The sequence below is a fragment of the Gasterosteus aculeatus genome, chromosome 6, assembly GCF_964276395.1.
Source record: "Gasterosteus aculeatus chromosome 6, fGasAcu3.hap1.1, whole genome shotgun sequence".
NCBI lineage: Eukaryota > Metazoa > Chordata > Actinopteri > Perciformes > Gasterosteidae > Gasterosteus > Gasterosteus aculeatus.
The window spans coordinates 15,951,621-16,002,905 of record NC_135693.1 but is presented as its reverse complement, the minus strand read 5'-3'; the positions used below and the strand labels follow the sequence as shown (position 1 = coordinate 16,002,905).

Sequence of the window (51,285 nt, the reverse complement as noted above, 5' to 3'; positions counted from 1 at the left end):
CTAGTAAATGCTCAAGCATAAACCACAGGGCTTTTATTTAATATATGTCTCTATTACAGGCTGTCAACAAATACACTAAAAAGACAATTTACATGTGTGAAAATGTTTCACAAACCCCCGTGAACATGACGATTTACATTACATTTCACCACCCATCTACCGGACCACTGAACTAGATTCTGATATGATATTAATGTCACTCATCCATTACAAGTGCTGTGTTTATCAGTGAAATGAACTTAATCCCATCCAGGATCAATAAATTATTCTCATATTTAAGACCAAATGATTGTGTTATTGGTGATGCATCAATGTATTAGTATTTTACTGTTTTGGCTGGTTGAGGTTGGGTTACATTACTATGGGAATGTGTGCAAAACTATATAGATGTTTTTAAAACTTGCCTCCAATCTCTGGATTTAGATAAACGTGTCACAGAGTGGCTACAACTAATACATCTAATTCACAATGCATTGTCCACCTGGCCAAAGGCATTTTTGAAAATGTGCAGCGGTGCTGTATCTTAGTGATGGGGGGGGGGTTTCAAAATAAAATATACAAAGCTATTAATACGTAGCATGTTTATAGATCCACACATGGTGAACTTCACGTTGAGCTCCCCAATTTCACATCAGTCAACATTTTTGGAGAAAGCGGGCGTGCTAAAGTATTTTCCTATCATTCAATTAATTGGTGCATAGTCGCTTTAATACAAAAATATTATGTTCTGTCATGGCGTCTTATTGTGAAGGGGGAAAGAGATCCTGGTAGCATATGCTCTGACGTCGGACGTTGTAAGAGTTTACTTTCTATTTGTGTGTGTTTCTGTATGTGTGCCACTGGAGGTCAGGCTTGATCAGTAAATCAGCTTCCGTTGCATCTTCCACCTGTCCAACCTACATCGTTTTCTCTCTCTGAGTTAACTTGAGCTTTCAACAGGTATCTCTCGAGTAGGACTCCCCCCCAAAAACACATATAAGACAGTGAGACAATGCAGTCAATGTCAGCCTTTACTCTGACACTAAGTGATTTTCACTGGGGGTTGGTTTCCATCCGCCCCCGAGGTGCTTTCCGCTGAGAAGAACAGCCAGAAGAACATCCAGATGTTCTCCTCAGGGTTCTCCCCGCTGTTCCGCCACCTCATAACAGAACGAAGCCTGGAGGCTTTTGAGGCTCCGAGGGATCAACCTGGGTTCAGAAGTCACGCTTAGGGACTCGCCACACTGTCAGAACACGAGAGACTTTTGACTCCGGAGGACACATATAGGTATGTAGGTATGTATTATGAAGCCTATAGATTAATGTAAAGTACCTGGATTACTAGTACACGGCAAACATGGCCAACGTGTTTGTGACTGTCAGAAACCCACAATCCCAGTTGTCCGCTCTGCCTTTTGAAGAAGACGAGGGGGATTGTGCTGTGCCGGTAAATGGCAACATAAGATGCCGCGTAATCAATTAAATATATGGGGCTTATAAAGACATATTTATGTTCACCTTGTGTCTTGACAAGGGAAATACTGGGAATCATAGATAAAGGCTCTCTGCTCTCTAAACATGAGATGCTTTAGCCAAGGCCTTCAAAGCACATTGAGAATGTTTGATTTATACTACTAGCCAAACAATTACGGATTTCAGTGTGAAATCTTAATTTGTAAAGTAACAAACGATATCTGAGAAATGTGGAGCGTAAAGTACAATCTCTGCTTTCAAAATCATGCACTGTTCCCTTTCACTTCTTGGAGCCGCTCCTCACAAAGTATGTGCTGCTGCAATCAGTTGGGCCAAAGCACTTCATCGATGAGCTTTGACCCTCTTGCACACATATCCGTCCGGTGGAGAACGTTCGGTCAGAAAAAACATGCCTAATTGCATAAAAGTAGGACTTCCTGGTATTTTTGGTGTACTGCGTTTGAATAACTATTTGTACAGGAATATTTTGAAGTATTTATATGACGTGTGTCCCAATACATGACACAATAAATATTTTTATTTAAATCGTACATCTGCCTAAACAGACAAAAATCTTTTCAGTACTAGTAAGGGAATATAAGGTCCCTGGCTTTCTTGTGTCGTCTGTAGGTCTGCTAAAGGGCATTTACTGTTTGTATTGATACTTGCAGTGAAACTCTTAGTTCTTAAGAGATGCTGTACCCGACCATCCCATGTAAATCGATGATTTGGAAGAACAAAGTGGGCCAATTATCTGTTCCGGAGGTTTCTGTAAACTGGCGTTTGATTTCATCGCTTCCGTGCAGACTATCAGGTTCCAGGTTCTGTGACTCTGGAACCTGTAAAACGTTTGGAGGGATGATTCATGCCTGTTGTATTTTTAACTGACTCAAAGTGAGCTCATTTGTCAAGTGTCAAATATAATTATTGAGTCATGGGAATTTGGGGAATTTGCACATGTGACATTGCACTTGTCGATGTGCTAAATGTGAACTCATGGAGCAAGAGCAGTTACAAGTTTAAAGGCTCCAGGGTCAAACATCTGGAATACAGGTATTTGGTCAATCTGCTTTCAATGGGGTCGTCGTGGTGCAGGGGTTAGAGAATGTGTGCTGGGAAGCACAAGGTTGGTGGTTCGAGTCCAGGCTGCCCCATGTTCCATGTCGAAGTGTCCCTAAGCAAGACACCTACCCCTAATTGCTCCCCAGGCAAAAATGTGAAAAAGCCATGGGTTTAAAGTGTAATGTAGGTTGCTTTGGATAAAAGCGTCTGCTAACTGACATATAATGTAATAACTTGGGTATGATGCTACATTTTGTGATGGAAATAAACGCACAAACCAATTTGAGGTTTGGCCATGCCATCTGAATGCATCATGCCTTTTTAATATGACTTTGTACAGATACTTGCTGATAACCCTGTAGTGCACAAAGCTAGTTGTTTGATGATGAATTGATTGATGTGATGGATTGTTTCTTAGCAACTGCAGTTGTATTTGTGTGGTGTCTTATAAGACCGTGAGGGTGGGGCACTTGAATGTGCAGGACAAAATAAATAGGATAATTAACCTATTAACTAACTTGAGCAGGACATCAAATTCCTTTCCATACGGTGAGACCAGTACCACGCCATCATTGCAGAAAGTGCACCCATCGATACATAGATGTGCAAATAAATGCACGCACCCACACGTTCATTTCGCCAGTCAAAGTTTACTTAAGGTCCAGCGATGAGACTTTTTTCTTTTACTCATTTGCAGAGGCGGGTCTCGTCGCAGGCTTATGGTTTATTTCTGAGGCTGTCTCATGAAATAGAAAATGACGCGACCTGTCTGTCTCCCTCAGTGACGCTCCTTTGTGCACAGTAGGTGGGATGTGCTATTCGGCATTGAGTCAGACAGACAGACAGAGAGCCCCCTGGCGGCGAAGCGCTGCAACCAGGTTGAGAGAGAGAGAGAGAGAGAGGGAGAGAGAGAGAGAGAGAGAGGAAAATGGGTGGACGGAAAGTCCCCGTGTGGAAATCCCCTTGACTTGTGCCTTTTCAAAAAAAAAAAAAAAAAAACCCACAACTATCATTAGCAGACTGTGTACTCCTTTGAAAGGCTTCACGAGCTGCCACGGCTCCAAAATAGATCTGATACTGAAGGAAAGAGAAGGTTGAATGGCGCCGAGGACCGCAGCGGTGAGGCTGAGTAAAGGGGCTCGGAGAGGACCAGCCTGAGCATCCGGGAGGGCTTTGTTATTACCCCCGACACATTACACAGGTAAGACACCCGTCCTCCCCTCCCCGCGTGGACAACATTTCCTCCCCTAAAACGCCGAGGGGGGAGAGGGGGGCGACTCGGAAGGGAAGGCTACATCACGCTCGGGCCTCGAGTGCAACGTTGTGGCCGTGTTTCTGGGAAACATGGAGGAAGCGTGAAGCCCGCTCGCGACGGTGGCTTTTTGACAGCCATTGTTTACAAAGACGTCACCCTCGAGTGGATAACGCGGCGTCCGCACGGGGCCACGGTGTGGCGTCGGCGCCGCGACACTGTAGCGAAAGAGCCGCCGCCGCCGCCGCGTTCGAGGGCTACATTGTGTTCAAAAGGTAGCTGTCATTGGAATTACGTAAGCCCTTTAACGTCAGCGAAGTCTTCCGTTGTTGTGTAGCGTAGTGTAGCCATGGCTCCGAACCCGCAGCGTCCACTGCCTCCCCCCCCCCCCCCCCCCAAAAAAAAGTCCTCCAGCGGCCAATGACCGGTGTCAACACGCACGCTGACACCCAGGTTATGCGTGCTTCCCGGCCCCTATCGTGGGACCCACCGTGGCCCCTTTAGCACGGCCTAGTGTGTCGTTGCACCTGCTGCTGCTCGAGTAGTGAAGGTGTTCACGTGTTGTGCTTGTTAACTTTAACAGTGTCTCTCGACCATTGGCTTCTTCTCAAACGCTTTGTTTTAAAATGAAGGAAGTTAAAACACCCCAGGCCTGCTTGCTGACCGTCACTTTTCTACTTCCCGAACTGAAACATGTGCTGACATACTATCCCTTTATGGGTGAAATGTGCCTTTAAAAATCTCCAGACAGCGAAGGTTAAAAAAAGAAAAACACCTGCTCTGCTCTTCTACTTCTACTGTCAATGTGTGTGTTGGGCCGTGATGCGTTCGAGACCTACAATATTGCATCAAGCACTGAAATCTTGCATCAAGAGTTCAACCTCAGTCTATTTATTTATCCTTACAAAACCGACCTAAACCAGTACGCTTTGCTCACTTTAGGCCACACACTCGTGCAGCTGCTTCTCTTAGGACGACATTAAACAGGGATGTATCGATCGTCATTGAATACAGTATCAGTACTGAAACCTGGGCATCATAATGACACTTTTATCAAAGATGTTCAAACAAGTCCTGCTCCTATACTGTTTTAAATAGACCTAATGAAAAAGGTGATTACGTGGGAGGAGGTCATGGGGCAGACGGTGTGACCTGGGGGGTTCAAGTCCAAGTCTGGAAAACACCTGTTTATTTTTGGAGGGCGTTGAACCCAGTGGGTCACTGGGGTGCCCCTGTTTGGGGAAACTGAACAACCTTTTTTAAGGGGGGAAAAAATGAGAATTAAAAGAACAAATAGGAACACAAAGGGGTTCTCTGTGCGCGTTTATTCCATTTGGCCCACCAGAATCTCCCGTGAAAAAGCCCCAAACAGCTTTCACAGTGAGGTGTTTGGGTGGTTTCCCCGAATCAACAGCAAATCAAGTAGTGCCTTAAATCATAATTAATAAGGAAGGGGAATCTCCTCTGAAAATGTCCCACCAGTATGTTCTTTTCTTTACTGCGTAATAACCCACTCCCCTTCTCTCCATCCAGTTTCCACGTTGCTGGGTCAGCGGTGGCTGGTGCCTCCTCCTCCTCTCCTCCTCCTCCTCCTCGTTCCTCTTCCTCCCCTCCTTCCACCCACCTGGCCACTCATCCGCCATGTCGCAGGGTCAGAACTTCCTCCCAAAATTCCTGTTTGTTTCCAACCTGCTGAAGGCAGTGAAGATCCGCCAGCGAGTGCCCAACGACGTGGTCAAGCCGGCTGCCAGCAGCGGCCTGATGCACCACCTGCGGGGAATGCACCGGTACACGCTGGAGATGATCGCCATGAACCACTTCCCGCAGGCCTTCAGGGAGGTGGTGCAGGCCGCCATCCTGGACCGAGCCATGCAGGCCTCCCTGGAGCAGGAGAAGAAGCTCAACTGGTGTCGGGAAGTGAAGAAGATGGTGCCCTTACGTACAAATGGTAAGACGCGTTTGCCGATGTCGCCGCTTTTTTTGTGATTTTCTCACCGAAGCGCCATGAAGGCCGGAGCCCTTTGGCGAAGTTTCACACATGTTGGGAGATGCTAGAGATGGCGCAGGAAGCTGTGGTGATTTTTAACGCAGAGTTCAACAACAGAAACGTTCTCAGAGCTCATGAGCAGTGGCAATGCTCACCGCTCAGTGCGGACGATGTAGGTTTTTTTGCCTTTGTTTCATTTTCAATGATAGAGGCGGCGCGTGTTGTTGAGTCAGGCCTTTTTGATATGTAAATTCTGAGATGTCATTACTCACAAGCAGGGTTACTGTAAATGAGAACAATAGAGGGACCCGATTCCGCTCCCACATACAGCAGCCCCTCTTTGCGTGTGAGTTCGCTCAGCCATTGCTAAGTCAGGTTTTCTGTTACGTGAATGTTGTAACGCAGGAACGTCCCATGGCAGGCGAACATTCAGACCCTGCTTGTGTCTGATCGTAGCACTTTGCTGGGAAATTCTCTGGCGTCACTCGCTGTGTTTTCATTTACTGACGTTGATGTTTCAGACCCCACTATTTCCACAGATTTTCATTTACAATCTTGTGTCCGTCCCCTCTTTTTCTGTGTAGGTGTGTGTTTGTGTGTGTGAGGAGAGTCAATGTCAGTGAATCTTAAAACATCTCAAATAGTTTTACCTTTTAGATCTCCAACTGCCTGGCTGTCGCTTTTGTTGCTGTCTTTGACTTTGGTCCGTGTGTCACAACTCACTGGGCCTCATCAAACCAAAGCTGACCAATTCCGATTACCTCTCGCTGTCTCTTTGTCTATATTTCGGTAACTTAAACACATCTGGTGTGTACATCAGACTCGGCTTTTTAGGTGAAGCCATAGCATTCACGAAAGAAGAGGGAAGCAGAAATCAAGCTGATTTACATGTTTGCCTTGTGGGTTTCCATAGGAAATATGTTCTTTCTTTCTCATAGGAAGCAATTAACACTTTGCAGTGAGGATTTCCTGTTGTGATTGCATCTCAGAATTAACTTTAAACAGTCACTGGATGAATGGGGACCTTGCTGGGTGTTGTGTGCGTTTATAGTGACAGTAAGTTATTGATGACTAAAGGAGTTACTGTAAGTGTCGTCAATACATGGTTCCTCTTCAGAAAGACCCCTGACTCTTCTGACTCCTACTGCCAGTAACCTGGATGGAAAGTCCTGGCATGTGAGGATGATGTCATAGAGATGAGACGGAATTGAAAAGCTGTCTTAACAGAAGGACCCAGGCGTGACTTTGAGCTGAGGACGCACACACACACACACACACACACACACACACAGAAGCCTGACGGACTGCTGCTGAGTCACTGGAGCTCAGCAGAGAGACCCACATACGAAGAGAAGATTGATTAATGAGGCCTTCCCTGGCTGCATGTCCATTGACAGGACATGCAGCCAGGGAAGGCCTCATTAATCAATCTTCTCAGAGATAACACTGTAATAAGATCAGTCTCCACATCGCCTGCCACCTAAATGGACCCGTTTTTCCATCATCACAAGACCTACATTTACTCCCAGTCTGAAACAAATACAACTGACCATTATAAGACCCACACAGCCGGTTTAAAACGTTAATTCCCCGGCACCCTTCATTGAAATTCAGTGCGTCTCCTGTTTGAATGTTTTCACCATACAGCATCTCAGGTCTGTCATGTGTCCTCAACAGCCACAGCGGGGGCTACAAGCAGAGAGGACACACAGTGCTCTGCCTTATAAGTACAGACTACTTTAGTGAATGTGTTATTCACAGTTTTTGATAAGAAACACGAGAGGTCACACCTCCAGTTCTTATCATATCAGAAGGAAAACTTTGGCCGGGACTTGATAGCTTGGTTTAGTTTCACCTGGCCGAGCGGGATGGTGGGTGACGTGTGCCACGAACCTAATTCCGCATTGGAAAGCACCACATTGGAGACCTTGTGGTTGGTGTCACCTGCACAACAATGAGATGAGGATTAGGTCATACATTGGTGTGTTTTTCGGGAAGTGTGCAAACAGGAAGTGTCTATATTTAGACCGACGTGGTCAGCCGTCTTCAATCTTTAGTCATCACACTTCATTTTTTTGGGCTAATTAAAAGAGTAAAGCTGATTACACAAGCCCATCGGCCATGTTTGGGCCTTTAGCCTATTCTTGTACGATTGCTCATCTCTTTAGTGGATGATAAAGTGTTGAGACTGAAGCATGAAGGAAAATTGCAACCACATCTCGCGCGTCTGAAATAGAGGTGACGGTTTTTATTTTTTTCTTGCTCAAAGTACAGCGGGATCTTCTCTCGGGTGAATAAAAACGCAACTGCATCTCACATTCCAGTCATCTCGCGATACAGATAAGGTTATGAGGAATGTGATCCAGTTTTCTAGGACGTGACCCTTACGCCGGCTTAACTCATTTTGACTTTTCGCGTTCTAGGCTGTGATTTGAAAGAAACTTTTCTCATACAGATACTCGCTATTTGATGCAACAATGTCGTGCGGAAGAAAGGTGTGCCGCTACTGCCGGGTAAACATTACAGAACAGAATGTGAAGGTCACATGAACGCTCACATCACGTTACCTCTGTATGCCTTTTATGCACGTGAGTGCACGTGTTAACTCATTATCACAGCCTTTATTGGGCGGTGATGGCACTAGTTCGAAAGATAACATTCCACCCTGTCCGTGTCACTCCCCTGTGGAAAGTCCAGGACCAGCTGAGAGGCATTGATGAGTTGGGATCATAGGAAGTAAGCACACACACACAAAAGGCAATAGTTAAACATGGGGAATTCCTGTGTATGGTGTGGCAACAGGGTTCCTCAGAGCCGCGCACATTGACAAACATGAGCGCTCCTGTTTCACAATGAAAAAAATCCCAGAATTTGACATTGTTGACATATTCCATTTGAGAAACTATTCCCCCGCCGGTCTGTAGAATACAGAGGAAGAAGTTTAGGTCCGCTTAAAGTACTGAAGGAGATTTTTTTTTATGTATACAGATGTCTCTCAGGCCAGCGGGGTAAAAGCCCAGCTTTGTCGGTCACGCTTGTATAGCCTCAGACATGTGATCTTCATATAATAGTCTAGTTACCAGATAGTGTGACAACTGACCCGACGGCCTGGAATTCCCCAGACTTTTGTTGCGTTTGTATGTGTGTGTGTGTGCGTGCGAGCGTGTGCATGTGCGTACACTATAACAGTGTAATCGGTGTACGCTCTGCATTTGCAGACGTGTGCGCGAAAGTCTGCACAATGGCGTTAGAATGCCTTTTCGTGCACTAAATCAACCATCCTCGGTTCTAACGTTGTATGTCCTTGCCTGCCTGTTCTGCGTGTGTCACTAGGAGATGGGAACTGCTTGCTGCACGCGACCTCTCAGTACATGCTGGGCGTTCAGGACACGGACCTCGTGCTTCGGAAAGCCCTCCATGGCGTTTTGAAAGAGACCGACACTGGTGTCTTCAGGGCTCGCTTCCAGGCGGAGCTGCTCCGGTCCCAGGAGTTCACTCAGACCGGACTCCGATACACCACAATGGTATGATAAGATTAAATCAGGTCTACGTCAAAAGTCTTCTCCACTACTTTGCCTTTAGTATCTATGTAAGGACACCAGACACCTGAGCTAAAGCTTACAGCCTATCAGAGTGAAACATTCTACTGCCTCATATGCAATGTAGAATAGTATATTTTATGTTTTCATGCAATAGTTCAAGCCAGATTATGTGCACACACCCCTCATATTTTCCTACACATATAATATTTTATGGAATGACTGTGTGAGCACATGTGTATCTATCTTAACTCTTTATATGTGCCCTGTCCCAGAACTGGGAGGAGGAGTGGGAGAAGATTGTGAAGATGGCGTCTCCGGCCTCCAGTAGCAACGGCCTCCAGTTTGACTCCCTGGAGGACATTCACATCTTTGTCCTTTCCAACATTCTCCGTCGACCCATCATCGTCATCGCAGGTACCGACCTTTTTTTCTTCTTCTATCGTCTCAAAGTACGTTTACTGCTTCCTTGCCAGCCATCAAAGCCCCGCTGGTCATGTCTTTCAGTCATAAAGAAAGTGAGGGAATCTCTTTCCACATGCCTCAACGTTTTGCTCGCAGTGTTTGATTTCAGTCCCAGAGTGGATGTAGTAAATACTGTTTTGTATGCAGGTTAAATAAGCAGAAACATGTTTGTTCTTGACTTGTATGTTGTTCTAATACACACGTCGTTTTCCTTTCAACGTCTACTAACCCTTCAATCGCTGTTCTTTCAACAGACCAGGTGGTCAGGAGTATGAAATCTGGCTCCTCCATCTCTCCTCTGAATGTGGGTGGGATTTATCTGCCGCTACACTGGCCGCCCACAGAGTGCTACAAATACCCAATAGTGCTCGGCTACGACTCCCAGCACTTTGCACCGCTCATCACCATCAAAGACAGCGGCCCCGGTAGGAAACGAGAAGGTCTTCTGGAGCTGACCTGGCAAAGAGGCCTGATCAGAAGTTGCCCTTGTTTTTATTTTTTCATCTGACACCTTGGTCTGAATCTCCCAGAGATCCGAGCAGTATCGCTGATCAACCCAGGACGAGGGGGCTTCGAGGAGCTGAAGGTTCACTTCCTGATGGAGAAAGAACAGCAGCAGAAGGAGCGGCTTCTTAAGGAGTACCTGCTGCTGATAGAGATCCCCGTCATCGGCTTAGGCTACGACACCACACGGATCATCAACGCCGCACGGTACTTAAATATTATGAATTGATTGATGATTGATATGAATATGATTTATGGCATTGTAACACAACTGGTTTAACCTCATCAGCACTGATGGCATGGACAACCATATCAGAATCCAACTGTAAAAGTCTACAATCACCAAAAGGGGCAGTTCATTTGAGATCTGCATTGCCTGTGTCTGTCCCCAGGCTGGATGAGGGCAACCTCCCTGAGGACATGAACCTGATGGAGGACTACCTGCAGCTTGTCAACCACGAGTACCAGCGCTGGCAGGAGGACAAGGAGCAGGCGTGGGCCGCCCAGCCGCAGCGCCCACCGCCCTTCTCCGTCTCCCAGCTCTCCCTCATCGAGATCCGCTGTGCCACACCGCGATGCACCTTCTACGTGTCGGTGGATACGCAGCCTCACTGCCATGAATGCTTCGAGAAGCGACAGGCCACGACCGGCGGTGGAATGAGGATAGAAGGGGTCGTGCAGACCAAGGGAGGAGGGGTGCAAGGTGGGGTCGGAGTGATCGGGGGATCGGAGATCGAGGTGAGCTCCAGAGGAGCTCGGGGCAGCAGCCCCCCATCCTCCACGTCCGGGAGAGGGGTGGTGATATCCAGCCCCCGCTCAGCCCCGCCCACCGCTCCCAGCCTCAGCCTGTACAGTGAGACTCACGCCATGAAGTGCAAGACACCCGGCTGCCTCTTCACCCTCAGCGTGGAGCATGATGGACTTTGCGAGCGCTGCTTCAACGCCAGGCAGAACCACGGACCCCCTGCAGCCGGTACAGCTGCCCCAGGACTCCCAGGCCCCAATGGGGGGCCTACAGTCCCACACCCGGCCCAGGGCACCGGCTGGACCCAGTGGGGGAGCCGTGAGACGGAGACAGAGCGCTGCAGCATGTGCAGACAGGAGGCGTTCAGGATATTCAATGGCCTTTGTCCACCGTGCATGCAGAGGCAGCAGCCTCCGGAGAGGGGAGAGCCGCAGCAGAACAACCCCAGGACCGAGGCCTCGTCTTCAGCTTGGACCCAGGCCAGGGACGCTGAGAGGCCGTGCCTCACCCTAACCCCGGGGCACACCTCGGCCTGGCAAGCCCCCCTGGCCCGGCCTTGTAAACGATCCGGCTGCCAGTTCTTTGGGACGCCGGAGAAGTTGGGTTTCTGCACTATTTGCTACGTAGACTATCAGACCAACCACCGTAAGTCCTGAGACTTCGATCATCTTACAGGGCTGTTCGAGGTGTTTCGCATCATAGGAATTTAAAATACTCAAAAGTCAAAGCATGTGCCATTGCTTATGTTGGTTACCGTCTGTTCCAGACCTGACCCCTCCCCCACCCCCTCCCCCTGCCGCGGTCCAGAGCCGGCATGGCGTGGAGGCAGGCTTCCAGAACGCCTCCCGGTGTCGAGGGGCCGGCTGCGGTGCAGTTGGCAAGGCGATGCTGGAGGGCTACTGCGACAAGTGCTACGTCAAAGAGCAAAGCACGCGGCTCAACCAAGCGGCCCACCGCACGCCGCACTCCCCTCCTCCGGTCATGGTAGGCGTCTGCCGCACCTTCAGTCCTTCTTGCTCACCTCAAGTCTAAATGCTGTTCCACTGATGCCCTCTCAGTCGCCAAATTGACCTTTCTCCTCCTTCTTTTTTTTTTTTTGTCCCCTTCTTCTTTTCATAAAGCGTGACCGAGCAGCCAAACCCAGATCTTCACAGCAATCCCAGACGCAGACCCAGACGCAGACCCAGACGCAGACGCAGACCCAGACTCAGACTCAGTGCCGGCGGAGCGGCTGCAGTAACGTCTCCCCGGGTTGCACAGACCTCTGCCCCGAGTGCCACACTCGCGGCCAGGGCAGAGAGGCGGGCAGACGGGCGCAGGCGCCCAAGGAAAAGTCCAAGCAGCGGTGCCGGACGCAGGGCTGCGACCACTACGCCAACCAAGAGAAACAGGGCTACTGCAACGAGTGCGACCACTTCAAACAGATTTACCGCGGCTGAGCGCGATGCGACGCGCCGCTAACCGCGCTAGAGCCGCTGCCCTGCTGGTGGCGCTTCATGCCAGTCAATGCACCTCTGATACTAACTAACCAACAAACTAACTAACTGGTGACTAACTAGTAACCTTATGGCCTGAAAGTCAAACCCCCCCTCCCCCCACTCCCCAACCCCGTGTAGAATGTGAAGAGAGCGCGTGTGTGGATGTGGTAGTGGAGGTGGGCGGTGGTGGTGAGTGTGCGTGTGTTTTCGCAGTAGACATGGCCTCCAAAATACCTCTTTGTGCAATTATTATCATCTGACGTGCCGCGGGCACTTCCACGGTGAGAGGTTCGGCTACATGTCAGAGCAACTGACTTAACTCTCGTGTACAATATGTATTTAGAGGTACGTCGCAAATCGTGCCGGACAAAATGATTGTATGTTGACATAACGAGAAGCATCTTGACATTGCTTTCCAGACCACAGCCAAGGATTTATACCCGCCGTCTGTCTGTCTTAACGCCATCCGTGTATCCGTCCGTCTGTCTGTCGAGCTTTCGCCTTGTAGGATGAGGGATGCGGTGGTGGAGAACAAGCCCGCGGAGGTAGTAGGCAGGAGTGAGCCAACCGGCGACAAAGTGAAGCCACAGTGGACGAGCTTAATTCTCATGTACGTCCTCCAGACAAAGACAAATGCTTGCAGAGAAGAGGCTCCTTGCTATCAACGTTGTAAAAGGGTCGAGGCTTAATTTTCTTCCACGTGTCAGTTCGAAAGCAGTTTATATTTTTAGGCAACCTAAACTGGAAGTTGTTAACCTATTTGTTATATGACGTGGATGAGATTGTTGATAAGGAAAGCAAGAACAGACCTTTTGTCTGTACGGTGCGAGACGGACAGGGCGGGCCCCTGCCAGTTTTGGTGCTACGTGTACAGAAATAAAAGCTTCTCCATTGTAGCCGACGCGTCGGCGGCGTCAGCGGGACGCAGGAGAGACGGGACTCATTCGTTCTCTCACCATTCCTCCTTATTTGCCCTCTCCTTCCTCTGAAACAGATCTGTTGCCTTGGACGTTGTTTTGCTGTTTACTGACCGCGTGAGCACCTAGAAATGCGTTAGACACACACACACCTGCACATGCGCACACAGACGCGGTAGCTCCAGTCCGGTCAGACAGGGGATTGCCAACAGGAGGGCGGAGAGCACGTCGCCGAGTGATTAACCGACGTACCGCCGCGTATACAAACATTTGCACACACATGCAAACGAAGCTCTGTGAGACTGTACATGCGCCCCACCCTGGCCTGAGGTGGTATGTAGGTGAACGAAGCGATAGAGAAATGCATTCCTCTCGCCCCCCCCCCCCCCTCCACTGGAGGTGCCATGGCGACAGTTTCAAAACAAAGAGCAATCCCATCGCCTGCTTCGGCTAAACTTGTTCATCTGAATGTGTTTCGTGCTGCTGCTACAACAGCACAGTATTGGGGCTGATCCTCGATATTTTTTGCCTTTAAGTAGTGATTGAGATTTTATGGACCAGAGGAGCCTGTTCGCTGATCCTGGATCAGTGCTCCCACCTATAAAATGCTTTTGTGAATATGGATCTGGGTCCATATTGTAGGACCTTCCAACCCGATGCCTCATCTCCAACAAGAACAGACACACACACACACACACACCCCCAGAACGCACGCATGTCTGCGTCTGGAATACGCAAAACTGACATTCCTGTTTCTTTTCCCCTTTTTAAAAATTTGTTGAGAGTTTTTTTTTTTTTTTTATGTATTTTGATATATTTGGTTTTATTTCTGCCAAACAAACAAAAAATACACGTGCCATCAACCGCCAAAACAGTTGTTGTTACCTCCTTAAAAATGACTTGCCTGTACCACTCTAAACTAACCAGAGGGCCACAAATAGACATCTCCAACCCAGTGTTGCCACAAAATAAACCTTACCGAGCTCTACGTGGAAAATCCCCAGATAGGCGCCATCCTTTCTTATGAGTATCGATTTAGTGGAAATATGAAGAACTGTTTATCGGCGGAGATCGCCTCGAGCGTAAAACATTCATCCAACAACCTCAAATGTGATATCAACTGGACGCGTTGTTCCCCTTGTGTTCCGCTGCTGTAGGCAGATGTCCATCTGTGGCTCCGGTTATGACAGCAGAGACAGAAACGGGCTCTCGGTTTGCCTTTTCATTCAACTGTACCTGAAGCTGGCGACGGCCCGTACGTAGGTCTCTGTGTGCTTTAATCACCTCTAGACAAACCTTAATCAACGAAAGGCCAGTATGTGGTTGGCTCATCCTGACACCCCCCCCCGCCCCCCCCCTCCTCCAACCCTGACTGTAGGTTTTGGGGCGCTGACACGAGTTCCACTGGGGAGGGAGGTCACCTAAGTGAGGCATTTAGGGATGGTACTCCGACTCGCTGAGGGACATTCCAACAGTAGGAAGAACACCCGCTTAGAAACAGAAGGTGTGACAAAACATGCAAGTTTTCTCTGTGTGACCTTTCGACAATAGCGTATTGTATGAAAAAGCCTGGTTTTATTTGTTATGTATTTATTCATATCAAGATATCTGTATTGTGTAATTCAATAATTATTTATATGTCGTCCTGAAATGAATTATTTTTAATAAGAAATCTGAAATCCGTCTGGTGTGGTTATTTTGTGTGTGTGTGTGTGTGTGTGTTACTTTTGCACATGTGTCCTTTTGAGATTTTAACATTTCTCTAGTGCGTTTCAGGTCAGGATCAGTTCAAATGAGGAGGCTTTTCCTGGGTGTTATTCAGTTATTTCATGGCCTATTATGCTTTAGTAAAGAAGGGTGCCACCCCATAATTATACACGGCAGAGCAGAGGTGTGGGACAGCAAAGGTACGCGTGGGTTTTCTCGCTGTCCTACGGCCTCAAACGCAATCAGGTGGGAGGGGAGCTGCTGTGGTTTCCTGGAAACACCCCGACATGCAAACACTTACTTTGTTTCACTTGGCGTGCGAGTTCTTCACCCGATGCCGGGGTTGAACGTTCCCACGCAGACTTTATACAACAACAAAAAAAAAATGTGTGAAGCAGACACGTCGGTTACAAGATAAGAAGAGATGCAGTATGCGCTCGAATGACGAGGATGGAGTTATCGAGTAGCGTCTATTTAAAGGACAAGTGCAGAGGGAGGAAATCTGTGAGAAAATCTGTGATTTGAACTTAGGAGGTCAGAACTCTGACAACGTTTGTGGCGTAATGGACGACTTCATTGTAACAGTCACTGTTTGTAATAAAGTGGCTCTCTAAGCTCTTAAGGTTTGCCGGAGTTTGCACCTCATGCTATTATTATTTTCTCATATTAAGTGTTGAAATCAAAAGGTGCCCGTCCCTTCAGCTCATTGAGGTTATAGTTATTACTCACAGCTGTCTAGCCGTTGGCCCGGCGACAAGCGATGAGTGCACAGGCGGTGTCAGATCATCTGATTAATTTCTCCTAGGAGGTGATTTGAATTTCAACAAGAAAAACAACCCTGACTTTAAAGATTAAGGGTGGGTGTTAATACCCTTCACAGTAGTGATGCCAAGTGAGAAATGAGAGTGCGCTTTAATAACAGATGTGTTTGGACCATCCAATATGAGTAATAAAGGCCATGAATCTAGATGGTGACAAAAGGACTGGAGCACATTAAACTAACATTGGAAATCATTTACTTTAATGAAAGTAATCGTTCAACTACGATCGGGCAGAGAACGTGTAGCTTTTTGAGCCCGTGTAGGACTCGGGATAAAAAGAGACTGGACTGGACACAATATTAATTATTTTTCTTAAAATAAATTAACCCACAAAAATCTGACTCACTGCCTCTTCTGTTGAAAAATGAATTGTCGCAACAATCGAAAGTACATTCGAGTCTGATTCGACAGGAAGATATCTGTTATTGTGCAATAGGAAGCGGTTGTATCCATGGTTACCTTTGTTTGACCCTTTTGTAAGCAGCAAAAAAGATGATGAGATACACTTTTCCACTGAACAATATTACACACAAACACACACACGCTATAACTATGCCATTTGAAACTCCCCCATATGTCAGATTTGCCTGTGACCTTTTAGATTGAGGCTTTGCCAAATCCAGTGAGGAATACACTGAGCTCTGTGTACTACACAAGTACTTTAAGATATTTGTATGCCACCAGGTCCCTTTTTTAATGTTTTTAGACATTAAACATGATTTATCCCGCTTACTTTTAGCATGTTTAAACACTTACTAAGTGGTTTGTTTTATAATGAGTAACACACCGTATTCACCATAGGGTGGCGCTGGTGCGACGATGTTAACTGTGACTACAGACAGCGACTACAACTCCCGGCATCCAACGCCGAGTTTACGGAAGTGGTTGCCGTTAGCAGAGGGCTGTTTCATTTACGCGCTCACCGCGTCAGGCGGTGTCAGAAGGAGCATCTGAGCACATAAGAACACCTACCGCGGTGCACGCGGGTCATCAACACAAACGCCCCCTTCGTTAACCGTTGGTACGGGCGAGACACACAACATGTTTATTGAATGTGTAGCACACAACGTAGCATGTGTAGTTAACGCTGGGGATAAAGCGTGATTTAACATCGGTCTTACATCAATGAAACCGTTTGACTCAGACGAGGAGGGCGCGGAGCAGCTGGGGGCTTACCAAAAGGAGCTGAGACGTAAGTTGAATGCTGAATGGGAAGCTAAATGTGCTAACGGCTAACTGTGGAGCCGTTAAAGCTGCCTCTTAAACTGTAACGTAACATAACTGTAACATAACATAACGTGGGTGTTATATGAAAACGTCTCGTCAACAAAATACCCGACTCAATGCCGCGGAGTTATCTTTACGTCTTGTGACGTCATTACGTCACAGCACTGAGGCGCGTGTGTATGAAGTCGTGTCACTGCCACCTGTTGTCGAGAATCGAGCAACTTGATCGAACTGAATTGGCTTGTCTAATAGACAACTTCTCATGCTCACGTTATAATTAAAAAATGATTGACAGTATGGCACGACAATTGTCAAGACACCAAGGTGTAACATTACAAAACCGACATGTGTAACATGTCGTCATTGGGAAAAGCAGATCATCAGAAATCCCAGTGACTTCCAAAATGGTTCTCTTTCTAATTTGGGTAGTGGGCAAGTGTTTTTTTTTTTAGACACCAACTAAGCCGCCATGGCCGCGGTGCAGAAACAATATACCGTGTAAGACCAGTGTCTCTGAAGGTCTGTTGTTCACAGAGCGGGCCAACCACAGCATACAGCAGCTCAGCAGTGTTTGGGCGCAGCTGGGCTCTGACGGAGAAGCGGTGGAGGAGCCCAGAGGCAGCGATGGAAGCCTCTTCACCACCACGGCCGAAGAGGACAGGGCTGCATGGAGCCAAAAGACACAGAGCGAAGCAGGTGACTTAGTGATCAGTTCAAGTCCGTCCGACAAAGACATCGTTTTACTGGAGATGTCAACCATGCAGGAAGTCAAATTGAAATGCTTTGTGTGTGTGCGTTTGTGTGCGTGTTCCTTCGTCCTTTGGCATTGCAGTCAATCAGCTGAAGAGCCTTCTGCTGAAGCAGAGCAGAGAAATTCCCTCTCCTCTGACTCCTTCAAAGAAACCGTCTCTGTCAAAGGTAAAGTAAGCAGCTTGGCTGTTCAAATATATTGACCTGAGAAACGCTTTAAAGATCAGGGATCTTTAAATGGATTATAGTGATATTTTGCTTGCCATTCTGTTGTGTTGTTGGGCTAATTTTGGCCTCTGCCTTTTCTTTCCTCTGTTAGAAAGTACAGCATGAGGGACGGTCCAACTCGCCGGCTTTTCAGGATTTCGTACCAATGATTCAAAACCAGTCAGAGTACATCCAACACCTGGAAGCTGAAGTTAAATTGTGCAAGGTCTGTCCTCTAAAATGTGTTTGTGTGTGTGTGTATATTTGCAGGTCCATTTCCCTATTGTCCCAGGTTGTATACATTTTGATTCACTTCTCTCTGTGTGTGATTTCAGGAGGAGCTGCACGAGATTAAACAGCGAATCAGAGTGGTGGTGGTGGAGAATGAGAAGTTGCATTCCAACCTGAAATCCAGAGCTGCGGATGAATCACTGAAAGATTTCCCTATCCACAACTCCCCGGTAACTTGTGTTTGTGTCTGAGAATAATATGTGACTAATAGGATGAAATAATGAGTTTATTTTCAGCTAGTCTGTCAGGTTTTTAAATACAAGCATGCACTGCAAAACACTGAAAGAAAATATCGTCATTAAAATAAATATTACCCCGTGTAGAGTTTTGTTTTATTGTCAAATGTAAAATTGTAAGATGTGTTCCTCAGGGAAATGGGAGTTTGTCAGTCAACAGACACAACATCCTGCTAAAAGAAGAGCTCGCCACGTGGAAACACGAACTAGTAAGGATTACAGATCAGCTTTTTGCTCTCCTCCTGTTGCTGGTCGGTTCTTCCTCTCCGCACCATGAAATATCTGCATTATCACAGCATTTTATGTTGTGTAATCCAGAAAAGAAATGTTTGCTCAAAGCTCTGACGACAAGCTGAAGTATGGAATCATTTTATAAATGTGTTACTTCAAAATTATCCAGATTTTTCTAAATTCCATTTGCATCTTTTATTTTGCATTCAATTTAAAATGTCCCCCCCACTGATCATTTATAACGCATAAAACAACCTTCAAACTAAGAAGGATTACACATTTCTTCGGCTCAAACATGCAGATGCCTTGGAAGATGTTGGCAAGATCCCACAGTGATCCCATCACTCATAGCGTTTCAAGGGTCTGTTCTGAACATGTTTGTGTTCATCAGGAACAATTGAAAGGGATCTACCAGGCCCAGATTGAAAGCTTGGAGGCTCAGGTCCTCTCCCTCAGGTCAGTATATTCCAGCTGTGAAGCCAGCGTAGATTGTTTGCTTAAAATCAATCAGACTCAGACTCTCCTGGTTTCATCTTTTGCTTCCGGTCTCAGGAAGGATCTGTCGGTCAGTCAGAAGGAGTGCGAGGAGGTGAAGGATCGCCTGCGACACCGGGAGAAACATGCTGCAGATGCACTGAGAGCTGACGGAGCTCCTCGTGTGGCAGGATTGTGTCTGCAGTGTGCACAGCACGAGGCCGTCTTGGCTGGGACTCACACAAATCTGCATGTGCAGGCTATTGACAGACTCCAAAAGTCAGTTTTATTACACAAATACAAAAGGGTCAGCTCTTCACACTCTGTAGTTTAAGCTTTAAGTAAAAGATGATACATTTATGCACCTGGTTATGACACCGGGCAGATTTCTGTCTGTTGTTGACGTATCTTACCTATGTCTCTTTAAGGGAGTTCATGATATTGACAGTTATCATCCGTTATTGAGGGCTATTTTCCCCATGAGCATTGGTTAACGCTGATTTCCTTGTCTAATGGATCTTTTAGGGAGCGGGACGAGTTACTGGTGGCTCTGCGTGGTGTGCGAGCCAGTCAGCAGGAGGCCCAGCAGAGGGAGTGGTCGGCCTGTCTGCAAGTCAAGCAGGCTGTGGAAATGGCAGAAGAAGCCAATCTGTACAAAGCCAGGGTCAGAGAAACATTTGGTGTATAGATACACACTTTTCCAGTTGTGTGACATTGCACTGCATTTAAGATGTGTATAGCTCCTTCACCAGTTGTCTTCTCAAGTAAAAACCCTTCGTACCCTGTGTGTCTCTTTGTATGCGTGCAGGTGGAGGTGCAGTGTGAGCAGCTGTCCAGGGAGCTGGCTCGACTCAGGGAACAACTAGAGCGGGAAGCGCAGGCATTGAAGGAGAGACTGGCCGAGGCCAGAGAAGAGGGCCGGTCTGACGGCCGCAAGCAGAGAGAAGAGCTGACACAGACCGTAAGTCTCACTTACTCACTTTCTATGTGTATGTAGATTATTACGTATGAAGTTCCAATCCACAGCTCAGGTTGCTTTGAAATACTGAATATATGTCTATTCTATATTTGATCAGACAAATAAAAATATTTATTGCACAGGCAGCTGCCATTTTAGCTCAATAAGTTGCTGTAGAGAGGAAACTCTGACATTGCCATTTTTCAATGAAATGCCATTAGAAAACTGTGTGTATCAGGTGTCCAGCTTCTCTCAGCGGGTTGCTGAATTGGAAGGACAGCTAGGCCGAGTTCACAGGGACAACAGCTCACTGACCAATCAACTGGAAGACACTCTTGGCAAACTTACCAGCCAGGAACAAGAAAATACCAAGGTACAGTGTCAGTGTTGTGCAGCAGAACCGTAGCTCAACATATATACATTTTTATTTATGATTAGAGCTTTCATTTGCACCGTATCTGCCAGACCAGTCATTAAAAAAAGCTCGCTGTATCTTTTTTAGAAAAATCAGAAGTTGGGAACACTTCTGATACTCTGGTTATTTGTAATTCTTTTGTAAATCCATTGGGTGGCAGTAGAGATTTGTCTATTTCAGTATTTGTTCTCTGCTGCTAGAAGGGTGAATTCAGCATGTATTTATAATTTACTTTAAGGTGAGGTGAAAACCCGGCCTTGTTAGAAGATGCTTAGTCCATGTCTTATTATGTTTTATAGCAAAATGATACATATGAATGGAATTGGTAGCAAAGCCGTGAAAGAATTGCGTAGTCTTCATGAAGACAGAGAATTCCACGCTAACTCCAGTCCATCTTCTATAAACAACTCTGTCCTCTAACTGTGTTTGGACAAAAAAATACATTAATATGTATTTATGTTCAATAAAAGATGATACAAATGGTAGTAGCACATAGTGTAGGAATGTAAACGTGGATAATATATGAACAGCAAGCGTAACGTAAGTAGTAGAATATGGATAGAGGTCCAGTGAAAGTATCAGTATTATGACCTAGTGTAATTATGGTCAGGATAGGAAATACCATCATGGAAGTAAAACAAAAAAAAGGCAAATTAAGAAACCATGAACAGGAAGCAATGATTGGACTGGCTGCTTTTAATCAGTTCATCTCATTCCTAGGTGTGTGTGGATCTGCGATATCAGCTCAGCCAGGCCCAGCTGAGGAAAGAGGAGGCAGAGCGAGAGCTCCGAGAGCTGCACACCAAGACCAGCCGACACGTGGAAAAGGCTGCGCAGGTACGTCTGCTTTCTACCCTTTTATTAGTTGACATTTAGTAGATCATTAGAGTTCTTTCTTATGTTTTTTAAGTCGCACAATGTCTAGATGGTTTTGGTGAGGATTTGGTAAAGTGTCTAATGTTCAGGATGGTACAAAAAGCAAAATCAAGAACCCCTCCAACACTCCATATTTCTAATGAGTAATATGCAATTGGAGAGAAGTCCAGGTTATACTTTTAAAGGGCACAGGGCTTGTTAAGTAGAATGCCTCATAGACCGTATGAATGTCACTCAGATTTCAAACACCATGTTACTGTTCAGAAATCAAACCCTTTTACATTTTAGACAATCAAATCCTTGTGAAAGGTCGAAAACCGCCTTAAATGTTTGCCTCTCTGAGGACATAAGGTTGGTTGTTTTTGAAATATTTGCTCAACCTCCTCTTCCTTCTCCCCTTCCATCTCTGCGGGACAGGAAGTGGAAAGGCTGAGCTCAGAGCTGGTTGGCTGTCGGCAGCATCTGGAGGTGGTCCAAAAGGACGGGAGCCAATGGCAGACCGAAGCCCTGAGCCTAGCAGAACAGCTGGCAAATGCCCAGCGCCAACTGCACCTCACCAGGTAGTACCTAATCTTATTATACATGCCACCACTAACACACACACACACACAGCACTCCCCTCTGCCCAGCTCCTGCCCAGCTCAGTCCAGTTCAGACCAGCACACCAACTGTACCGCACCAGGTAACAGCTAATCCTATTATACAAGCCACACACACATAAACACATGCGTGCCGCTGTGCAATGGTCCCAGTACCAACTGGACCTCACCAGGTCACCTTTAATCCTGTTAAGCATGCCACAACATAATGCAATACACACACACACATTACCACACACTGCCCACTCTGTGCCACCAGGCCAGTGCCCAGCCCGGCCACAGCTCCAGCAGAGCCAAAATGGCGCCTGCGCCTTCTTCTGTCCGTGACTCTCTCTGTCTCTCTCTCTCACACACACACACAGAAAAGTGCGGCTGATGGTCACTGGACAGCCTGGCCTCCGTGCCACCTGCCAGCGCCCTGCACCCGTTCTCACAACGGGCGCTACCGGCTCTCCTCCCTTTGAATCCGTCTTCTCTCATTCCAGCTATTTCTGCATCTTTTTCCCAATATGGTCCCTGTTTCACCTCCTCTCTGGTTCTTCTATCCCCCCAGCCTTCTATATATTCATCCGTCTATCTTATCCTACCTGCTGCTTGCCTATGTCCTTCGCTCTCATTCTTTGCTGTTCATAATTGATAAAAAAAGATCTCTTTCCCTTTTATTCCTCTCTATCTTTTTCTTTCTTTCCGGTTATTCTTTGATCCTTTCGCGTTGTCCAGCATTCCTCCCGTCTCCTTCCACTTCGCTCTGTCCCTCCTGTCATCCACTGGCTGCTGTTCCCTTCCACACCATCCACCATCCAGGGTCACGCCAGCCCGCCCGGGGGCACTCTCTCACCCCCGCTGCCCGTAGCTGAGGTGTTTGAGATGGGCACAGATGTGGCGGTGGTGCCCTGTGGTGCTGGAGGCTGCGGGAGGGCAAGTTTGTGTAATCTTTGAGTGTGTGTGTGTGAGTTTGTCAGCTCGGTGGCGTGTAATGTGTCCACAGCAGCTCCCGATCTGTGTTTAAGTGTGTTTGTCTGTCAGCTGGCCGGTGCTGCATGGCCGCCCGTCTTGTGTCTTAGAAATGAGGCAAGTTGTGTGTTTGTGTGTTTGTGTGTGTGTGTGTGTGTGTTTTGCAGCCAGCTGTGGAGAATGACATGCATATTGATGTGGCAACATGATGACTTTGACCTGTACTAGAGGAGCTATTGGACTAAACCATTTTACTGCCATCACGTGGGTGTACATGCATGAGAGAGTTTATAGTTTTATCTTTCCACAGATGCATACTAGATGTTTGACAGCTGTTGACTTGGCTGAGCATGTAGCCATTTAAATTCAATTTTGGTCATTAGCCGTTTAAGCCACTTCTGGTACTGATTTAATACGGATATTAATGTTTATTCCAGTGCATGAAAAGCACGTTAGCATTTAGTATCAATTTAATTTGAAGCAATGTTTTGAGCTTTAACAAAGTTGAGGTACTACAGTGAAGAAAACTATAAACCCCCACAGTGATAAATAAATACATGTTTTAAAGGCTTTACAGGAACACGTTTTCCAGACTCACACATATGTATGACCTGTATGAGCTTAAAAATCTCACAGGATTATAAAAATGACCTAACCTATAGATAAAGCTCATTTTGCTTGAAGCTTTTGTTAGTGAAGTTCTGAACATTCACATATTTACAGCTGCCGTTGTTAAGAGGGGTCAGAGACGTGTTAATATTACCCCAAATATGGGCCAATAGGCAGGCCTTCACATCAATCAAATACATGGAAATGACTTTTTTACCTTTTAGAGTGAAGAGAGCTACGGGTCACCACTCTGTCACGTTTGCTGTTCCGCTCCTCATTAGGCTCATTAGCAGGGACAACAAGACAGGGACTCTCGCTCTGCTGAGGACACACCGAGGGTTTTAGTTTCTATTCCCATCGCTCACAGTTAAGCTGTCCAGCCGGCTTGTTTTTCCCCAAACTTGTGTTTACTTAGAGGCCCTTAAAGTCTTTTCATCCATCCATTGATCCATCCATGTCTGTTGATAGAGATGGGGTTGTAAAATATCTTTTGAAATGAGTGCACATTTTTTAAGGAAAGAGTCCACATGTTGTGCACCTGATGGATGTGCGTCTCTGAGGTTCGGCCAAAGCCTTTCCTCCACCCTTGGGACAAGCTTTTATTTTTCATTTTAGTTTGTCTATTATCATCCCCACTTGTTATGTTGTCCGTTGCTTTCCCTCACGCTGTCCCAAACGAAGCAAATAAACCTCAAGCATTTCCCTCTCTGGGCTTATGTGGAGCTACACGTAGTTCATTGTTAGTCCTGCCACTATTGCCGTGTTTGTGTGAGAGTAGGACCGTGAGATTCACAGTAGCGAGGCTGGAAGGCGTTTGTATGACCGGCCTTGAAAGGCAGCGCTTTGATTCTCTCTCTGCAACTTGCTTGCTTCCCTCTTTTCATTCGGTCCTCCGGTCGCGGTCCAAATGATCACAGCCCGTATTCAAATAGGGGGACCCGAAGCACCGACAGCGCCTCTTTGACGACCGATAGCCCCGCCTTCCTTTCTGATGAACACAGATTTATGCAGTCGTACACACGCACGCACACACACACACACACACACACACACACACACACACACACACACACACACACACACACACACACACACACACATTTGTTTGTACAACTGCATGCCTGCAAATGTGCACACTTGATACGCACATCAGTCAAATCCACATGCCTGTACACACAGCCTCGCACACATGCAGATGCATGCACGCACTCGGGGGGTCCCATGGCGGCTGGTGCGCTCCAGGATTGGATCATCAGCCAGCTGTGAGTTGGACAGCCCAGGATCTGTCCTAATCCCCGCCACTCTGTTCACATCGCCTCACACACACACACACACACACACTCTCCCGGCCCAGCCCAGCAGAGGGCTTTACCAAGTTTGTTTTGTTTGTTTGCTCCTGTCTTTCTTCACTTTCTTTCTTCTTCCCTCCATGTCTCCTTCCAGCCTTATCTCTCCCTGCGTTGTGATCCCAGATCCCCAAGGCCTCTGTGAAAACTGCCCAGCATAACTGCTGTTTCAACACATGCCAGATAGGCACGAATGTGGATGGATGTGTGTGTTTGCATAGTGTATCCGTGGTTAGAAGAGACCTGTGTGCCCGCTTTGTGGTTTGGACGAATCCAACGTCTGCGAGGTCCCAGATCTTCCACCAGTTCTCGTTATCTCCATGAAATCGAGCATCCATGTTCATGGGGGGTGCCTGCTTTGAGCGGTCGATGGACACGAAGCGGAAAATTACAACGCTTCAGTGAATACGTGCCGTCACTTTCTCACAGAAGTCGAAAGTGATTTTACTCGTAGGCTATTGTTTTAGAGAAGAATTGTCGATGATGAAGGGCAGAGCCTTCTGTTTCTTCAGTTAATCTCAAATATAATAGTGGCTTTAAAATCCGAAGTCTTACCTGTTAGAGAATTTGTCCAGGTGGAGGAATATTTTGAGGACATCTTGAACCGATGGAGGGTTCTGGAGACTCAACATTCTGAGGTTACTTCTTACGGGTCCGCAGTGGCATGAGGTTTAAAAAGAAACCTGTATTCCTTTAAAATAAAGGACGCCAATTCAAGCGGTAGAGGCATGTGATGAAGTTGACGCCCCGTGGATGTATTCAGGGAATGTCCAGCTGGGAACTAAACAAAATGTAGAAGATTTTAGAGGGATTATTTGTCTGTATTATTGTGTGACTGTAAACGCACTTCTATAAAATGTTATGGGATGAGGGATAATGTACATTCATCAATCGTGATAAAGCAGTGGGTAAAACAGACCGGTGAGCAGGTGGAAGGAACTAGAACGAGAGCCCTCATTCTCCTCTCTGTGACGCTGAAATCAGAAGATGGATGCTGAAAAGCAGATAAATAAAAAGCTGCAGACCCACTGCTGTGACAAGTTCCCCAAACTCTATTAAACATGTCACGCTGCTGCTCCCACTCTCTCTCTCTCTCTACCTAAACTGAGTTCTTTTTGTCCTCCCCTCAGTTGTAGATCGTGACGGCAAGGCCTGGAGAGGCGGTGCACAGAACTGTGTTTGTGCGTTTGTGTGTGTAAGGGCGGAGAAGTGTAAATGAGGAAGGTGAGGCAGCAGATGCCGCGTCCCGCCAGAGGCTCGCTTTGAGCAGCGAGTGAAATCTGGGCGCGACAAAACTGCTGCAAACCAACTCGGCGGGAGGCCCTTGTCCAATCACGGCCCGGAATAAAAGGGCCGGGGCGCCACGCGGGCTGCAGTCGCAACAGGAGAGGTGGGGGCTGTAATGAACCCTCAAGCTCTGCCAGCGAGGGCACACGCACACGAGCACAGCATCTTTATTTCTACCCGGCAGTAGCAATGCCTAAGCACTGTCGCCACACACAAACGCACATGCACAACCTCCACAGCGACCGTGTGCATGAAGTCTCCATGTGTGCGCACGTTGACTCGTTTTGTGAGCGCGCGACTAGATGAGTCTGTGCGCGCGCCTTTGTGCAAACGAGTGTCGATACCTTTGGGCTACACCTGTGTCTGTGAAGTTTGATGTTCTCTGTGACAGCAGCGGGGCAGAGCCAGGTATGAGGGTGGCTGTTTGTGTATGTGTGTGTGTGTGTGTGTGCGCGCGTGCACACACTTGTCTGGTCGGCAGCCATGTTGGGTAGCAGATGGCACCACGGTTGGCAGGGGAGGGGCTGCTTAGCACAACTAATCAGACAGTTACGGATAGGGCAGCTGGGAGGGCCGTTGGCCAAACGTGTGTGCGTGTGTGTGTGTGCGCGCGCACCCCAGAGTGCCATGATGTTGACAGTGGTGGGCCCGTTGGCCTGGTGACGAGACCTCGCCGCGTTCTTCTCTCCTCGCTGTCGGAGTGCCCTCTCTGCCATCCTGCCTTTTCACCTCTCTCTCTCTCTCTCTCTCTCCTGCACTCTCACTGCTCACAACTCATCTGTTGAGACCCACTTAGTCTTTTATCTTTCTTTCACTTGCTTTGACTGTCTTAGTGCTTTACTCTGCTCCATCTCTCCTTCTCTGTTCTTTTCATCTCTGACTTCAGTACTTAGTAAACGGTAATCACTAACGCGACCTCAGAAGATGCCAGCATTGCACACATGTTGACATTGTGTGTACGCTTGCTACTAAAAACCAAACCAAATTAAGCTAAAGCCCTTTTGTGCTGCAGCCCTTGGCCTTGACAAGTCCCTCTCATTGTTTCCACCCAACTGCATGTGTGTCTTTTCTTCAACTATGACGTTCACCAAATGCAATGCTGCAACCTTTACCACCTTTTGTTATCTGCGGTTAGCATTACGCTCTCCACCAGCGTCTGACCGGTTGGTGCTTCGCAGAGTGAAACAGTAGCGCTCCAGCAGGCTCTATTTGTGTCATTTTTGAAAATGCTAACTCTTATTCACCCATGCAGGCCAACTGGTGAATGTAGATAGCTGCTCCAGACCAGTTTTCTTCCTTTCTCCGCTGATGCTTCCGTTCAAAATCCTCCTGTTTCTTGCTGAAGACAAATGATGCCCTGAGCCTCGTAAGCATGCCTCGCTAACTCTTAACTCTGCAACTTATTCGCGCTACAAATATCATAAAGGTTAAACTATAGATGCTGTTAATTCAGCAGCGCAAAATCGCACGCCATAAGTAGCAGAATTATTAAGAGGGAGGGTAATCTGTCCATCCTGCGGGGCTGGGAATGGATAGAATAGACAGATCGCTGACTGGGAGACCTCAGGCAAGATGGAGGCAAATCTGTCGGCTACAACTGTTGTCACCCCAGCCAAGTGAGCCCTGGGACACTGGCCTACATACAGACACTACTGCTGGAGGACAGGGAACAAAAGGGAGAGCACCAGCCCTCCGCCATGCTCCATCCACTCTTCTCCTCACGTATGCTCGTCTTTTTGGGTCTCTAATTGAGGACATATGTAAAGCCAACACTTCAAACTATGTAAACCTTTAAATTTACTCAAAAGAAGCGGTGTAAAGGTACACATAAGTTAGCGATTTGTATCCTGGTCACTCATGGTTAGGGGACACAGCTGAAAGGCATCTCTTTTTTTTTTTTCAAATTAAACAAAACAACCCAAAATGCATAAAAAAAGAATTGTTTCGATAAGATTACACCTGTGTATATTTGAACATTAAAAGTACCCCAAAATGCATCATCCCAGTACATCTGCACATCTGGGTGATGCCGTGAAATGTACGTTTGATGGGTTTCCGTCGATAGTCGCCTGATACACACAGTGTGGCCGACTCACGCCCTTTGTGCTTACCTCAGCGTAACTGTAATGGAAAAAAGTTTGCGAGCAGATCTTGCGCCTGTGAACGTGCAGTCAGTCAGTCATCTGGTCACCCTTGTGCCTTCACACACCTCCTGCTGTGAGGGTGGCACCATCAGTGACTCGACACGCTGCCCGCTGCCCAGTAGGCACAGCTTTCATCCGACATGACAGAACCACTCGCTGCTCTTCTTCTCCTCTCATTTCTTTTTTACCTCTTTCACCAGACTTTCTATCTTTTCATCCCCAACGGTTTTATCTTTTTTTTTTAAGCTCCTCTTTGTCTTTTTTGTTTTATTTCCCCCCACTTTTGCCTTTAATCGATCCCGTTTCTTTCTGTCGCCCTTTTTGTGCGCAGCAGTGCCAAGCAGAGCCTCGTAGGTAGGAGGGTGGTGCCCCCGTGTGCAGATTGTACCGGATTGTAGACGATCACAAATACGGGCGACAAGAGATAGTGGGGAGGAGTAAAGGATAAGTTCAAGGTAGCAGCTGCGTGGAGACATTCTGGAAAATGCAGAGGGAGGAGAAGATGGTGAGAGAGTTGAGCGGGGTGTTAAATAATAGGAGAAGACAGCTGGTATTACTTGTACTGGATGTGAGACTGGATGGCCTTTATTTACCAATATAAAGCTCCATTTGAAATCTATTAAAATTCCCCCATAATGTTCAGCTTAGGTTTTATAACATCTGAAAAAAAATACTCCCCCAATGAAGAAAATTGCGGGCAGAGATCAATGCTTGTCAAAGCTTGATGCGCGTTGATCTCTGTCAACATAAAAAAGTCACAAAGGTAATTAACATACAAGGTTGTTGCTGCATTGCTATTCAGCGATTCTGTTGAAAATGTAAAAATCAACAAAAGCTTTATTCACGCGACCCTGACACTGGCGCTGTTCAGTGCAGTCTGTTAGCAAGGAGACCTAAGCGGCAACACAGGTGAGGAAGGACGACAGCGACACAGGGGATGGAAAAGGGGGAAACAAGAGCAAATAGTTGAAGAGAATGAAAGAGAAGAGGACATATGGAAGCTGTGGGGAGAAGAATACTAACACGATAATGTAAAGAGAAGCATGTAGATAGAGGAGGAAAGCATCAAGCCTGGCGATGGTCTGCATATAAAGGCGGACACCGGATGGGCACAAGCCCCCCTACAGTTTCATCTCCAGCCTCAGTCCCCCCCACTGAGTTAAAAAAGCCTCTTTGTTATCCAGCTCAATGGCCGCCTCCTCCTTTCCAAGCATCTGATCTAATGGCCCGGCAGGCCGGGGAGGGGGGGGGTGGTAAGAAGATAATAGAGGAGTTCACTGAAGATTACTTGGGTGGGTAATGAGAGAGACACACACACACTGGTACATGTTACTTCCTGCCAGTTGCCTTAAGGCTCATATCGGGGTGGAAGGGGTGACGAGCGTTTGAACGACATCAGGTCTCGGGTGTGAAGTGAATTCCAACACAGGTGGATTGAGCTCACACCGCAGAGAACACACCATGTGGCACAAACGCTCAGTTTGCACACCTCTCTCCCACTATATATATATATATATATATATATTCTACTACAATATATTTTCCTTAAACTTTCTGGCATCGCTGTCTTAAATAATAATATGTGCATATCAATTCTAGACGTGTTAACATGGTAACTGTTCTTTTGTTTCCTCTTATAATCTAATCTATTATGGTTGAGATTTATACTGTAACATTCATATAACATGCGCTATATACTTTATCAAAAGTCTGATTGAAATAATTAATCCCAGCCGATCATTTACCTTCTTAGACGAAATTGATTCGACCCTCAGCCCTGCCACATATGTCACCCAAAACTATTCCTGTAGAGTCCTGGGTTTCCTGGATTCGGTCAGTATGGGAGCATATTGCACGTATGCTGTGTGTTTCATTTTTAAAATCACAGATGCCTGCGCTGCCGGTCCGCCCTTTCTGTACCAAGACCATCCGTCATCTGCGCCAATTAAGACTTTTAAACTTCTCTCGCTCTGTTTTTGTGAGCAGATAGATGATGACAGAGGCCAATCAGCGGCTAATTACTTGAATAGTATTTTTTTTTCTCTGAGGGAATGTGTGCTGTGATGGCTAATATTTGTTTCCGTGGGGAGTGGGCATCAGTAGATGCCTGTATTTATTCAATATTTATTCAACAATTTATTCAAGGATTTCCGACGTGCATATTTCAAGAGACTTATTGTCCGTACTTATGCTCGGGTTCCTGAAGGGGAAGGCAATTTTCATTTGTGTTAATTTAACAGTTGCAGGGGAGGTGCGGGGGGGGGGGGGGGGGGGGGGATCCGGGCTCGTTTGGGTCGCCGCTGACCTTGGAGGCGGTCGGGGGGGGATTCGGCGCTCCTTGAAGAAGAAAGGAGGCTTGGGCCGCCCGCTGTAAACAAAGTTGACTTGCAGACAGATGGATTGAATGACAGAGAGGCTAACTGAGCCAGGAACGGGCCTGGCAGAGAGGGAGAGGGAGATGGAGAGGGGGACAGAGAGACGCGGATAAAGGAGGGGGTAGAGAGGAGAGAAGAGGTGGCCAACAGGAGAGGAGGTGTGAACAGGTGCAGGGCCGCTGAAGGAAGAACCAGCAGATGGAGAGAGACACAGCCAGTTTAGTTACAGGAAAAAAAAAGGGTGGGAGGGAGAGATGGAAACAGCAGAAAGAAAAAAAAATGATCGGAGCAGAAATGAGAACGCTGTGGACAGAGAGATGGTCGATGGACGGACGGACGGATGGATGGGTGAATAGGTGGATGGACGGACGGATGGGCACAGAGTGAAGGGAGCAGCGAGGCCTCATAATGCTGCCTCCGTGTTTAGTTGGTTGGTTTCATAAGGAAGAGCGTCAAGACGGATGTGGGAGCAGAGTGATTGACTCGCATCACCCCCGAGGTTCGATAAAAATGTGCTAAAACACATTGAGGTGCGTGTGAGAGAAAATCGCGCGGCGTGCGGCCTGCCACGAGGAACAATTCAGATGTTTATTGTACGCCGGCGTTGTGACGCGCAGCGGCGGAAAAATGTTCAATATGTCGCTTTATCTTCTCCGCGGTGCACTCGGCCTTTTGTTGGCAGCGCCGGTGAGACGGGCCTACACGAGGCCGCTCTCCCGCCCGCCGCACACGTAAACAAGCCCGCTCACACATTAGAAGAAATCATCTTTTGTAGATCTGCGTATCAAACTGTTGAATATTAATGCGGTGTGATTGATGCAGTCTATCATTAATAGCTGTGGATCCCCTGGAATTGCTCCACAAAAAAATGAATCATCACAAGTGTCTCCGTTTTGAGCAGTGGAGCAAATAGTTGTAATACAGTTGTAGTTTTATAGAACAGCATCAGTGCATTTAAATAAATCAAAGTCAAGTCTCATTAGACAATTATTTGAGCTGCAGGTGCCTCAGCCTCCGTTTACATTTTTGAATGGAAATGGAATTGTTTTTAAAATCGAGGTACATGTTTAAAGGTAAATAGGAGGTTATCCATTTTTTTTTTTTTGTCGATACTGTTTAATCAACCTTTTTTAGATGACGCAGGTATGCATCGTCCGTTGAAACCACCCATATTTTATGTTTTTGCTGTTAAATCGGATCAGATAAATTGGTAGAAGTACAGATATTTGCACAGATGTCCTCTGTGACAGAAATAGTTAAACGTTTCTATTTCTATTCCTCTTGACTCCCCATCTCGCCAACATTCTTAGTTGCGAACAAAACGTTTGTGCGTTACGATGTTTGTGCTATGAGCCGAGTTGACAATCTGTTCACCTGTGTGTTCATTTCGCACCTTTATTTTACAACACAGGAATATCTCTCTAGACATACTTATGAATATGCATTTATTTGAAGAACTTTTCTCTTCTTTGCGTGTGTGTGTCCACGTGACATTGTGTCCATTGGGATGGAGTTTGCTCCATTTTAGTCGATTTTACTTTAGTCCAAACAGCGGTCGGTGGTGTCTGCCGTTTGACGAACGTCTCCAATTCCTCCAAATCCACCGTCTGACTCCAATTTGTGCTCGTTCCCTGATAAACGCGGCATTTGGCGGTTCTGGCGTGGGATGCCGGCTGCACTGTGGGGTGCGGCAAACTCTGTGCTCGGTCAGGCCCTGGCACCCCACATCTAATGGGCAACAGCTTGAATAGTGCCCACTTAGGCAGCCCGCGCAGACTGGGCCCCCTCGTCTTCCTCGCGGCTCCAGCCAGCTAGCCGGCCAGCCGCCGCCGCCTCTGCCACCCCCCACTTACCCAGCAGCCACTGTACCTGGCTGCAGCCCCAGAGCTATTCCAGCCCACCTTAGGCCGCTGGCCCGTGCGGCTCGCGCCACACTTATCAAGCTGTCCTCCAGTGCACCAGGCCAGGCATATACAAACAGGCCCAGCTATCCGCTAACTGAACATTCAGTCTATCGCCTCCCAGGACCAACGAAGAGTTCCTGCCACAGGCAGCAACCCAGAGCCCATTCACCACTTAGCTGGAAGGCAGATTATTGTCCAGGGAGAATTATCCAGCGCCAGCACCACATATTCAGCCTCTGCTCTACCCGTCGCCCCCGAAACTCTCGCCCCGGGGCGTCTCTTTTTTTATGCTTTAATTTGACAGCGCTCATCAGCGGCCATTTCCTGACAGCAGTCTGCCAGTCAGCGCGTTGGATTTGATTTGGGATACAAAATGGCGCAGGGTAGACGACCTCACAAGCCCGACTTCCCAGCTTCGATTCGAGCGTCAGTGAGGCGATCGGGCACGAGTCTTCCCACCCTCCGGTCTTACCACATCGACTGCGGTGGTCCCCTGGAATGAAGGCCCCGTGTGCGCTCCGCTCTGTTGCGTACAACTTTATTAAGTTGTTAACTAAAACGTTGGTTCAGTAGATCAGCAAAACCAAACAGATGCCAAATGTGTCGCTCGCTCTCTTTCTTTCTTTCTTTCTTGTTTTTCATCGCTCTCCGCTTCCTCACCACCGCCACCGCTCTATTGCCGACTGCTGGAACTTTCTGGCGGCCTGTCTGATGCTAATTGGTGGGTAAACAGGTCTGGTGTGACTCCCCCCACGCACCCCACCCCAAACCGCACACAAGCGCGCGCGCACACACGCAGGCATACGCAAATACACACGGCCCCCTGGAACCTTTTGCAGGACCAAATGGCTGGCAACGCCTGCCCGCCATCTCCCGCTGAGCCCTGGTGTGCGCTTTGGTGGCTCAGGCTGCTGTTCAAGCCCAGCGGGGGTTCATTCACTCTCAAACACACACGCACACACTCGTACGAGTACAGACACACACAGTCTCCTTGTGTCCCCTGCACACCCGCCACCCGCTTTCACACCCCAGACAGCAGGACAGCAGGAGAACACACACACACACGAAGGAACAGACAGACGCGGTCACTTTAGAGATGCAGGCCAAGCGCTGTAGGGGAGAAAAGTTTTCACTTAAACTGGAGAATTCTCTCTTCATTAGCGCCTTTGGACTTCAGGAAGAGTTCTGTTTATTTGTTCGTTTTTAGTTTTTTTCTTCCTGTCTTTGTAGTTTTTCTTTCCTTTTGTCTTTTCCTCTGTTGTTTGGTCACATTTGGACTTGAGTTTGAAAAGTTTGGTTCAAAGAGTAGGAAAATGCTGTGTTTTTCAAAAGCCACGTTAGTTTGCATTTTACCTGCACAAGTTGGATCATCAGGTGAACGAAGTGTGGAGATTAGAGCCGGTGGGTTACAGCACGGAATTGTTATGTAGGCCTCGTGTGGTAAAACGCGAGCGATCAACTGATTTTCGGGGATAATGTGGCTGGAAGCTGAATGCTATTGTTATTAACAAGCAGAGAACATTCCGAGGTTGTCGAGCAGCTCATGCAAAGTCGTATCTCAGGGCAGAGCGGCACTGCAGCGTTGGAGTCTAAAATGATCCATTGTGTTTGTGCGAGTGTCGGTGTTTCGTAGACAGCTGCAGCCTCACTCGGGGGTCTTTGAGCCCTTTTACCCTTCTACCCCCCCGAGTCCTCTCTGTCATTCTATTCCCCCGTTCTCTTGTTTGTACCGTGTTTACTCTCCTCTTGTTCTATCTCTCACCTCTATCTCGATCTGGTCTTCACATCATTGATCTGCTTCACAACCTCTTCTACTTGAAACGGTTGCAAAGTATGATGGAATTTTTTAGAAATGTTAATCTTATGTATTCCAAACAAGTTACTGAACCAATGAATGTTTTAGCTAGTGGGCAGTTTGTTTTAAATGTAAAAGTCATAATCTCTAAATCTAAACTAAGAGCCATGCCACCAAAACACAACTGGTTTGTGCGCCATGATGCTCAACTTGATTGACATGTAATACAATTGAATGAAAGCAGCCTATATTTAGGTCCCATTCCGTTGAAATACGCATCACATGCTTAAGACAGACGTTGTAGCTCACAGTGTTGACATGCTCACCCACAAGCGCCGCACGGGAACTCAGTCCTCTCAAGCGCAGAGTAACATTCAGTCTCTGTTTGAATCAACACACTGTGATTGAATTATGCATTTAATCAACGACCACTATTTTGAAATTTCCCAGTATCAACAACCCGGTCCTCTTCTCCAGACAGGACAGAGAGAGTTCAGAACGGGCTCGTGAAAAGGAAATGGCGTCAGCGGCCCTTTCAGCGCGTGAGCGAGAAAGAGAGCTGACTTTGCTGCTGGAGCAAACGGAGGCTGGACACCAGCAGAGAGGTGAGTGCTCCCCCTCCACGGATATTCCCTCCACTTCATCTACCAGCTGCATTAAATCCTGATGTCTGTATCTATGAATATATATATATATATATATATATATATATATATATTATGTCTCAGTGGATGTAGCAGTTTTGGATTTTACTCTCCAGTGCTGGTAACCTTTGACCCTCCTCTAAAGTGTGTTGGATTCAGATCAGGTGGACATTTGGACTTCCAAAGGAAGCTGCACTAAATGAGCCACACACAGTGAAGAACATCTTGACGGTGCAGCAGGTGCTCAAATGTGCCATTAAGGTTTACTGTTGGGCGCTGCACAGGCTTATTAGTTGTCTTACGCAGAGGGGAGGGTGATATGGGGGGCAGAGGGCAGAACAAAGCATAACTGAACGGAATGGAGCGCAGCCTTGAGCTGGGAGGATCTCCTTCTCTTCCTCAAGGACACTTCAGCGGGGCGGACCTCGTCCCACACAGGGTCTTGAACCTGCATCTTCCAGTTGAAGGGTGTTTTATTCCTCTTACTGTGCCGCCTCGCTCCCCACCGACACAACATGGCCAGAGTGGGAGGAGACGGACGGCAACACAAATCGTTCGAGCCGAAGTGACCTCAAAGGAGCGGATCAGAAGCCATGAGTGGAGAAGAGAGAATAGCAGGGAAGGTGAAGGGAGCAGAGCAGAGAGACCCAGCTCAGAGCGTCCTGTACAGAGCTGCTGCTGCTAGCACATCTGTTGCACCATCTGGACCCCCCCCCCCCACCCTCAAAGCAACCACCCACCCTCAACACCCCCCCCCCCCCCCCCCCTCTTCTCCGTTCTGTTTGTTTACCTGTGGTTCCCTTTAACAACCGGGTAGCCTGCTGGTACGCGGAACAAAGATGGACGGTACAGAGGGAGGAAAGGAGGGATGGATGGATGGAGGAGAGGGGGGGGGGTTAAACAAAGGGTTTGTTTCTGGCGCATGTCGGCAGCACACATGTTGTCTAAAGAGAGCTGACATCAGAGCACAGCAGGACACTGTGGATGGGGAGGGGATGGAGGGGTGGACGTCCTTTAGTAGCTCGCATCACTTCCTCTCCCCGTGCAACCCAACAGACGAGCTGGATAATTAGCTTTCTTGCTCTCCAAATCCCGCCTCTCTGTCCGTTCGTTTGTCCTTCCATCCGTCCGCACCCCCCACCAACCCCCCCTTCTTCTCTGCTCCTTCCCACCTTTTTTCAGATCTTTTTTTTTTTTTCATGTTTCTTTTTTGCCTAAATGCAGAATAGCAGCCTCTAGATGATATCATATATTTGTTTCCCTCCCTCCCTCCCCGCCACGCTTCTTCTCTCCATCCCTCCCCTCCCTCATTTCTTTCCGTTTGTTTCCAGTGCCAGTTCTGCTGTGTTTCTGTGTCCCAGGGTTCTTTTTGGCCTACGCATGGCCAGACGCATTCAAAGCCTGTTCAGCTAATTAGCATTCTTCATGCAACTTTTCCAGCACTGACCAAACTTTGTTGGGTATGAGCTCGTGCACACGTCTCAGTTTTTGTGTCATTTAGTTTCATGCTCTGTTGTACCCAGTTTATGCCCACCGTGCTGTATTTTGGTCCGTGATCTGGGGACCGAGGCTAAGTTCAGTGTAATGAAAGCTTCGATGATAATTCACTATAAAGATGTAAGGTGGAGCCAGTACAAAATGAATAAGATCATGTGAAACATGAGTTGGCATCGACCCTTAAGTGTCTAAGACTCACCCTCCCGGGTAAGATTATGTGTCATAGCACAGTTCTATTCCATCATATTTATTTATTTCCTTCACAATATCGCCTGTATGCAAAAAATACCTAAATATATATTTTTTTAAACTTCAGAAGTATGAGCTACTTTTCAAAGACTGCGGGTCCTTTCGAGAGCTTTTGGTTTCGGTCGACTGACAGAATGCTGGAGCAGGTGGATCACTGCCTCAATCCAAACGGCAGCCATTGTTATTTTAAAAGAGCAGACATATGTTGGAGAGCGGAACGTGGATTATTTCAAAGGAGCGATGAAAGCGCAGTGTTGGATTGTTCGGAAAGAGGCCCCCATGAGCGCATGAGGACGTGGCAGCAAGGGTGGAAGCAAAGGAGAACGAAGGCGCGTTCAAACAACCAGCTCCTTCTCACACACGTTCCATTCGCTATTTGACGCGCTCGCGTTTTTGCTCCATATATTTCTGCCTGTTGTTTGAACAGTTTCGATTTTAATTTGAGTGTCGAGAAAAACATTTTTGGGAACACATTCAAAGAGACAAGGACCCCACTTTTTCTGCAGTATTTGCTAAAAGTAGCTTTGATTGATCAGCTCTGTCCATATCGGAGAGGTTTTCCTCTTGTGTGTTTGGTTGTTTGGTGGATTCATTAAATCAAAGCTTGACCAGGAGGAAATGGTCAGTAAAGTGATCAACATTTTGAATTTGATTAATATATTTGTTTAATTTCTGTGCTACACTAAAGTTAAGACTACGATTTAACAAGACATCACGAATCCCTAAAATCCTTTTTGCATTTACGTTGTGAATAAGAAAGCCTCTTCCCTTCTCCTTCCCCTACTGTATCTAACTTGAGAAAAACGTTCCCAAAATTCCTTGCAGTCAAAGAGTTGGATGGTCTGCTGAGTTCCCAGAATTCCCTGATGAGGAGGCTGAAGGAGGAGTGCTGCGCGCTGGGAGTCCAGCTGGAAGAACTGACCGAAAGTAGCAGGTCAGTATTTCCTCTGACTCTCATAATAACTCTCAATAAGCGTAGCCTCTTGTTTCTAGTCATTTATTCCCTCCGTAGTTTTCTTCCTCCGTCTGCTGGACGCCATCGCTTCACAAAGCGTCCTCCTTCCGAGCTGTTTGGGGCGGAGGACGTCAACATACTACACACTGCTTTCCAGCCTGACCTGTTTTCTTGTTAACCTGATGCTACAGCAGTCACAGCGGGCCGGCACAGCTCTCCATCTGTGTGTTTGTGTACTTGTGTACTTGGGTGTGTGTGTGTGTGTGTGTGTGTGTGTGTGTGTGTGTGTGTGTGTGTGTGTGAGAGTGACCCACGGTCCAGTGTCCTGTCAGCTGTTGGAGCTGTGCTGCACATTAGTCACATGACAGCCCTCAATCTGGCCCAGCCAGATCGCACTGGCCTCACCATCCACAGGACACGTGCAGACAATACACACACACACACACACACACACACACACACACCCCGCTGTTTTCTTTCTTCCGGGTGGACAATAATACCAAGTACACACGTGTATGTACACACTAATAGCTGCCACCTTGAATGTGCGTTCTTTCTTTGTTTGTTTCTTTTGTTTTTATGGAAACAAAGTCTCATAGCCTACATCTGCTGAATGTGTGTGTGTGTTGTGTAGTTTAGCAGCAGTGTGGTGTTGGTGTGTTTTGTGCTTCGGGCTCTTTGAGCTCCTGGAGTCCAAGCCCATTGTAGCGGTTAAAGTCCTGCTGGACGGCCCGAGCCGGGCTAAGCGAGGTTACGCGGAGACGCTGTCAGCCGCTCCCACTGATTGGTCCGTGGAGCGACAGCCACAGCGGTTCAGAGCACATCTCTTCTTTTCACACATCTGTATCGCTCGGTTAATAAAATCGGTTGTTTTAAAGTCTTTGAGAAAAATGTCCGTTGTCCGATTGTGCCGGTACAGGATGTCCGTTCTACTACGAAATGCATTTCCTCAATTATACACTCTAGTTGATTATGCACACCTAATACGTCTAATGACACTTGTCATATATGATAATACAATTCAACAGGAACACAAAGTGCCATTCAGTCGAGTCCACCCCTCTACAATGAAAAAAGTGTGTGTGCATAAGGAGAGAATTTCAATGCATACATAGTTTATGTGAGGAAGTTATTACCAGAGATCTTAAGTCGCCTTTTGTATTAAAGATCGGTGAGGCCTCTTATGTATTTCATTTAAATCCTCTTCATTTCGTACTATATTCTTCTCGCATGCTGTGTCGTACATGTTACAAATTAAAGTGTTGCATCTGTATTAATTGTGTGTGTGTGCGCTCACAGAGCAGCGCTGCAGCAGCTGGCCCTGGAGAAGCAGCACCTGGAAGAGACGGTGAAGAGTCTGAGAGCTCGCTGCTCCGACATGGAGCACCAGTGTGTCCAGCACGGCCGCATGCACCAGCGCATGAAGGACAGGTGCACAAATACACACACAACCACACTTCCTGTGTATACAGGTTCTGTATATCCAAATGTAACGTTTTTTCAGTAAAAAAATATATTTTACTCCCAGAAGTACTAGAAGCATTTCAATGAAAAGGTGCCACACGTGTCTTATGAATATATTTGCATCATTACAATATCATGTTGGAGATAAATCTTGCCAAGTGCTTTCTAGTTGTCATTTCTTTTCATTTTCAAAAATCTGGCAGCAAGCTTTTACAAAATAAAGAAACGAGTGCAGTTCCCCTCATACAAAATCCCGAACCAGTCCAACTTATGCACCTGTAAACTTTAATTCTTACATGAATTGTTTAATTTTTTGCCATCAGTTTACTTTTCCTGCAGTCTGTGGAGGTTCCGCAATCTTAATCAGGTGGCGCTACAAACAATAAATGAATTACTGACTCCGTGAAGCATTTGCAGAGGACAGTAAGAGCCCAACAAGCATGACGTGCACCACATCAAACACTTTAATGTCACCAATACGAAACGGGTTCTGAAGTTAACAAGCAGCTAATTCATGATAAACTTTTACTGGTTCGGTGACTTTGACTGAATCTAAACACTACCTGATGGAGTCTTTAAAGTGACGCAGTCCCTAATTCAGCCTTTCACTCAAGTCGTGATGGGCTTTCTGCACTATTGTCCACTCTTGTTATCGTGCTTCTTGAGGGCAATTTGTAATGTACACACTTTACACTTCCTATTGTAAAGCTGAATTCAAAAGGCATGAAGTAAATCCACTGCTCTAAGCGGAAGGGAAGGATCAGATTTTCGGGGGCTTTGCTGATACAAAAACTTCAGCTAAAAGTAGCTGTGTATTTGGTGTGTGTGTGAGTGTGTGTGCGTGCGCGTGCGTGTGAGAAGGTGCGTGTACGATGCAGGCGTCTCCATAAGTGTGGAGCCCAGTTGGTGTGTGTGTGTGTCTCCACAGGGCGCCTGGCATACAGCGCGGCTCTGCCAATGCGGGCGAGGGTGTGTGGGTGTGTCCCCACTGTGCAGGCTCCGTCCCCCGGTACACCCCCCCCCCCCCCCCCCCCTCCCAACCCGACTCCCCCTTCCTCTTACACAAAGTCCCAAACCGCACACCCTTTCCTCCCGCTCCATCACCGACACTACATATTGTCTACCACCCACCGGTGTTAACCTGTCGACAGTCAGACGCTGCCAAAGAAACAACAAAGTTTACCACGTCACAGCTGTCTCCGGCTCGTGTGTGACTCCTTTTGTGCGTTTCGTAAACTGAAAAACAATCTAAGATGTCAGGGAGTGTGAAGCATGAATATTCTGTATGTTTTCGCGCATATGTTCCGCTGGTATGTTTTATGCGTGTGTGTGTGTGTGTGTGTGTGTGTGTGTGTGTGTGTGTGTGTGTGTGTGTTGGTTGCTCTTGCATGTTCTCAGGAGGTTCAGCAGAGTAGGAATCCGGCTGCCAAAAGTGGATTGGCTGGGAAGTTGGCACCTAACTTCTCCCTTCTCCCAACTGAAACACGATAATCACTCTTGGCGTTTAGTGAGCTTTATTTTCTGCTTTGACACTTACTCGGTTGATTAATGCTCCTGATATTTCAGAACAATCTCTTGAGTTCAGCTCCACACGAGGTCACTTCTGCAGCGACCGCTGAGCTGCTTGACCACATTTCTTTGTGTCACTTTCAGGAGATAACTTGGTAGAAATGTGTATGTTTTGGAATGCATTTATTACTTTGAGTAGTAAATAAAAGCATCTTTTGGGGCATTTTATATGTCATGTTCTAGGGGATTTATTGTAAGGAGTTACAGTACAGAGACGGGAAGGCGAGAGAGGCATGACTCACGTTTACGATCATCCACTCTGCAGCTGGTACTTGGTTTCTCAGCATCTGATGGTATTTGTGGCACCAGTGCAAAAACCTGAAAACCTGCCAAAGTATATTCTTTTCACACTGATTATAGTTTAAGATATTAATTCAAATAAGAGATCCCCAGCAGCGATCCAAGCTTTATTGCAGCGATACGTTGCCGTCGTTGACATCTGAATTCGGCCGCGGAGGCTGAACTTTCTCCCTTTTCTGTTGCTGCATATTCATGGTTACGTGCGTCAGTCTCGTTCTCCCTGCGCCGGTACATCGGCTATATATACATATATACGGCGGATGGTCCCCGCAGGCCCCCGAGCGCTCGGTGGGCTCCCCGCCGCGCCGCCCGGGGGTTAAGGTGTACGTGTTAACAAGCTGGTGCAAGTGGGTTCGATAATGGAGCGCCCCGCCCCTCCCCACGGCCGCTCCATCGGCCTGCAATCTGTGCTGCGAAGAGCCGCAACAGCGCACCACGCACCAAACATTTGGAAAATCAGCTTGATTTATTTTTAAATGGGCGAGCTGATTGCCAAGCTACACAGGGGTTTTTAGCACACAATGTTTTGCTGCACCAGTTAATTATTTAATTCACTGTGTCTGGTGTTTTTTTTTTTTTTGTAATGCCTGGAAGTAGAAGGATAGAACGGAGAGTTGGGAGAAGACGCAAAGCCGGTCGCTGTGAATGATTAGTTTAATGGGTACTTGGTTGTTACATTTTTATTTCTTTTGTCACAAGCATATTTTTCATATTTTGGGCGCCGTTTTTAATCTCACTCAACACAAGTTGTTATTCCATTTGTGGTGGTTCATATCTATAGTTCAGCCGTAAAAAGGACATTTCTTTAAACTTGACTCAAAGGACCTTTAGCTTCGCAGGAAGGTTTGTAAAAAAGGAAAAGAAAATGCAGAGGATGGATGCATATCATTAACTAATAGACGCTGAATAGAGATCCTAATAGGCACAACTAATATAACCGGGTTTTGTGTGAATTTTCCCTGTTTTAAAATAACAAAAGCAAGACAATTGATTAATGAAGAAAGGAAGATCTCAGTGAGAAAGTTTTTGCGGCTCATTTAATATTTCCTAACTTGTGCTCATCCTCTTCTGCTCTAACTTCACTGCTCTCCACTTTCTCCTCCTCCCCTCTGCTTCCTGTACCGAACACCACGCAACCTTTTCTCACCCCACAGCTGTTCACAGGCTGTTTCCCCAATTATCACCACGCATGTACACACTGAGGTCACACACACTGAACAGAACACTGAACCTTTTCTTAACCACACATCGTGACAGCGGAGTTCGTCTTGTCAGCCCTGGGTGTGCGTGTGCGTGTACTGTGTTTACGTGAGCACACGGCTCCCTTGTGCGGCCCTCTTAAGGAGAGCAGCAACATATACGCAGATGTGCCTGCAGATCCACAGGCTTCACCGGGCCATATGGCCTCCGTCAAGAAAGATGGTGCACGCGTCTGGAGCAGTGCAGTGGAGGGTGGGAGGGATGGAGGAGGGATGGAGGGCCATGTGTGGTATGAGCTGTGCAAGCAGTTGTTTAAGTATGAGTGCCTGCGTGTGTGTGTGTGTGTGTGTGTGTGTGTGTGTGTTTGCACCAGGGCTCCAGGAGATTGGTTAATGGAACAAATGGTCGCGGCGGGCCGGGGAAGAAGGAACAGGCTTGCTGCTACCGCGGGCGGACAGCGAGGCCCCGGGCACGGGCTGCTTCATCTGGGCCCCTGCCACACACACACACACACACACACACACACACTCCCTCTGTCACCCTCTCCTCGACCCCACCCCCAAACGCACAGCGTGCTGCCATGCCCCAGAAGCAAAAAGAACGCTCCTTGCAGAAAACTTTTCATTTGCAAATGAAGTTGGCATAGACTGGGAAGAAGAAACAGGACAGCTTTTAATTGTCTCATCTGTGTGTGTGTGTGTGTGTATGTGTGTGTGTGTGTGTGTGTGTGTGTGTGTGTGTGTGTGTGTGTGTGTGTGTGTGTGTGTGCGCACGCGCTCCCACACGGGTATGTTTGTGGGCATCTGTGTGTATGATGAGTTGCAACTGTGTGTGTGATCTGAGAGATGGAGGACCGCTAAAGAGAGTGAGATGTGGAGAAAGCCGGGAGGAAGACGATCAAGAAGAAGCCGTGTGAATATTAACGCCACTGATGTCACCTCTACAGATTTACACTGCTCACAAACATTTTAGTTGTGTTTCTAAGACACTTACTTTTTCACAATTGTAGCCGCCGCTTTTTATGCCATTTTATCCTGGAAGAAAAGTTTTGTTACAGAAACGGTCTCTTTTCTGAGCATCTGACAAAAATGATGTGTTGTTTACATTTATTTAAAAAAAAAAAAAGAATTTAAATTGTTTTTTAAAAGTTACATTTGGTATAATTGGGGAAAAACATAGCACTTTGCATAAATAGCCTAGACAAATACATTTGAACCAATGAATGTAAAGGTGAGGGAATCTCCCGCCGCGTCGGGACGGAGGGGAGCAGTTTGCTCCGCCCTCTCTGGGTGGCGCTGATCAGTCGTTCCTCGCTTCTCCTTCATCTTCCTCCCCGTCTCTTCTCAGCGTTTCCATCTCCGCGTTGCCCAGCTGGCCTCTGTAGCCGGGAGCGACCGCAGGGCGGCCTGCTGAAAGAGGATTGTCAAACGGTGGCTTTACAGCTCTATCACACACACACACACGCACGCACGCACACACACACACGCAGACGCGCAGATTTGCGGCTCAGATGTCGGGCTGTAGCCAGAGGCTGGCAAGCTGGAGCATTAACTGTGCAAAGCGTCACATCCCGAGCCCCAGTCAATGACACTCGCTGACACCGCTTCATAAAACTACAGCTAGAGAACTAGTGCGGAAACACCTGCACCTTCTTTAGAGAAATGTTAAAAGTAGCGAACGCCAGAGGAGCAAACGCTCACAGGCACGACTTAAAAAAGTGTCGGCAGGCCTCGCGGCGGCGAACTCTTTGACGTGTGATAGAGGACGTGAAAGCTGTTGAGGAATGAAAGCAGAGCCGACTTCGGTTCTCAATTCATTTCTGACTGATGATTTATTTTGATTCTGGTCTACGTGCTGATGTTCGTTGCTTCTCATCAGCTCAAAGATCTGTTGTATGATCTTGTTGTATTCCACCTTAATAGGTGTCACACCTTTTCATTTTTTAATGAGAAGATTATTTTGTTGAAGTGAACTTTATACTTGATAGCACAAAGGTGTTTAGCTTCTGGATAAATGCAGCTTGTGACCAAGAGGAAATTATAGAAAGTTAAAAACCGAGATTTTAGTTAATTTACAATTGGTCCACAACATATAAATGGTGTGTGTGTGTGTGTGTATGTGTGTGTGTGTGTGTGTGTGTGTGTGTGTGTGTGTGTGTGTATATATACATACACACATATAAATTTCACATGATATTCTGTGTAATGTGAATTCTTTAATAACACTATTATCATTATACTGTAGTGCTTGATATTTTTAAATGTCTTATCAATTACTCTTGTATCAGCCGGCTTCGTATCTTATTTGCTTACTTATTACTTCATCGTTGAGTGCAGACCTTTGATTTTAGTTGAATTCAATTAGATTACAAATTTTAAGAAATTCAACTGTAATGCAAAGAACATCAAATAGATGACATTTAAAAAACAGGTATTTAAAAAAAGGATTTAGCTCCCTAATAATTTACTAAACTTCCTGATAAACATCCTAAATAAACATTTTTACTCACATCAATCAGTACATATCATTTTTCACAATAAAAGCATTTAGCACTAAATATCAAGCTGTAACAAACATGAGAGCAACAAATAAAATATAAAAAAAAGTAAAGGAACAGATGTGGTTGTTTTTTTTGCAGCTTAATTAAAAGATGATATTTAGTGGTTATCGTTTCAAATTTAAGGGGCAGAACATCTATTGCTCCATCAAGTTACTGTATCAGCACAACAATTTTTAATGAGCTTCACCGTGAGGCGATGACTAACATTCTATAATGCACTACATGTTTGTATTTTAGTAATTAGGTATGAATGAAGATTCCTGCTGCCAGCAGACAAACCTCTCTGCTTTAAAGTTAAGTGGGCATAATGCTGCTCAAATATTGATTTAAGCAATTAGTGTTAATGACAGAAGATGGTGTTGAGATTTATTTAATAATAATTACATCGGCACAAAAAATCTGAGATCTGAAAATGCTTTTTAAAGAATTGCTCAAAATAAAATTTCAGCTCATGCGGTGGAAATGAAGATTTTAATCTGTAAAATATTTACAAACGTCTGCTGTCTCTAGTGTGCAACGCAAGACGTGTGTATATATAATATATATATATATTTATATATCTGTATTAAATCATTTAAATGCTGATTTTATCTGTTAATATGAACAGGGTCATGTTAAATCTGCAGTATTACATACACACATTTATATATATATATATATATATATATATATATATATATATATATATATATATATATATATATATATATTATACATTATACATTAAACGTAGTTGCAGACAGTCAACAATGTGTAAGTGACGAGCAGTGAATGAACAGGAAATCCCAGCGAGGGAACATCCTGATGAAAACACACAGTGTCACCAACCGTGATCCCGAGTCAAATGTGCGCGTTAGCAAGAGCAACAACTGGCATGGCAGGTTGAGTGGGTGAGGGGGGGGGGGGCATGGCCTTTAGGCGCGCACACACACACACACACACACATTCTTGAGTGCAGTTGTGTGCTAGCCAAGATTTAGCTGAGGTGTGAGGGTGCTGATGGTGGGTCTGGGCAAAATATGGTTGTGTGTGTGGCAGCTGCAGCCTTCATGCCCCAGGCAGTGTTGTTGTAACCAGGCAAGCCAAGGCCCTCTGCCTGAATTCTCTGCTCCCCCCCGGCCCCCTGCCTGCTACACATAAAGGGGAGTAAATTCTTTCTTTGATTAAAGCCGCCATTCAAATCCAAACTTTTCTTCTCTTTATTTATAGGAGAAGAAAAAGAGGTTTATATCTGGAGAACATGCAGCGAGACTTTGCTTCTCAAGTCGTTTTCATAATGTATGCACTGTCCAGTAAATATTTTCTTTGTTTGTTCAGCGGTAGAAACGCACACAGTCGCGTGGGGCCGCTGAGCGACGGGGCCGCACTCTGCCGCCAGATCTTCTTCTTCTGTCAGCGTCTCTCTAACGTGACGTTAGCACTTTCCCTTTAGGACACGCGTGCCCCTGAACACACACACACACACACACACACTCTAGCTGTGGGCTACGACTGATGTATGGCACGGAGAGGCGGCGGTGTAATTAATCTCCTCGGTAGCAGCAGTGGATGGAGAGCGCGGCGGTTCGGCGTGCCGATCGTGAGCAGTTTGATTGTCGGTTCTGTCGGGGGAAATTACTGCAAACTGCCTCTCCGCAAAGAACGTGCTTTTACTCTGTCTGCTGGTGCAGGTGTACTTCTCTAGGTGTGTGTGTGTGAGGGGGCGAGGGGGGGGGGGGGCGATCAAGGACTATTTCAGTGTAGGTGTTGTGTCTCTGTGTGTGTCAGTAATGCGTGGGATCCACCAGGTGGTGTCCTCTCACTGGGTCAGCGGGGAGCCCCCCCCCCCCACACACACACACACACACACACACACACACACGCACCCACGACCTGCCGGGAGGGAACGGCTGGAGCCCTCAGCCTCTTTGTATCTGTGTGTGTGTGTGTGTGTGTGTGTGTGTGTGTGTCAGTGCCCGAGCATTAAGCCGTATTAAGCCCTAATTAATGAGTGTGCCAGTCAATAGAGGCCAGTTATTGGATTTGCTGCTTTAGCTGCTGGAAGGAGCGCTGCCTTAATCACACACACACACACACACACACACACACATACCCCCCCCCCCCCCCCCCCCCCCCCCCACACACACCTCCCCTCCTCTCAGGTAGGGTATACAAGGTGAGACAAGGTGGATTAGTGAGTGTGTGTGTTGTATAAGAAGGCCAGAGGTTAGCAGTGCTCCGGCCAGAGAAACTGTGTGTGTGTGTGTGTGTGTGTGTGTGTGTGTGTGTGTGTGTGTGTGTGTGTGTGTGTGTGTGTGTGTCGGGGTCAAAGCTTTAGTTAGTTCATGCCATAAAACCTTCAGCCGTTCTACGTGTCAGTACAGGTCCCCCCCCCCGATCATCCGACTCCTTCGCTTGTGCGGGACCCTGCAGGCCGCTGCCGGCTTTGTACATTTTGGGCTTAGTTTTTTTTTTTAGCCTTCCCCACATTAACGTTTAAAAGTCTCTCAATCGTTGCTTCGTCTTTTTTTTATCTTTTATTCTTTTACTTCTCGGCCTCCTTTCAGTTAAAGGCATTTCTGACCGTACATTAATAATTTGACTTGCTGGGAGTTAACGGGTCAGTCCAGCAAAACTACCAAAGTATTTCTCATGGTCCATGTTGATAACGGGGTTTTATGGAGATGTCTGATAATAATCAAAATCAAATAATAAAAAAGCTGTTAATGAATTCTAGAAAGTTGAAATCTTAACCACCAAAAACACCCGAAATAAAACCGCCAAACAGCCCTGTAAGGAGTTTTCTTTAAAAGTGGGTCATCGGCACGGAGACGGCCGGACGCCATCTTTCCCGAGACGATGGTTGTGATGCGTTCGCTGCTTCTCCACCGGAGCTCGTGATTGGACGAGGTTTTGGTGACTGAGACGAGTTTGGTGCTGAGGAGCCTTCAGTCCTCAACACCTTTAGGGTGTGTGTGTGTGTGTGTGTGTGTGTGTGCGGCACATCGGTTGTGTCTATTTGTGTATTATCTCGTCTCGTGTCTTGGTCTCGTGTCTTGGCCTGTGTGACGTGGCGGTTTCCCTGCTGAGTGGCAGCGTGGGAGGGGGGGGGGAGGAAGATGAGGGGGGGGGATGGTCAGGACAGCTTGGCCGGCTGTAGGAACACCAGGCGGGGAAGGGGAGTCATCGCCCTCGTCCTCCAGGACTGGACTGAGCCTCCGGGTCTGAGATTAAGCACCCAGCAGGGGACGATGGGGGAGAGTGGGGGGGAGACACAAGAGGAGGGGGGGGGCTGATGGTTTAAAAGGCTGCTGAGGAAGTTGATGATGAGGAAGTTGTTGGTGGTGATGATGAGGATGGCGGGACAGGATTATGGTGGAAGGTGGAAAAAGAGTGAGGACAATGTCAAGGGGAGGGGGGAGGGGGCAGATTGTGTTGGGATGTTTGCCTCCCCCGTCTGTCACACACAGGCAGCCTTGTCACTGCCAACATGACCAGCAGGGCAGGGGCATCTGTCTCCCCCCCCTCCAGCTAGCTCGCTCCCCGTCTCTCTGCCCCGAGACTCTCCATCGTCCCCCTCCCGTGGTCCTCCTCTCTCTCGTCTCCTGCGCCTGGTTGAAGACGCTCTCACTACGCATGTCTCAGTGGTTGGTGTCTGTATTTCCTTGAGACCTGCTTCCTAACCACAGTGTGAAACATGGCTGGTACTCGTTCTGCAGTCACTATCGTAGTGAAAAGCATTCACACTTTAATAGTGTCCGCTGTGAGTGACGTGCTGTGTGATCTCCCACATGAGAGCATGACGCGTGAGTGTGCGATGTAGTCGGTCTGTCTAGTCTGCCTTTGTGTTTGTGTGCCAATCAGCTCACCTCTGCACGGGAGGATGAAACAATGGAGCAGTGCATGAAGTAATGAGTTGCTGGTGGGAAATATTTAACAGACATTCCAGCTGCACCCCCAAACACAGTAATAACGCACACTATTCATACACCCGACACACACACTGAAAGAGTTTATTGTCTGCAGGAGCGTTTTTTTCCAAACAGGGACCCACTAATTGGGTCGTCCTCGTACTGATCAACATTCCGCCTCTTTCCCGACAAACTGTCAAGCCGGAGTTCAGCCGTCGCGTGACGCTGATCAATCGATTCAGGCTGCAATTTAATTTGTACGAGTATTTTAAGATGTCAACTGTAATCGTTTGTGTTGAGTGAATATTCTATTGAGATAGGAAAGTTCTTGCTCGCTTAATGTGCAGATGCCCCCCCTGTGAGGCTGCGTTTTGAGGCCGTGAATCACCTCGTCTGATCTGACACGTACACACATTCATGTACACAGTGCTGGTTATTAACACAAAGTCCAGTGAAATCAAAGAAGTCTCCGTGTGGATCCATCTCTCTTTCAATATTTACAACATTTGGTTCGTCACAGCCAGTTTGTCAATATTGTGTGTGTGTGTGTGTGTGTGTGTGTGTGTGTGTGTGTGTGTGTGTGTGTGTGTGTGTGTGTGTGTGTGTGTGTAGGCTGCAGCAGTTGGACCGTCACTGTCAGAGCAGCGCTCAGCAGGTGTGTGAGCTGCTGGCCAAACAGAACCAGCTGATGCAGGAGAGAAACACGCTGACTGAGGAGATGCAAAGTCTACACACAGAGGTACACAAACACACACACACACACACACACACGTCTTGGTTTGGTTTCCTAATACAAATGTGTGTGGTGTGTTTTTCTCTCCACACGCACATTATTCAGAAGATGTTCATCCAGTCATGACTATCGATCAAAAACATGTTGATTTTCTGCTCCTGTCGGGTCATTATGTGAGATATTGTGTGTCATTGAATGTGTGTGTGTTTTTTTAAGAGACGAGTCAACATTCCGTCCACATGAGTCTGTCCTGCTCATTTCCTCCTGCTGTCGTTTGGATCCGGATCTGAAGTCAGAAATCTCTTGTTGACAAGAACACATCAAATTGGTATTTGTGTGTGTGTGTTTTTTTTTACTGAGGGGGACAATTGTGTTCCTCCTTTTTATATTGTGGTACATTATAAACACAACTAAAAATCAGGTTTCCATCTTATATATTACAATGTTGTTACTGTGATGTTAATTTTGTCCCACGGAGCAAAATCACTTGAACTAAAATGAGCTTTTTGGAAAATTCTATAGAGTTTCAATAGAATTGATCCAGATTGTTCATTATAACAGGGAATATTTTTTCTATAAATATACACATTGTTTAGAAGATAAAGAGTCGACCCCGTGGCAGCAGATTGACGTAGTGCTTTATTGAAGCTGTCTGTAAGAAGGAAAATAATGTGCATCCCCATCATATACATTGTGTAAAAATACTAAGGATGTACAGTGTAAAAAACAGCTTCATGTTGATGGTAAATCTTTGTTTTCACATCCTCGAGGCCCAACAGCACGAGGGACAGTTAAAGGCCTTTTGATCGATCTGCTGAGTTTCCCGACTACGTCTCAGTGTGAATATCAGCTGACACGCCAGAGAGCAGCATTCAGTATAACAGTGCTTCAGGGAAACATGGCCGTCCACAAACACCTCACACGGCTGCAAAGCCACAGTAGATGGACACGAAATGGACTCAATGGCCGCGTTGTGTTAAATGTACATGTTTTGCCGTTTATAAATAAATGCACCTCATGCTTGTTCGTGTTAATAATCATGATAGTAGTCTAGAACAAGATAAAGGGAGGGGAGGAATTCTGTTGCAGACACGAGGTCAAATACTTTCAGAAATCTTCCGCAGCCGCTGACTTTTTATCTGCATTAATCGCCGTGTGATTGATACGGAGCCGCCGAGGTCTTTGAAAGGATTCGACGTACTATTCAAATATCGTAGGAGTGGGATCTGTTGCGTAAGAGATGTGCAGGACAAACAGCAGCAGCTTTGGGAGTGAACACCGTCAGAGCAGCGTCACGTCCTCGGGTTCACGCCAGTAAAGCTGTGAGGACGCTTCCAGCGTCCAGTTACAGAAATCACCAACGTGTCCATTCATTTCTTTCAGGGATTAGAAAGCGGGACCAAGTTCCAGCGTCTCCGCTTACATTTATCGCTTCAGTGTGTAAAGAAGCATTAAACGGGGAGGGAGAACTTTTCAAAACCAGAGGAGCAGGAGTCCGTGACATCCGTAGACGTTTCTAAACGTTTTAGTTCATGAAGCAGCTGAAGGTCTGACTCGTCTCTGGGACACATTCACCCGGGCTTTGCCGGCTGAAGACATCAGAGCAACATCCAAGCT

At 46.9% G+C, this 51,285-nt stretch overlaps 2 protein-coding genes across 3 annotated transcripts; both read left to right on the top strand.

Annotated features, from left to right (window-relative positions):
• The first annotated feature begins 3,390 nt into the window (after positions 1-3,390).
• tnfaip3 (tumor necrosis factor, alpha-induced protein 3) lies at positions 3,391-15,080 on the top strand. Its single transcript, XM_040178910.2, has 9 exons — positions 3,391-3,715; positions 5,300-5,714; positions 9,087-9,277; positions 9,568-9,709; positions 10,012-10,182; positions 10,288-10,468; positions 10,654-11,651; positions 11,773-11,990; positions 12,128-15,080. Exons 2-9 carry the CDS (start codon positions 5,408-5,410, stop codon positions 12,443-12,445), a joined length of 2,526 nt encoding a protein of 841 aa, XP_040034844.1. The 5' UTR covers positions 3,391-3,715; positions 5,300-5,407; the 3' UTR covers positions 12,446-15,080.
• A 1,685-nt stretch (positions 15,081-16,765) lies between these two features.
• sdccag8 (SHH signaling and ciliogenesis regulator sdccag8) lies at positions 16,766-50,691 on the top strand. 2 transcript variants are annotated; one of them, XR_013468014.1, is made up of 18 exons: positions 16,766-17,121; positions 17,691-17,852; positions 17,989-18,074; positions 18,226-18,339; positions 18,449-18,574; positions 18,775-18,849; positions 19,263-19,327; positions 19,424-19,624; positions 19,871-20,009; positions 20,154-20,306; positions 20,542-20,676; positions 21,439-21,555; positions 22,012-22,154; positions 35,085-35,212; positions 37,823-37,931; positions 38,010-39,383; positions 49,548-49,674; positions 49,885-50,691. XR_013468014.1 is itself a non-coding variant. In XM_040178252.2 (18 exons), the coding sequence occupies exons 1-18, from the start codon at positions 17,055-17,057 to the stop codon at positions 49,909-49,911; spliced, it is 2,106 nt and encodes a 701-aa protein (XP_040034186.2). In that variant the 5' UTR covers positions 16,766-17,054; the 3' UTR covers positions 49,912-50,691. The 2 variants fall into 2 exon arrangements, 1 of the variants encoding a protein (XP_040034186.2); XM_040178252.2 differs by having other exon boundaries at positions 39,252-39,383.
• The last annotated feature ends 594 nt before the right edge of the window (positions 50,692-51,285 follow it).

Bases quoted from the DNA above. Each gene is read 5' to 3' on its own strand.
- sdccag8 (XM_040178252.2), top strand. From the start codon at position 17,055: ATGAAACCGTTTGACTCAGACGAGGAGGGCGCGGAGCAGCTGGGGGCT. The intron at 17,122-17,690 runs GTAAGTTGAATG...TGTTGTTCACAG, and splicing joins TTACCAAAAGGAGCTGAGAC to AGCGGGCCAACCACAGCATA. The intron at 21,556-22,011 runs GTACGTCTGCTT...TCTGCGGGACAG, and splicing joins ACGTGGAAAAGGCTGCGCAG to GAAGTGGAAAGGCTGAGCTC.
- tnfaip3 (XM_040178910.2), top strand. From the start codon at position 5,408: ATGTCGCAGGGTCAGAACTTCCTCCCAAAATTCCTGTTTGTTTCCAAC. The intron at 10,469-10,653 runs GTACTTAAATAT...GTCTGTCCCCAG, and splicing joins CGGATCATCAACGCCGCACG to GCTGGATGAGGGCAACCTCC. The intron at 11,991-12,127 runs GTAGGCGTCTGC...CTTTTCATAAAG, and splicing joins ACTCCCCTCCTCCGGTCATG to CGTGACCGAGCAGCCAAACC.